Source organism: Zea mays, chromosome 3, assembly GCF_902167145.1.
Source record: "Zea mays cultivar B73 chromosome 3, Zm-B73-REFERENCE-NAM-5.0, whole genome shotgun sequence".
In the NCBI taxonomy this organism is placed as follows: Eukaryota; Viridiplantae; Streptophyta; class Magnoliopsida; order Poales; family Poaceae; genus Zea; species Zea mays.
Window position 1 is genome coordinate 47,410,412 of NC_050098.1, and position 72,089 is coordinate 47,482,500.

The window sequence follows — 72,089 nt, forward strand, 5'->3', positions numbered from 1 at the left end:
TTAAATCATGAATTTGGAAGACAAAATAGGAAAAGGGAAATAAAATAAAAAGGGAAAACCTGCAGTTGGGCCAACTCCATGCCATTCGGCCCATCTACCAATTACCTACGCGCAGCCCAGCACCTCACTCCCGCCGTTCGCGCGTGTGTCTCGGGTACTCGCTGCCATCCGGGCCCACTGGCCAGCCCTCCCTCTCGCGCTGCTCAACCCTTCACTGAGTCGCGGGACCCGCTTGTCATCCCCGACTTCTTCGCGCACGGCTGGCGTAGCTTCCGCCGAGCTTCTCGGCATGGCGTGACCGTGCGGACCTGCTTGGACCCGTGAAAAGCGCCGCTGACCGAAACAATCCGGGGATTAAAACCCCAATCGACCTTCGCCCGTCCTCCACACCTCATCCCTGCCCAGAAACGCTGCCGCCGCCACCACCAGTATCGCGTTCGCAGAGAGGGAGAGACCCGCCACCGTTGACCCAGCTCTGTATCGCCGCCGGGCAGCCCGTGGGTGGCCGGTTGTGTTCGCCGGACCACGGGGAAACCATACACACGCTCGGACCGTGGAGATAGGCATCTGCTCGGCGTGAATTGCTCGCCGGACTTCACATCCGCCGCGGAACCACAAGACGCCGTGGTCGGGAGGAGTCGCCCTTCGATTGTCGGTATGAAACCCCCTCCAAGGCTCGCTATCATCCGTATTATGTGTAGTGCACTTCGATTTAGTCCTAGGACACCGGTGCGGGCGTAGATTCTTCACCGGTGGATCTCCGCCGCGTGTGGGACGCGCCGCCGTGCTCTGGCGTGGCAGGGAGGTGGAAGACGGCCGTGGAGCGTCCATCCGGTGATCTATGGCTGAGATTAAAACCTGCGTAATGTTTCGCGTTGGGTCGATCTAGAGCGTTGATCAGCGACCGGATGACTCCGGGTATGGATGTGATCTCCACCGTTGGATCAACATCTGGTGGTCCTCGTAGCGTACCGGTTTAATAAATGTAGAACTAATCTAGGCCGTAGGTGTGAGATCGTGCGGCAGAGATCAGCAGATACCCCTTCGCCTCGGCACTTATTCAAAAGAGTCCCTGGGGTTTTGTGTTATGAACCCGCCGTCCCGGGGTGCTATTCTCTATGTCTGGGACCTTTTGCGCCAGCGCCCCTGAGTTTCCCAGAAAAGGACGCCCAGTCCAGAGATGTTTAAAAACAGAGAAATAATATTAGAAATTCATTTTTAATACAAAAACAAATCTAGAAACTTGTAAAATTCATAGAAATTCCATTTTTGGTCCAAATTGAACCATTCCAATTTCTAAAATTTTGTAATTTTATTATCTATCACTTAGAGCCTCTGTTTTATTATGACAACAGTAAGAAAATTAATCCCACACTTAATCCTATTTTAAACACATAAAACCTTTGAAAATTCATAACTTAAATTCTATAACTCCAAAAATTATGATTCCTGTTCCTAGGATTTTATTTTAATGTGTAGATTATTATTGTGTATTTTATGTATATGTTTGGTGTAATGTTAATTTCTCTATATACACTGTGCTTGTTTGTATTGTGGCGAGTAGAAGAACCCGTTGCTGAGGATCCTGGTGAGTAGCAGGTTGAAGTAGCTGAGCAGGAGCTCATTGAAGGCAAGTTGTGCCCTTGACCACTTTTTACCCAATAATGTTCTTTAATATCATGAATTCATGCATAGGTTAATTTTGATGGGACCCGATAGGTCATCCTAGATTGTTTATCTCATTACCTTGTTTACCCCTGACTCACTTGGGTAGTTTGATATTGCTTTACATGGTTTTGGGATAATCATTTATTACCTCTATGTTCCAATTCTTTTGTTACTCTAATTATGTTCATGTCAAGTTCATTAATGTTAAATGGAACATAGAGCTTAACTTGAGAAACACGTGCCACCACAAGGGTTTAATGGGACGCCCTTGGCTGACTAATTAGGAAAGCTAGTGGAAGACTACCTTACCTGAAAGGGGCAAGGGCAGTAGGGGAGTGGTCAGTGTAGGGAGGTCCTTGGTTGATTTGGCTGCGATGGCGGTCAGACAAGAACCCTGCATTGGAACTTCCTATAAAATGTAGCGGGTTTTTGGAAGCTAGTGGAACTTTGTAAAGGCCTCGTAGTGTTGCCCTGCCGCGCTTCCTAGGTAGAGGTGTATGGGAAGTCGCGATCCCTTGGCAGATGGGTAACATGACTTGTGGGTAAAGGGTACAACCTCTGCAGAGTGTAAAACTGGTATACTAGCCGTGCTCGCGGTCATGAGCAGCTCAGGACTCTCTGATGTTTAAATTATGGAACTTAAATTCAATTTGGTCATTTGCATTGCATGGGATTATTATTAATTTTGTTCTATTACTTTTATTATGGTTTGGTATTTACTTACACTTAGTAACTGCTAATAAAATTTGGACCAACTACTTAAAAGCAATGCTCAACTTTAACCCCTATCATTGATTAGCCTTACACATCATATGAACTCACACCTTTGTGAGTTTATGTCCACTGGTTCCCCACAACTTGTTGAGCTATGATCATGTGTGAGCTCACCCTTGCTGTCTCACACCCCCCCACAGGAGAAGAGCAGGTGGTTCAGGAGGAGCCACAAGGCGAGGAGTATGATCTGATCTAGGTGGCGTTTCTCAGTTGACATTGGCGCCAACGATCCTTAGTTCGTTTTATATTTATCTTTTATTTTGTAATAAGTCTTCCGCTATGTAATAAATACTCTGATGTTATTGACATTTATCTCTATACACTCTGTTATTATATATGTTGTCTTCTTGGCGCATGTATGAGATGCACCTGGCTTTGTTCCTTAAAGCCGGGTGTGACAGAAGTGGTATCAGAGGAATGTTGACTGTAGGACGAAACCTAGATAGAAATGTACAAAACCCTTACCTACTTACCTTACTCTGACTCATTCTATACTTATCTCACCTTGATCTTGTCTCACCTTTTGCTACTCTACACTGATTAATCTTATCTTTTCTACTCTAAGACAAGATGGATTTCACACCTTGGAATCCTACCACTATGATCTTTTTTTTAGAGATAGGGAACCCAAGACAAAATTTAAAACTATTTTATTTAAAAAAAATGTTGTTTGATTGTGCTGATGCTAAATGCCTGATTTGCTTCTTTGATTGATTGAATTATTATAGATGGACATCTTAGTATGTACCACCATAGTGTAATAAGTTAGCTATGGTAAGTAAAATATTAATCTGCTTAGCTAATAAAATTCCCCAAAGTAACCTGATTTGTAATTACCTGCCTTGTCTACTATTTTCTTACCATATGTATCTAACTCAGATGGTCAATACCAGGCGGGGTGGTGGAATTGATTTGCCTCCTAATCGACACACTCGGTGGATATACAGACGACCCCAGCCACAACCTGCAGAGATGAATCCTCCTAATCCTCCACCAGGCGGAGTTGACCCACTGGTTGCTGCTCAGATGGCGATGATGCAGCAAATGGCGGACACTATGGCTGATATGCGTGCCCAGATGCAGCAAGAACGCCAGGAGATGCGTCAAGAAGGAGAAGATATACGACAGGAATTGCGCCAGGATCGAGAGGAGATACGCCAGGAAAGGAGGGCGCAACAACAGCAGCTGCAATAGCAAATGCAACAACAGCAGTAGCAGCAACAGCAACAAGTACCACTGCCTCCTCCACCACCACCAGTTCCACCCCGTGATAAGCATAGGGAGTTCATGAGTCATAAGCCACCTACATTCGCTAGCTCACCTGATCTACTGGACGCGGATGATTGGCTGAAGTCCGTTGAGAAGATGTTGAATATTGCACAATGCACTGACCGGGAGAAGGTTTTGTATGCTTCTGGACGTCTGACGGGTCCTGCTGCTGACTGGTGGGATTCATATACTGCTGCCCACGATGCTGCTGATACTATCACTTGGGCAGAATTCAGTACACAGTTCCAGAATTATCATATACCAGCTGGATTGATGAAGATTAAGAAGAAGGAATTTCTGTCGCTGAAGCAAGGAAGTATGTCAGTCAGTGAGTACTGCGACAAGTTTATCCAGTTATCCAGATATGCCCCTGATGAAGTTGCTGAAGATGAGAGGAAGCAGGAGCATTTTATTGAAGGACTTAATGGACCTTTGCAGTATGCTCTAGTGGCACATACATTTCCATCATTTTAGAGGCTTCTTGATAAGGCGCTAGCTATTGAACACAAGCGTGTTCAGTTGGGAGATTTGAAGAGAAAGGCTATATCTCAAGGACAAGGAAGCAGCAGTGTGCGTCCTCGCTACAGTTCACCCCAGGGTACTCCAGTTCGCACTGACGGGGGCCAGCGCCCAGTTCAGCAATCACCGCTGAGGACTCCACCTCCTCGACAGGCTACCCCCACTGGCACCCCGACGAAGTTTTCCGGACAGAGTCCAGGCACTACTTGTTTCAAGTGTGGGAAGACTGGTCATTATGCAAATGTCTGCCCACAGAGGATTGCTGCTACTCCAGTTTAGAACAGGCAGCAAACTCCAGGATCTGGCAAGGGATATTCTATTTCCAAGGTTAACCAAGTCAGCATTGATGCTACTCCGGATGGTGGGGACATCGTACTTGGTATGTTTTATGTTAATGCAATTCCTGCAACCATATTATTTGATTCTGGTGCTACACATTCATTCATGTCTGCTAGATATGCCAACACAAATGAAATACCACTGCTAAATATGAGAAAACCCATGATAGTAATTACACCTAAAGGGCCTGTCGAGGCGAATCAAATGACACGTAGATTGACATTGACCATTATGGGTAGAGAATTTGGAGCTACTGCTATAATATTAGAGTCAAGCAGTATAGATCTGATCCTTGGTATGTCATGGCTAAGAAAGGCAAAGGCCGTTATAGCATGTGGTAGGGGTACCGTAGAACTCACTACCACTAAGAGAGAAAGGTTTCAAGTTAATATTGCAGTAACCTCCTCACCCATGCGTGCAATGTTCTTTATACCGGAGGAGTTTGTTGGTGACAACATCCGGGTGGTTAGAGATTTTCCAGATGTCTTTCCAGAGGAGTTACCAGGGATGCCACCTGATAGAGAAGTTGAGTTTGTTATTGATCTCTTACCAGGAACCGCCCCTATTTCTAAACGGCCATATAGGATGTCCGTAGAGGAGTTGAAGGAACTTAAGAAGCAGTTAACTGAGTTACAAGAGGCTAGGTACATTCGTCCGAGTTCCTCACCTTGGGGAGCACCGGTCTTGTTTGTACAGAAGAAGGATGGATCACAGCGGATGTGTGTGGATTATAGATCTCTCAACGATGTTACTGTGAAGAACAAGTATCCGTTACCCCGTATTGAGGATTTATTTGATCAGATGAGAGGTGCTAGAGTATTCTCGAAGATTGATCTCCGATCCGGTTACCATCAGATGAGGATTAGACCATCGGATATTCCCAAGACGGCTTTCTCAACTCGATATGGATTATATGAGTTCACTGTTATGTCATTTGGACTAACCAATGCACTAGCTTATTTTATGAATTTGATGAATAAGGTGTTTATGGAATATTTGGAAAGATTCGTCGTGGTATTCATCGACGATATTCTTATCTATTCCCAGAGTGATAGCGATCATGAGGAACATCTGAGGTTGGTGCTACAGAAGCTACGAGATAACCAGCTATATGCCAAGTTCAGCAAGTGCGAGTTTTGGATTGGCGAGGTGCCATTTCTTGGTCATATCATTTCTAATGGAGGAATATCAGTGGATCCTGCTAAAGTTAAGGAGATAATGGAGTGGAGAGTACCCACTACAGTTACTGAGATTCGGAGTTTCTTAGGACTAGCAGGATATTATCGGAGATTTATTGAAGGATTTTCTAAGATTGCTAAACCTATGACTTCGCTTTTGGAGAAAGGAAGAGAATTTAAGTGGGATGAGAAGTGTCAAGACAGCTTTGATCTATTGAAGAAGAGGTTGATGTCGCCACCAGTATTGGTTATGCCAGACCTACAGAAAGGATTTGATATCTATTGTGATGCATGTGGCCAAGGCTTAGGATGTGTGCTCATGCAAGAAGGACATGTGATCGCTTATGCTTCTCGTCAGTTACGGAAACATGAAGTGAATTACCCCACTCATGACTTGGAATTGGCAGCCGTTGTGCATGCGCTTAAGATTTGGAGACATTATATCATGGGGACCAAGTGCCAAGTATATACGGATCATAAGAGCCTGAAGTATATATTCACTCAGAAGGATCTCAACCTTAGGCAACGCCGTTGGTTGGAGCTTATTAAGGATTATGATTTGGAGATTCATTATCACCCGGGCAAGGCAAATTTGGTTGCAGATGCCTTGAGTCGAAAGGAGCATGTTCATTCAGCTATTGTTGCCCAGCTACCCGACGAGATCGTTGAGGATTTCAGGAGACTTAACCTGGGGATAGTTGCTCATACTGAAGGAGTTACTATTGATGTGGAACCTACTTTGGAGCAAGAAATTCGCAAAGGTCAAATGGGTGATGCTAAAATCAAAGAGATCAAGGATCTGATTACTAAAGGTCGAGTTCCGGAATTTATGGAAGATGAGCAAGGCACTGTATGGTTCAAGGACAGGATGTGTGTTCCTGATATTAAAAGCCTTCGAGAGACTATTTTAAAGGAGGCCCATGATTCGGATTATTCTATTCATCCTGGTAGTACTAAGATGTATCAGGATTTGAAACGGAAGTATTGGTGGTATGGATTGAAAAGAGATGTAGCTGCACATGTGGCTATGTGCGATGTATGTCAAAGAGTTAAGGCTGAACACCAGAGGCCAGCTGGACTATTGCATCCACTGAAGATACCCGAGTGGAAGTGGGAAGAGATTGGTATGGATTTCATTACTGGATTGCCTCGCACCCAGAAAGGATATGATGCTATATGGGTGATTGTGGATAGATTGACTAAAGTGGCTCACTTTATTCCTGTCAAGACTACTTATAAAGGTTCTCAGCTAGCAGAGTTATATATGGCTCGGATTGTGTGTTTACATGGAGTACCAAAGAAGATCGTGTCTGATCGAGGTTCGCAGTTTACCTCAAGATTTTGGAGAAGCTTTCATGAGAATATGAGCACGAAGTTAAATTTTAGTACGGCTTATCACCCTCAGACTGATGGACAGACTGAAAGGGCTAATCAAGTATTGGAAGATATGTTGAGAGCTTGTGCACTTCAGCATGGAGGAAGTTGGGATAAAAGTCTACCGTATGCTGAGTTCTCATATAATAATAGTTATCAGGCCAGTCTGAAGATGTCACCTTTTGAAGCTCTATATGGGAGGAAGTGCAGGACTCCTTTGTATTGGGATCAGACTGGAGAAAGACAGTTCTTTGGGCCTGAACTGATTCAAGAGGCAGAAGAACAAGTCCGTATAATTCGAGAGAATTTGAGAGTGGCTCAAACCAGACAAAAGAGCTATGCTGATAATAGAAGGAGGCCACTGGAATTTGAAGAAGGAGATTATGTGTATCTCAAGGTGTCACCACTTCGTGGAATGAGGAGATTCAAAGTTAAGGGCAAATTGTCCCCTCGCTATATTGGACCATTCTTGATCTTTAGGCGAGTTGGGGAGATGGCATACCAACTTGAGTTACCTGCTAGTCTATCGGATGTGCATAATGTGTTCCATGTATCTCAACTTAAGAAGTGTCTCCGTGTCCCTGAGGAACAGTTACCCATGGAAGAGCTTAGTGTTCAAGGTGATTTGACTTACACGGAGTACCCGATCAAGATTTTGGATACTTTGACTCGAGTTACAAGAAATAAGGTGATAAAGATGTGCAAAGTCCAATGGAGTCACCACGGTGAAGATGAAGCAACGTGGGAGAGAGAAGAAGAGCTTCGCATAGATTTTCCCCACCTTTTCTCTAGTTCTTCTTAAATCTCGACGACGAGATTATTTTTTTTAGGGAGTAGGATTTGTAACACCCATTTTGTAAAATTTCTAGAAATAATACCAATAGAGAAACAATTTCCCCTTGTGTGGGTTTAACCTTTGTGCATCATCCCATGTGAACACCATATTCAAAAGCAAATAATTAATAAAAGAATATATGCCATTGAAAGTATGCATCATGCTGATATTATTTTTGTGGAGTGCATTTTGTGGCTATACAAAAAAAAATAAAGAGAATATTAGTACCTAGATGAGAATTTAAGATTTAAAGGGGATTCTAGAATTTAGAAAAGAGAAGAAATGAATATTATGAGGAGAAAAATAAGTAAGTGAAAATATATTGTACCTTAACTAGAGTCTAGGTTCACAACACTGTTTGGATTCAAAATTTGAATGGAAATTTAAATCATGAATTTGGAAGGCAAAATAGGAAAAGGGAAATAAAATAAAAAAGGGAAAACCTGCAGTTGGGCCAACTCCATGCCATTCGGCCCATCTACCAATTACCTACGCGCAGCCCAGCACCTCACTCCCGTCGTTCGCGCGTGTGTCTCGGGTACTCGCTGCCATCCGGGCCCACTGGCCAGCCCTCCCTCTCGCGCTGCTCAACCCTTCACTGAGTCGCGGGACCCGCTTGTCATCCCCGACTTCTTCGCGCACGGCTGGCGTAGCTGCCGCCGAGCTTCTCGGCATGGCGTGACCGTGCGGACTTGCTCGGACCCGTGAAAAGCGCCGCTGACCGAAACAATCCGGGGGTTAAAACCCCAATCGACCTTCGCCCGTCCTTCGCACCTCATCCCTGCCTAGAAACGCGCCGCCGCCACCACCAGTATCGCGTTCGCAGAGAGGGAGAGACCCGCCACCGTTGACCCAGCTCTGTATCGCCGCCGAGCAGCCCGTGGGTGGCCGGTTGTGTTCGTCGGACCACGGGGAAACCATACACGCGCTCAGACCGTGGAGATAGGCATCTGCTCGGCGTGAATTGCTCGCCGGACTTCACATCCGCCGTGGAACCGCAAGACGCCGTGGTCGGGAGGAGTCGCCCTTCGATTGTCGGTATGAAACCCCCTCCAAGGCTCGCTATCATCCGTATTATGTGTAGTGCACTTCGATTTAGTCCTAGGACACCGGTGCGGGCGTAGATTCTTCACCGGCGGATCTCCGCCGCGTGTGGGACGCGCCGCCGTGCTCTGGCGGGGCAGGGAGGTGGAAGACGGCCGTGGAGCGTCCATCCGGTGATCTACGGCTGAGATTAAAACCTGCGTAATGTTTCGCGTTGGGTCGATCTAGAGCGTTGATCAGCGATCGGATGACTCCGGGTATGGATGTGATCTCCACCGTTGGATCAACATATGGTGGTCCTCGTAGCGTACCGGTTTAATAAATGTAGATCTAATCTAGGCCGTAGGTGTGAGATCGTGCGGCTGAGATCAGCAGATACCCCTTCGCCTCGGCACTTAATCAAAAGAGTCCCTGGGGTTTTGTGTTATGAACCCGCCGTCCCGGGGTGCTATTCTCTGTGTCTGGGATCTTTTGCGCCAGCGCCCCTGAGTTTCCCAGAAAATGACGCCCAGTCCAGAGATGTTTAAAAACAGAGAAATAATATTAGAAATTCATTTTTAATACAAAAACAAATCTAGAAACTTGTAAAATTCATAGAAATTCCATTTTTGGTCCAAATTGAACCATTCCAATTTCTAAAATTTTGTAATTTTATTATCTATCACTGAGAGCCTCTGTTTTATCATGACAACAGTAAGAAAATTAATCCCACACTTAATCCTATTTTAAACACATAAAACTTTTGAAAATTCGTAACTTAAATTCTATAACTCCAAAAATTATGATTCATGTTCCTAGGATTTTATTTTAATGTGTAGATTATTACTGTGTATTTTATGTATATGTTTGGTGTAATGTTAATTTCTCTATATACACTGTGCTTGTTTGTATTGTGGCGAGTAGAAGAACCCGTTGCTGAGGATCCTAGTGAGCAGCAGGTTGAAGTAGCTGAGCAGGAGCTCATTGAAGGCAAGTTGTGCCCTTGACCACTTTTTACCCAATAATGTTCTTTAATATCATGAATTCATGCATAGGTTAATTTTGATGGGACCCGATAGGTCATCCTAGATTGTTTATCTCATTACCTTGTTTACCCCTGACTCACTTGGGTAGTTTGCTATTGCTTTACATGGTTTTGGGATAATCATTTATTACCTCTATGTTCCAATTCTTTTGTTACTCTAATTCTGTTCATGTCAAGTTCATTAATGTTAAATGGAACATAGAGCTTAACTTGAGAAACACGTGCCACCACAAGGGTTTAATGGGACGCCCTTGGCTGACTAATTAGGAAAGCTAGTGGAAGACTACCTTACCCGAAAGGGGCAAGGGCAGTAGGGGAGTGGTCAGTGTAGGGAGGTCCTTGGTTGATTTTGCTGCGATGGCGGTCAGACAAGAACCCTGCATTGGAACTTCCTATAAACTGTAGCGGGTTTTCGGAAGCTAGTGGAACTTTGTAAAGGCCTCGTCGTGTTGCCCTGCCGCGCTTCCTAGGTAGAGGTGTATGGGAAGTCGCGATCCCTTGGCAGATGGGTAACATGACTTGTGGGTAAAGGGTACAACCTCTGCAGAGTGTAAAACTGGTATACTAGCCGTGCTCGCGGTCATGAGCAGCTCATGACTCTCTGATGTTTAAATTATGGAACTTAAATTCAATTTGGTCATTTGCATTGCATGGGATTATTATTAATTTTGTTCTATTACTTTTATTATGGTTTGGTATTTACATACACTTAGTAACTGCTAATAAAATTTGGACCAACTACTTAAAAGCAATGCTCAGCTTTAACCCCTATCATTGATTAGCCTTACACATCACATGAACTCACACCTTTGTGAGTTTATGTCCACCGATTCCCCACAACCTGTTGAGCTATGATCATGTGTGAGCTCACCCTTGCTGTCTCACACCCCCCCACAGGAGAAGAGCAGGTGGTTCAGGAGGAGCCACAAGGCGAGGAGTATGATCTGATCTAGGTGGCGTTTTTCAGTTGACATTGGCGCCAACGATCCTTAGTTCATTTTATATTTATCTTTTATTTTGTAATAAGTCTTCCGCTATGTAATAAATACTCTGATGTTATTGACATTTATCTCTATACACTCTGTTATTATATATGTTGTCTTCTTGGCGCATGTATGAGATGCACCTGGCTTTGTTCCTTAAAGCCGGGTGTGACATTGTGGGAGGATATAAAGACATATTATGATGTAGATGCTGCTGCCTTGAACTGGGTGATGCGCACAGCTGGAAAGAAGTGGAAGCAATTTAAAGCATCCATAAAGCAATGATACTTCAATCCTGAATTGTCTATTAAAGAAATTCCAGAATGTCCTGATAAGAGGGTTAATGATGATGATTGGCACTCTATGTATAACTATTGGATGCCTTCTGAATTTCAGGTTAGCTCTACACTTTAGTTCTAATAAAGCAACCATACTTCAATCCTGTAACACATATTTTTTATTCTATTTTTAGGATCGCTCAGAAAAAGCTAAAATAAATCGACAAAAGCTAAAGATGCACCATACAGCCGGCAGTGTGAGCTATGCATGTTCAGAATATGATTTGGTAATGTTCTTTGTATTTTACTATCTCTATTCATGATTACATCCTGCTGCTCCACATTTGATATAAGCTCTATTGTCCAGTCTGAAAGCATGAGCAACAGTGATACATTTTAGACACAAAATAGATTGCTGCTTGTGCTGCTGTGCTGCTGTGCTGCTGCTGCTGCTTGTGCTGCTGTGCTGCTGCTGCTGCTTGTTGTTTTCAATGAACAAAGTATGTTTGCAGGCTGTGAAACTAGGACGTCCTCCACGAAGAGATGAAAACTTTATCCAAACCCACACAAGAAAAAATGGTGTTCCTACAGAACAGGCAAAACCAATAATTGTAAGGCTTTGTTGTTAATTTTTATTACAATATACATTTCTATCTGAATTACCTTTTATGATGTGAATCATCTTTAATTCTCTATAGGACCAACTTATTGATGTTCTTGGAGTATATCCAGAGTTAAAGGACCGGTCAATTCAAGAGGGTGATGCATTCTATGTTGTTTGTGGAGCGAAAGAGCCAAAAGGATATGTTCGTGTTTTGGGTTTAGGCCCTACTCCTCAAGATATTGGCACTCCAGAGTTGAAGTCTTATACTGCAACAAGACTACAAATGGAGATTCTTGCTCGTACAAAGGTTCAAAGTGAGAAGGCTGCTTTAGAAGAGCGTGTACTTGAGCTACAGACTCAAATTGAGCAAAGGGCTCAACCAGACCGGGCAAGTGAAGAGCCCATGTCACATCGCGGCTCTACTTCATTTCAACATAAGGTATTCAATATTTTCATTCATGCTGCTTTATCCTAATTTTCTAGATTCCTTGTACTATGCTATGAAATTGTGTTTCTTAAGGTGATGAGGAACAAGTTTGCTGCTGAGGATGAGGAAGACAATGAAGAATATTGTGCTTCTGAAGATGAGGAATTAGATGATGAGGATGATCAAATATTTCATCAGATGCAAGGTGCAAACTCACCAAGATCTACAAGGCACTTTGCTGAAGCTTCACACTCTAAACATGATGATCTTGTAATGCTCTCATTCATTTCATACATTTTCTAACCTTTATTTTCATAAACCCTCAAAAACATTGAAGTAAATTATTCTTAATCATTTGCACCAGGTTGGAAAAGATGTCATATTATATGCTATGTTGAGATCTGATTTGCCTGTGGCTAAAGGGACAATTGTTTCTACTAAACCAAGCACCACAGTTGGAGGCCAGATCCTTGGAAGACAATATTGTGAAGTTATTGTAACTTGTGTGATAAAACGAGATACAGTTTTGCCTCGCCCTTGTGCAAATGTGGAAACTATGGCTGATGCTTACATGATGTCAGTTGCATGGCCATACAAGAAAGTAATATTCTATATCTTATCTTGTTTATATTTAGATTTATATGAGCCATCAACTTAATGATGATTAATCTTGATTGCACCAGCTGAAGTTGGTGCATAAGGCTGCAACACTGTCTAGTGGAGGTAGATAAGGCATCAAAACTGTATTTTTATTTGCAAATGTAGCAACAATATACTAATTTGATGTACTTTTTTCTAGGGTGTTCTGGACAAAGAAAGCTTGTACCTTAAAACAGGAGGATACAAGCAGCTGGAGTGGTTGTCTGAAGGCTTTTGAACTGCTTGAAGCATTAGTGTAGCTTTGGTGCTTTTGTGACTGATCAGCTCTGGAGCAGCTAGAGTGATGTAGTTGTGGGCTTTTGAACAATAGCTGGAGTGATATGAAACATTAGTGATGTAGTTGTGGGCTTTTGAACTGCTTCAAGCTAGAGTGATGTCGCTGTGGTGCTTTTGTGAATGATCATCTCTGGAGCTTTTGTGAATGATCTAGCTATCTGTAAATGATCTAATTGTGAATGATATTATAATTGTGATGCTTTTGTGAACATATAATTGTGGTGCTTTTGTGTTTATGTGATGGATCTATGACTGTGATATACTGATTAAATGTGTATGTCTTTATGATTTGTGTATAAAAATCTGTGATTTGTGGTGCTTAATTAAATGTATATTATTATTAACAACAACTGTAACAAGGGCGACTTTCTGTTGGTTGCTAAATATATAGTATGACGACTTACGGTTGGTTGCTAAATCTGTAGTACTACAACCCACGGTTTGTCGCTAAATATACAATATTAGCAACGGACGGTCGGTCGCTAAAAAGATGTCGGTCGCTAAAGCCTTTAGCGACGGCACCTACAGCGACCATCCTTATGGGTCGCTAAAAGTTTTTAGCGACCAACCGTAGGTCGCTAAAAGCCGCTTTAGCAACCAACCGTAGGTCGCTGTAAGTGAACCGTCGTGTAGTGTATTCCTATTCGTATTTATACACAAGAAAGAGCTACAAATTAAATGGATACACACCCAGATAGTACGTTAAACATAAAATAAATGCACTCCAGCATGATGCGACAATCAAAGCACTTATAGGGTTTTAATTTACTAGGCTTACATGTAGATATAAAACAAAATAATTCCCCACTATTTAGGGAAAAGAAAAAGAAAAATCAAGAAAAAGAGAGGGTAACACCTGAATTTGGTGGATATTAGAAAAGAAATTTTATACCCCAAATTCAGGGTGTTACAGTCGAGCACCTAGAGGAGGCCGCCGAGCGCGGCGAGGCCGGCGGGCACCTGGCCCTCGAAGCTGTTGTAGCTGTGGTCGAGCGACATGAGTGAGGTGAGCATGGCCTGCTGCTCAGGGAGCGGGCCCCAGAAGGCGCCATTGCTGAGGTTGAGCGACGCGAGCAAGGCGCAGCATGATAGCTCCAGCGGGGTGGTCTGGTTGAAGCCGTTGGACGCGAAGCTTAGCGCGACCAGGCCCCGCACGCGGTAGAGGGAGGAGGCGGCGAGCTCGCCCGAGAGGCCGAGGCCCTGGAGCGAGATGGAGACTGAGACGGTCGTGTTCGCGGCGGTGCTGGTGGCACAGGCGACGTGCGGCCAGATGCAGTAGGACGTGGAGCGCGACCAGGCGGAGAGAGCGCCCCAACGGGTCCTGCAGGGACGCCTTGCAGTCGAGCAGCAGCTCCTGCGTCGTCTCTGCCACTGAAGACGGTCACGCTGCGCTGGGTGGATCTGGATCCGGGCAGAGCGGTGGTTTGAGGTGCTTCAGATCGGGGAATGAGGCTCGGCAATGGCAGCGGCAGCGGTGGAGGTGAAGCATAAGGAGAATGCCGATGGGAAGGTCCCATACCACCATGCCCGCGTCTGTCACGCCCGGCTTTAAGGGACAAAGCCAGGTGCGTCTCATACATGCGCCAAGAAGACAACATATATAATAACAGAGTGTAAGAGATAAATGTCACAATAGCATCAGAGTATTTATTACATAGCGGAAGTCTTATTACAAAATAAAAAAATAAATATAAAACGAACTAAGGATCGTCGGCGCCAATGTCAACTGGGAAACGCCACCTAGATCAGATCAAACTCCTCGCCTTGTGGCTCCTCCTGAACCACCCGTTCTTCTCCTGTGGAGGGGTGTGAGACAGCAAGAGTGAGCTCACATACGTTCATAGCTCAACAAGTCGTGGGGAATAATGTGGCATGAACTCACCAAAGGTGGGAGTTCATAAACTGTAAGGCTGATCAATGAAATAAAGGCTGAAGCTGAGCATTGCTTTTATAAGTTGGTCAAAATTTTATTAGCAATTATTAAGTGTAAGTAAATACCAAACCTTAATAATAATAAAGAAATGTAATAGTAAAATAATCCCAAATGCAATGCAAATGTCAAATTAAATTTAAGTTCCATAATTAATCATGTGAGGGTCCGAGCCGCTCTTGACCGTGAGCACGGCTAGTATACTAGTTTTAAACTCTGCAGAGGTTGCGCATCTTTACCCACAAGTCATGTTACCCATCTGCCAAGAGACGGCCAATCCCATACACCTCTACCGAGGAGGCGAGGCAGGGTAACACTACGAGGCCTTTACAAAGTTCCACTAGCTTCAGAAATCCCGCTACAGTTTATAGGAAGCTCCAGTGCAGGAATCCCGCTACAGCAAAAATTAACATTGCACCAAACATGTGAACAAAATAAACAGTAATAATCTAGACATTAAAATAAGATCACAGGAACTGGCATCATTAAATTTGGAGTTATAGATTTCAAGTTACGAATTTCCTAAGGTTTAATGTGCTTGAAATGGAATTACATGAGAAATTAATTTTCTTACTGTTTTCATGTCAAAACAGAGACTCTAGGTGATAGAAAATAATATTACATAATTTTAGAACTTGGAATGGTTCAATTTGGAACTAAAATAAATTTCCTATGCATTTTACAAGTTTCTAGATTTGTTTTTGTATTAAAAACGAATTTCTATAATTATTTCTCTGTTTCTAAACATCCCAGGACTCGGCCTCATTTTCCAGAAAACTCAGGGGTCACGGCGAAAAAGAGTCTAAGACTCAGGGAATAACTGGTTGGACTGCGGGTTGTTTCTTTAAAACTACGTGGTCTCTTTTGTGAATTTGTAAAGGCGAAGGGGTATGAGGGCATCGGGGCCGCACGATCCAAAATGGATGCGCGAGATTAAATCACCGACGCGATGAAGCGGTACGCGTTTGGGATCGTTGGATCGGGACTCAATGGTGGAGATTTTTTTATGAGTCGCGATCCGCAACCGACCATTGGATTTAATCTAACGGTCCGGATGTCCCGCACCCGAAGGGGTATCCTAATCTAATCCGAACCGTCCGGCAGAAGATCAACGGCCCACGTGATTTCCCCCAATCACCCTATGAACGACGGCGGCGCCGCCCGGAACCACGGTGGTCCGTCACCGGAATCCGGCCAAGTCCGCACCCAGAGCGCCATTTATTGTTCTACGACTAGCTACAAAATACGGATGGCATTCGGAGCACGATAGATGGGTTCTTACCGACCACGAGGTTGAAGATGGGGCGGACCGCGACGCTCGGCGAGGCTGCAGCAACGGCGAGGAATTGCCAATTTCCTCGCTGCGAATCCAACGCTGGAGTGAACCCCAATCCGTGCGGCGAAACCCCCAGGTGCACCCGAGATGTTTCGTCGTGACCGGAACGTCAGCAAGGGCGTATCGACGGCGACGGCGCAAGCTCTACTCCTAGCGGTTCGTGGCGGCAGCTAATTTAGTGAGAGTTACAATCCAACGCGCCGTAGACCTAGGGTTATATGGTCTGCGTGGTGAGGCCGGCATGCGCGGAGGTTGTTACGCCCGATAGCCTAGGCCCTGCTTCGCGAATTCTCTGCGGACGCTACGCATGGCGCGCCGCGGAGCTCGGATGGTGGAGAAGAAAGGAGACCCAGGCTGACGGGTGGGGTCAGGCGTGGCTGACCGAGCCATGAGGGTCGGGGTCCACTGGTCAGAGGGCGTGCGCGGTGGCAGGTGACCGACGCGTGGGCCCACCACGGCGGTGACCAATTCGCCCGAGCGTGAGAAATGGTGACAGGGCCGCGCGGTGGGAAGAGTTAGTGGGCCGAAATCGAGATCAGGCCCAGCTAGGTCGGTTTTTTTTGTTTTATTCTTTTCCTTTCTATTTCTTTTCTTCTCTATTTCTAAGTTTAATTTGAATCCGAATTTTAAATTCAAAGTTGTTCCAAATTTATTCTCAATCATATTGTGAAATTAAGAATACCAACTTTGGAAATATAACTATATTATTTATATCATTCCTCCTCTTCTCATTTTCAAAAACCCTAATTTTAATTTAGGGTTTGATTTAACTTCTAGTATTTATTATCTTATTATCCTTATTATTATTATTATTATTATATTTAATGCACAAACATAAAAACTCCACATGATGCATTTTCTTTTATTTTGGTATCATTTGTTTTAATTCATCACTAAATTTTATGTATGCTCTTTTTATGATGCAAATGAGGCACACAAAATGAGGGAGACCTCTCTATATTCTTTGTATACAATTTTGAGTTTTACAAATCCTACCCCCCCCCTTAAAAATAATCTCGTCCTCGAGATTTAAGAAGATCTAGGGAAAAGATGGGGAAAATCTACACGAAGCTCTTCTTCTCTTTTCCAGGTTGCTTCATCTTCTCCGTGGTGACTCCACTGGACCTTGCACATCTTTATAACCTTATTCCTCCTGACACGAGTCAGTGTATCCAGAATCTTGATGGGGTACTCTACATAAGTCAGATCATCTTGAACACTAAGGTTTTCCATTGGTAACTGCTCTTCAGGTACCCTGAGACATTTCTTCAGCTGAGATACATGAAAAACATCATGAACATCCGCAAGATGATCCGGTAACTCCAATTGATATGCAACCTCTCCCACTCGCTTTAAGATTAAGAAGGGTCCAATAAAGCGAGGGGACAACTTTCCTTTGACTTTGAATCTTCTCATACCCCGGAGTGGTGACACCTTTAATTAGACATAATCTCCCTCCTTAAACTCAAGCAGTCTTCTTCGGGTATCAGCATAGCTTTTCTGCCTTGACTGTGCAGTTCTCAAATTTTCCCTTATTTGCTGGACTTGCTCCTCTGCTTCTTGTATAATCTCAGGCCCAAACAACTGCCTTTCACCAGTTTGATCCCAATACAGTGGGGTCCTGCACTTTCTGCCATATAAAGCCTCAAACGGTGACATCTTTAAACTGGCCTGATAGCTATTATTATATGAGAACTCCGCATACGGTAGACTCTTATCCCAACTACCACCATGCTTAAGAGCACAAGCTCTTAACATATCTTCCAGTACTTGGTTGGTCCTCTTAGTCTGCCCATCAGTCTGTGGATGGTAAGCCGAACTAAAATTCAATCTGGTATCCAAGGACTCGTGCAACTTCTTCCAATACCGGGAGGTAAATTGTGATCCTCGATCTACACAATCTTCTTTGGCACACCATGCAGGCAGACAATCCGTGCCATGTACAACTCTGCTAACTTGGCTCCTAAATACGTGGTCTTCACTAGAATAAAGTGGGCTACTTTAGTTAGTCTGTCCACAATCACCCATATAGAATCATATCCAGCAGACGTGCGGGGTAATCCAACAATGAAGTCTATGCCAATCTCTTCCCATTTCCACTCAGGTATCTTCAGTGGATGCAGTAGTCCGGTTGGCCTTTGGTGTTCAGCCTTAACTCTTTGGCACACATCGCACATAGCCACATGTGTAGCCACATCTCTCTTCAATCCATACCACCAATATTTTTGCTTCCAATCCTGATACATCTTAGTACTCCCAGGGTGAATAGAATAAACTGAGTCATGTGCCTCCTTCAATATGGTTTCCCGAAGACTATCAATGTCGGGAACACAAATCCGATTCTTGAACCATATCGTGCCTTGCTCATCCTCTGTCAACTCTGGGCCTCTACCCTCTGTTATCAGATCCTTGATCTCCTGGATTTTGGCATCACCAATCTGACCTTTACGAATTTCTTGCTCCAAGGTAGGTTCCAATTCAATGGTAATTCCTTCTGTATGTGTAACAATTCCTAGGTTGAGCCTCTCAAAATCTTTTGCCAACTCATCGGGTAGCTGAACCACGAAAGCGGAGTTAACATGCTCCTTCCGACTCAAGGCATCTGCAACCAAATTTGCCTTGCCTGGGTGGTAGTGAATCTCCAAATCATAATCCTTGATAAGTTCCAACCAACGGTGTTGCCTAAGGTTGAGATCCTTCTGAGTGAATATGTACTTCAAACTCTTATGATCCGTGTATACTTGGCACATAGTTCCCATGATGTAGTGTCTCCAAATCTTAAGTGCATGCACAATGGCAGCCAACTCCAAGTCATGAGTGGGGTAGTTCAATTCATGTTTCCGCAACTGACGAGATGCATAGGCGATCACATGTCCTTCTTGCATGAGCACACATCCCAATCCTTGGCCACATGCATCACAATAAATGTCAAACCCCTTCTGCAGATCTGGCATAACCAACACTGGTGGTGACATCAATCTCTCCTTCAATTGATTAAAGCTCTCTTGGCATTTCTCATCCCACTTGAATTCTCTTCCTTTCTCCAAAAGCGATGTCATAGGCTTGGCAATCTTAGAGAATCCTTCAATAAATCTCCGATAATATCCTGCGAGTCCCAAGAAACTCTGAATCTCAATGACTGTAGTGGGCACTCTCCACTCCATAATCTCCTTGACCTTAGCAGGATCCACTGCTATTCCTCCATTAGAAATAATATGACCAAGGAATGGCACCTTGTCAATCCAAAACTCGCACTTACTGAACTTGGCGTAGAGTTGATTATCTCGCAGCTTCTGTAGCACCAACCTTAGATGTTCTTCATGATCACTTTCACTCTTAGAATAGATAAGAATATCGTCGATGAACACCACGACGAATCTGTCCAAATACTCCATAAACACCTTATTCATCAAATTCATGAAATAAGCCGGTGCATTGGTTAATCCAAATGACATAACAGTAAACTCATATAATCCATATCGGGTTGAGAAAGCTGTCTTAGGAATATCTGATGGTCTAATCTTCATCTGATGGTATCCCGATCGAAGATCGATCTTCGAGAATACCCTGGCTCCTCTCATCTGATCAAACAAATCCTCAATACGGGGCAACGGATACTTGTTCTTCACTGTAACATCATTAAGTGATCTATAGTCCACACACATCCGTTGCGAACCATCCTTCTTCTGTACAAATAGAATCGGCGCTCCCCAAGGTGAGGAACTCGGACGAATGTACCCTGCTTCCTGTAACTCAGTTAACTGCTTCTTAAGCTCCTTCAGTTCTTCTATAGCCATCCTGTATGGTCGCTTAGAAATAGGGGCAGTTCCAGGTAAAAGATCAATAACAAACTCAACTTCCCTATCTGGTGGCATCCCTGGTAACTCCTCTGGAAAGACATCCAGAAAATCTCTAACCACCCGGATGTTGTCACCAACAAACTCCTCAGGTATAAAGAACATTGCACGCTTGGATGATGTGGTTACTACAATATTAACTTGAAATGTTTCTCCTTTAGGACTAGTGAGCTCTATAGTACCTCTACCACATGCTATAATGGCCTTTGCCTTCCTTAACCATGACGTAGCAAGAATCAGATCTATACTGCTGGCCTCTAATATTATAGTCGTAGCTCCAAATTCTCTTCCCATAATTGATAATGTCAATCTACGTGTCATTTGATTTGCCTCAATAGGCCCTTTAGGTGTAATTACTATCATTGGTTTTCTCATATTTAGTAGTGGTATCTCATTAGTGTTGGCATATCGAGCAGACATGAATGAATGTGTAGCACCAGAATCAAATAGTATGGTTGCAGGAATGACATTAATGTAAAACATACTGAGTACGATGCCAGCACCATCAGGAGTATCATCAACACTGACTTGATTCGCCCTGGCTATAGAATATCCCTTGTCAGGCGTCTGTTGCTTGTTCTTAGCTGGTGTACCAGAATTCCCCATCGGACAAGCATTAGCATAGTGTCCAATCTGACTGCACTTGAAGCACGTAGGGCTGGTCTTCTGTCTGTAGGCCTCGTCGGGGTGCCAGTGGGAGTAGCCTGACGAGTAGGAGGTGTACATGGAGACCCCTGTGGAGCATACTGAACTGGGCGTGGTCCTCCTGGTCGAGTCGGTGTACCCTATGGTGAAACGTAGCGGGGACGAACACTGCTGCTACCCTGTCCCTGTGAGATAGCCTTCCTCTTCAAATCACCCAGTTGAACACGCTTGTGTTCAATAGCAAGAGCCTTATCCAGTAGCCTCTGAAATGATGGAAAGGTGTGTGCAACCAGTGCATACTGTAGGGGTCCATTAAGTCCTTCAATAAAGTGCTCCTGCTTTCTTTCATCCTCAGCAACTTCCTCCAGAGCATATCTCGATAGCTGAATGAATTTATCTCTGTACTCGCTGACCGACATGTTGCCTTGCTTCAATGACAGAAACTCCTTCTTCTTGATCTTTATCATACCAGCTGGAATATGGTAGTTCTTGAACTGTGTACTGAACTCTGCCCAAGTAATAGTGTCAGCAGCATCGTGGGCAGCAGTATAAGAATCCCACCAGTCAGCAGCAGGACCTGTCAGACGACCTGAGGCATAAAGAACTTTCTCCCGGTCTGAGTATTGGGCGATGTTGAGCATCTTCTCAATTGACTTCAACCAATCATCCGCATCAAGTGGATCTGGTGAGCTGGCGAAGGTCGGTGGCTTATGACTCATAAATTCCCGGTGCTTATCACGAGGTGGAACTGGTGGTGGTGGTGGAGGCAATGGTACTTGTTGTTGTTGCTGCTTGTTGAAATTGTTGTTGCAGCTGCTGTTGCGCCCTCATTTCCTGGCGTATCTCTTCTCTCTCCTGGCGCAACTCTTGACGTATCTCTTCTCTTTTCTGACGCATCTCCTGGCGTTCTTGCTGCATCTGGGCACGCATATCAGCCATAGTGTCCGCCATTTGCTGCATCACCCTCATTTGAGCTGCAATCAGTGGATCAACTCTGTCTGGTGGAGGATTAGGAGGATTGATCTCTGCTGGCTGTGGCTAAGGTTGTCTATATATGCTTCGAGTGTGTCGATTAGGAGGCAAATCAATTCCACCACCCCTCCTGGTATTGACCATCTGAGTTAGATACATATGGTAAGAGAGAGTAGCAGACAAGGCAGTAATTACGAATCGTGTTACTTTGGGGGATTTATTAGCTAAGCAGATTACTATTTTACCTACCATAGCTAATTTATTACCTTATGGTGGAACATGCTAAGATGTCCATATATAATATCTCAATCAATCAAAGAAGCAAATCAGACATTTATCATCAGAACAATCAAACAACATTTTTAAATATAGAAAATAGTTTTGGTTTGGTCTTAGGTCTCCTATCTCTTAAAAATGTCATAGGGGTAGGGATTCCAAGGTGTAAAATCCATCTTGTCTTAGAATAGAGAAGGTAAGAATGATCAGAGTAGAACAGTAGAAGGTGAGACATGATCAAGATAAGTGTAGAAAGAATCAGAGTAAGGTAAGTATAGAATGAATCAGAATGAGATAAGTAGGTAAGGGTTGTCCATTTCTATCTAGGTTTCGTCCTACAGTCAACATTTCCTCCGATACCGCTTCTGTCACACCCGGCTTTAAGGGACAAAGCCAGGTGCGTCTCATACATGCGCCAAGAAGACAACATATATAACAACAGAGTGTAAGAGATAAATGCCACAATAGCATCAGAGTATTTATTACATAGCGGAAGTCTTATTACAAAATAAAAGAATAAATATAAAACGAACTAAGGATCGTCGGCGCCAATGTCAACTGGGAAACGCCACCTAGATCAGATCAAACTCCTCACCTTGTGGCTCCTCCTGAACCACCCGTTCTTCTCCTGTGGAGGGGTGTGAGACAGCAAGAGTGAGCTCACATACGTTCATAGCTCAACAAGTCATGGGGAATAATGTGGCATGAACTCACCAAAGGTGGGAGTTCATAAAGTGTAAGGCTGATCAATGGAATAAAGGCTGAAGCTGAGCATTGCTTTTATAAGTTGGTCAAAATTTTATTAGCAATTACTAAGTGTAAGTAAATACCAAACCTTAATAATAATAAAGAAAAGTAATAGTAAAATAATCCCAAATGCGATGCAAATGTCAAATTAAATTTAAGTTCCATAATTAATCATGTGAGGGTCCGAGCCGCTCTTGACCGTGAGCACAGCTAGTATACTAGTTTTACACTCTGCAGAGGTTGCGCATCTTTACCCACAAGTCATGTTACCCATCTGCTAAGAGACGGCCAATCCCATAGACCTCTACCGAGGAGGCGAGGCAGGGTAACACTACGAGGCCTTTACAAAGTTCCACTAGCTTCAGAAATCCCGCTACAGTTTATAGGAAGCTCCAGTGCAGGAATCCCTCGCCTGACCGCCATCGCAGCAAAATCAACCCAAGGACCTCCCTACACTGACCACTCCTCTACTGCCCTTGCCCCTTTCGAGTAAGGAAGACCTCCACTAGCTTTCCTAGTTAATCAGCGAAGGGCGTCCCATTAAACCCTTGTGGTAGCACTGTTTTCCCGGGTGGTCGCTCCATATTCCCATTAATTTAATGATCTTAACATGAATAGTAATAATAATAGTAAAAAGATAGTAAAAGAGTAATCATGAATGTTGTATCTCCATACCCAATCCACATAAAGCAATAGCAGGTACTACCCAAAAAATGATTCAGTGGTGAACAAGGTATAAAGATAATCAAAACTAGGGTAACCTAAAGGATCCCATCAAAATTAACCTATGCAGATCATTATAATTAATAAGAACATGGCTGGGAAAAAGTAAGTGATCAAGGGCACAACTTGCCTTCAATGAGCTCCTGCTCAGCTACTTCTACTTGTTGAACCTCAGAATCCACAGTGGCTTGCTCGTCTACTCGCATCAACACAATACATACATAGTATAGCAAAAATTAACATTGCACCAAACACGTGAACAAAATACACAGTAATAATCTAGACATTAAAATAAGATCACAGGAACTGGCATCATTAAATTTGGAGTTATAGATTTCAAGTTACAAATTTCCTAAGGTTTAATGTGCTTGAAATGGAATTACATGAGAAATTAATTTTCTTACTGTTTTCATGTCAAAACAGAGACTCTAGGTGATAGAAAATAATATTACATAATTTTAGAAATTGGAATGGTTCAATTTGGAACTAAAATAAATTTCCTATGCATTTTACAAGTTTCTAGATTTGTTTTTGTATTAAAAACGAATTTCTATAATTATTTCTATGTTTCTAAACATCCCAGGACTCGGCCTCATTTTCCAGAAAACTCAGGGGTCACGGCGAAAAAGAGTCTAAGACTCAGGGAATAACTGGTTGGATTGTGGGTTGTTTCTTTAAAACTACGGGGTCTCTTTTGTGAATTTGTAAAGGCGAAGGGGTATGAGGGCATTGGGGCCGCACGATCCAAAATGGATGCTCGAGATTAGATCACCGACGCGATGAAGCGGTACGCGTTTGGGATCGTTGGATCGGGACTCAACGGTGGAGATTTTTTTATGAGTCGCGATCCGCAACCGACCATTGGATTTAATCTAACGGTCCGGATGTCCCGCACCCGAAGGGGTATCCTAATCTAATCCGAATCGTTCGGCAGAAGATCAACGGCCCACGTGATTTCCCCCAATCACCCTATGAACGACGGCGGCGCCGCCCGGAACCACGGTGGTCCGCCACCGGAATCCGGCCAAGTCCGCACCCAGAGCGCCATTTATTGTTCTACGACTAGCTACAAAATACGGATGGCATTTCGGAGCACGATAGATGGGTTCTTACCGACCACGAGGTTGAAGATGGGGTGGACCGCGACAGCTCGGCGAGGCTGCAACAACGGCGAGGAATTGCCAATTTCCTCGCTGCGAATCCAACGCTGGAGAGAACCCCAATCCGTGCGGCGAAACCCCCAGGTGCACCCGGGATGTTTCGTCGTGACCGGAACGTCAGCAAGGGCGTATCGACGGCGACGGCGCAAGCTCTGCTCCTAGCGGTTCGTGGCGGCAGCTAATTTAGTGAGAGTTACAATCCAACGCGCCGCAGACCTAGGGTTATATGGTCAGCGTGGTGAGGCCGGCATGTGCGAAGGTTGTTACGCCCGATCGCCTAGGCCCTGCTTCGCGAATTCGCTGCGGACGCTACGCATGGCGCGCCGCGGAGCTCGGATGGTGGAGAAGAAAGAGACCCAGGCTGACGGGTGGGGTCAGGCGTGGCTGACCGAGCCGTGAGGGTCGGGGTCCACTGGTCAGAGGGCGTGCGCGGTGGCAGGTGACCGAAGCGTGGGCCCACCACGGCGGTGACCAATTCGCCCGGGCGTGAGAAATGGTGACAGGGCCGCGCGGTGGGAAGAGTTAGTGGGCCGAAATCGAGATCAGGGCCCAGCTGGGTCGGTTTTTTTGTTTTATTATTTTCCTTTCTATTTCTTTTCTTCTCTATTTCTAAGTTTAATTTGAATCCGAATTTTAAATTCAAAGTTGTTCCAAATTTATTCTCAATCATATTGTGAAATTAAGAATACCAACTTTGGAAATATAACTATATTATTTATATCATTCCTCCTCTTCTCATTTTCAAAAACCCTAATTTTAATTTAGGGTTTGATTTAACTTCTAGTATTTATTATCTTATTATCCATATTATTATTATTATTATTATATTTAATGCACAAACATAAAAACTCCACATGATGCATTTTCTTTTATTTTGGTATCATTTGTTTTAATTCATCACTAAATTTTATGTATGGTCTTTTTATGATGCAAATGAGGCACACAAAATGAGGGAGACCTCTCTATATTCTTTGTATACAATTTTGAGTATTACAGCGTCCTCGCGGGGAGGCATCCGCGACCAAGCCCGTCTGCCGCCGTCGTGCCTGCTTCCCCGCACTCGCTCACGTCTTGTGTAACCGCCGCCACTGAAACCCTAGTCCTCTCATGCAAAGTAGTCATCGCGGTCAGTTTTATATGATAGTACAGGATGCGGTTTCAGACTGTAGGAAACGGGTGACGCCTAAGAGGGGGGTGAATTAGGACTTATAAAACTTTTGCTAAACTAGGCCACAAATAAAAACCTATGCAAATAATCAAACTAGAATGTGCAATCTAGGTTTTGCCTAAGTGTTGCTATCTCTACCGCAAAGGCTAAGTTCCAATCTACACAATATAAGTATGTAAACAAGATTGAAACTTAAATGCTTAATATAAATGCGGAAACTTAAAGAGCAAAGTAGAGAAGCAAACTCTCGTGGATGACGCCGGTATTTTTACCGAGGTATCCGGAACCACGCAGGGTCCCGACTAATCCTCGTTGGTGCCCCTACGCAAAGGGAAGCCCACGCGAGGGCCAAGCACCACGGTCGAGTAACTCCGTATAGAGTCGCGGGCCTTCTCCACGCACAAGTGGTGCTCCGCTTTCGGCTCCTCTTGGACGCTCCCCGCCGTCTCCACTATCGAGCTTCTGGCCGAAACGTCGCGGGCCTCGTTCCCTCCGGTACACGGTGGCGGCCGTGACACAAACGCGGTTGTCACGGTCTCGCAAGACTCTCGCCCCACTCGGTACAATTACAACGGCTCACGCAAGAGTTGAGGGGTTGTGTGGTTTTTCAAAACTCACTCAACTAACTAGGGTTTACCTAGAGCAAGCGCTAAAGCGGTCTAACTAACCTAAGCACTTCGTAAAGCACCTACGCTAATCACCGAGTGATTCTATTAAGCACTTGGGTGTTTGAGCTCTTAGAAATGTGTACAATATGCCTTGGTATGTTGCTTGGGCTCCCACACCTTCAAATGGCCGGTTGGGTGAAGTATATATAGGCCCCAACTCAAAAATAGCCGTTGGAGAAAAGCTACTGTTCTCTGCGGCACATCGGACAGTCCGGTGGTGCACCGGATAGCGCACTGTAGCCTGTCCGGTGCGCCTAGCCATTGCCCTGTTAGAGCAGGTGACCGTTGGTGCCGTAGGCTTTTCACACCGGACAGTCTGGTGCTCACACCGGACAGTCTGGTGGTCTTCTCTTCAGGTGCCACCTGGAACTAGCCGTTGGGCTGCAGTTCCCTGGTGCATCGGACAGTCTGGCGTGTGGGCACCAGACAGTCCGGTGTGCCACCGGACAGTCCGGTGCTCCACGCACAGACAGTCCGCAGGCAGCACACTTGGACTTTTCTTGGATCTTTTTAATGTCTTCTTTTGAGGTGTTGCTTTCCTCAATTCCTTAGTCCAGGTTAATCTTGCATCCTGTGAACTACAAACACAAACACTAGAAAACTTATTAGTCACGGATTGTGTTGATCATCAAACACCAAAACTTAATTAGCCAAATGGCCTAGGGTCCATTTTCCTTACAATCTCCCCCTTTTTGGTGATTGATGACAACACAACCAAAGCAAGCAAATAATACAAGTATTTGAATGAAAATATGCAATCTACTTGCTAGGATGCATGATTGCCCCTACAATGTGATATTATGGACTTAAGCCTCCCCCTAACTCCATAATTCACTTACTTCTTATTTTGGACCAAATAACCAAAACCACTTGAAGAAGCCACTTGCAGATTAAAAATTTAATTTGGTGGTGTTTGGTGTTTGATACATTTTTCATTGCTTTGGTCCTTAAATTTCTCCCCCTTTGGCATCAACCACCGAAAAGGAAGACATTAAAAGCATGAAGGAAGTAAATAAGACTTGCCCTCACAAAGAAATTGTCAATTGATACCAATTGTAGGATACCAATTGAAACCGCTTGAAGGTTACCATCAAATGATTACTCCCCCTAAATGAGTATTCTCTTTTAGAAAGAAATCCCCCTTTTTTTGAGACGAAGAAATACTCCCCCTGAGAGAGGTCTTCTACTTAGGAAAAAGCATGTGAAAGTTAGAGGTGCAAGACATGATTTGCTTAGACTAACTCCCCTTATGCATATGTAACAGAATATGAGTTAACTACTTATGCATTTTTGGCAACATGGAAGTATATGATATGAAATATAGTCTAATCAAATATTGGAGAAGACATGTAAATGATACTAGATGTAGTCTCAAAAGATACTGATTGAAATTCAATGGCGAGCTTGAGAGACATGAGAGTTCTTGAAGATTTTGCAGTGGAAGATTGTTGTCTTTCTCCGGGGACCTCATTTTCCTTACAATGAGACTATCACATGAAATAGACTTGAAAAGGTGTTAGTCTCGAAGTATTAGATTATAGAGTAACCTCCTCCTGAAGGTGTGCATACAAGTTTTGAATACTTGTAGGAGACATGCACTTTGATTTGATATCAAAAGGGGCAAATTATCTATAATATGAACTTTGGCACATATAAGTTAAATGATACAACTTGTAGAATTCAAAGTTTTCAATTGATGTATCATTTACTATGGAGTAATGGAGAAGCTATGTGTCGTGCTTAAATAAACGTTTTAAGCCATGTAGGTTTGCTTAAGCATATGAATTGAAAGCAAGCAATCCTACCATGTGATACCTAGTATGCATAATTTTAAACAAAAGTAAATACTAAATATAATACTAGGCAAGAAAGGTAAACTAGATATAAGGTAAATAGATACGCATATCTAAAAATAAGAAATACAATAAATCTAGTTACCTTAGTCATGGGTGGGAAATTTGGGTCCAAGATTTTCACTAACTCACTTGGCAAGTAAACTTTATCCAATATGATGTATCCCATGATATACATTCCAACATGCCAAGTCTCCAAATTTCCCGTTGACCTTTGGTCCACTCACTTCCCTTTTGGGATCCAAACTTTCTTGGTGCTTTTCATGGTTGAAATTATTTCCTTTAGCACCCAGATGCATTTGGCCCCCTTTCCTTTGTTGGCTTGCTTGTTGGCCTTGATTCCTATCACCTTCCCATTCTTTTTCTTCTTGATCAAATATGGTGTAGCAGTCTTTTTGTCCACCTTTTTGACGTAGGTGTTGGAGATTTTGCTTGATGGCTTTTGCTCGAGCATTTGCCTTTGTTTATCCCCGGTCATCGCCTTGCATTGGAAAGACTTATGGCTTTCCATATGGCATAGCATACAAATCACAGTTTCTCCCTCCATAGGCTTGTTCACTCCCGCAGTGGTGTTATCCTGTGGAGGTCGGATTTGTTTGGCTTTGCCTTTCTTGTCGTACAAAGCCTTGCCAAGGCGAGTCACTTCTTGCTTTAATTGTTCATTTTCCTTTGCAACCTCATCCGAACATGTCTCTACAACAATATTCTCAACAAAGACTTGGTTGCAGGGGTTAGAATCATCAATTAAATCAAAGCAGGAAGCAGAAGCATCTTTCTTAATTATTTCTGGTATTTCAACTAAAGATGCTACTGGGGTGCTACCAATGTTTTCTAGCTTAGTAGTTAGCTCGTTATTGTGTATGCTAAGAATTTCCATTTTCTCTAGCAAATTTTCAATAGCTTCTTGAGAGCTAGCTAACTCAGCCTTAAGTTTTTCATCCTTTTTAATAAGGCCATGATCGGTAGCAATGGATGGAGCACTAGATTCTAATAGCTCAATTTTAGTTGACAGCTCACTATTTAAGTTTGCAAAAGTTTCAAATTTTTCTAGCAAACCTTTATAATCATTTTGGGAGCTAATCAACTTATTTTTCAAAGTTTTAAGTTGAGCTTTTTTCTTAGTGCAACCATCCTGGAAAAATTCTACGGCTTCCGCAAGCTCATCTACAAAGGGCTTTCCCTCACCTTCATCGTCACTACTACTTTCTTCACTAGAGGATGGAATGCTTCTGTTACCTCTTGCCATAAGGCATTTGTGTGATGACCGTGATGAGCGTGATGAGGATCGGTGGCTGTGCGTCCTTGGAGGTTCATCTTCACTTGAAGAATCATCCCAAGTTCTAACACTTGTTAGCGCCTTACCTTTGCTCCTCTCCTTTTTGGGTTCGGCCATATTTGGATAGTTGTCCCTGAAGTGTCCCTTCTCCCCACATGCGAAGCATCCTCTCTTTCTTTCCTTTTTCCTGTCAATGTGAAAGAGAAGATCTTCGACCTGCAGGGGCACACCCATTAGATTAATCTTGCGGATCATCCCCATTACCTTTCCGACGCGTCAGATTGTTTCTTCGTCCTCAGAGGATAATGCTGATGGTTGATTATCTTCTTCATCATCACTTTCTTCTTCTTCCTCTTCTTCAATTGATGAACTTGGAGTGGAAGCCTTCTTTTTACCCTTCCTTTCATCACATGCAAAAGCATATGGCCTTGAGGAAGTTGGCTCCTCTCCCTGACACATTTTTTGTGACATTTCAAAAGTTGCGATTTTCCCAATCACAATGGTCGGGGTCATGTTGCTCAAGTCCTCCATGTTGTGAAGGATGGTGATGATGCTCCCATATCTTCATTGTGGTAGTAGGGAGATAATCTTCCTCACAATGTCCGCATCACCTAGCTTATTTATGCCAATAGAATTGAGCTCATTGATAATTAGATTCAATCGAGAATACATGTCTCTAACAAGCTCATCATCTTTCATAGCAAAAGAATTATACTCATTTAAGACTAGGCAATGTTTTTGCTCACGGACATTGGATGTGCCGTCATGGAGCTCATGCAATTTTAGCCAAATCTCATTAGCAGTTTTCAAGGTAAATACTTGATTAAAAATATCCATGCTAAGAGATTCATACAAGCAATTTTTGGCTCTAGCATTCAAATGATTTTTTTTCCTCACTCGTGGTAGGTTTCTCGGGATTCTTGAGGGGTTTCATCTTGTCACGAGTGGCTCTCCAAACACCTAGATCAACGGCCTCTAGGTAACAAGCCATTCTAGCACTATAATATGGGAAGTTAGTGCCGTCGAAGTGTGGTGGCCTATGGGTATCCATCCCTTCCTCTAAAAAGCGTCAGCTCTTTTAGCGGTGAAGCTAAAGCGTTTCAAATGAGCCAAACTGGGCTCCGATACCACTTGTAGGAAATGGGTGACGCCTAAGAGGGGGGTGAATTAGGACTTCTAAAACTTTTGCTAAACTAGGCCACAAATAAAAACCTATGCAAATAATCAAACTAGAATGTGCAATCTAGGTTTTGCTTAAGTGTTGCTATCTCTACCGCAAAGGCTAAGTTCCAATCTACACAATATAAGTATGTAAACAAGATTGAAACTTAAATGCTTAATATAAATGCTGGAAACTTAAAGAGCAAAGTAGACAAGCAAACTCTCGTGGATGACGCCGGTATTTTTACCGAGGTATCCGGAACCACGCAAGGTCCCGACTAATCCTCGTTGGTGCCCCTACGCAAAGGGAAGCCCACGTGAGGGCCAAGCACCACGGTCGAGTAACTCCATAGAGAGCCGCGGGCCTTCTCCACGTGCAAGTGGTGCTCCGCTTCCGGCTCCTCTCGGACGCTCCCCGTCGTCTCCACTATCGAGCTTTCGGCCGAAACGCCGCGGGCCTCGTTGCCTCCGGTACACGGTGGCGGCCGTGACACAAACACGGTTGTCACGGTCTCGCAAGACTCTCGCCCCACTCAGTACAATTACAACGGCTCACGCAAGAGCCGAGGGGTTGTGTGGTTTTACAAAACTCACTCGACTAACTAGGGTTTACCTAGAGCAAGCGCTAAAGCAGTCTAACTAACCTAAGCACTTTGCAAAGCACCTACGCTAATCACCGTGTGATTCTATTAAACACTTGGGTGTTTGAGCTCTTGGAAATGTGTACAATATGTCTTGGTATGTTGCTTGGGCTCCCACACCTTCAAATGGCCGGTTGGGTGAAGTATATATAGGCCCCAACTCCAAAATAGCCGTTGGAGAAAAGCTGCTGTTCTCTGTGGCACACCGGACAGTCCGGTGGTGCACCGGACAGCGCACTGTAGCCTGTCCCGTGCGCCTAGCCGTTGCCCTGTTAGAGCAGGTGACCGTTGGCGCTGCAGGCTTTTCACACCGGACAGTCCGGTGCTCACACCGGACAGTCCGGTGGTCTTCTCTTCGGGTGCCACCTGGAACTAGCCGTTGGGCTGCAGTTCCCTAGTGCATCGGACAGTCCGGCGTGTGGGCATCGGACAGTCCGGTGCTCCACGCACAGACAGTCCGCAGGCAGCACACTTGGACTTTTCTTGGATCTTTTTAATGTCTTCTTTTGAGGTGTTGCTTTCCTCAATTCCTTAGTCCAAGTTAATCTTGCATCCTGTGAACTACAAACACAAACACTAGAAAACTTATTAGTTCATGGATTGTGTTGATCATCAAACACCAAAACTCAATTAGCCAAATGGCCCGGGGTCCATTTTCCTTACACAGACAGTATGACAAAATAAGCGTAAACTTGTGTACAATAAAGCATAAAAGTCTGTTGACGTTATATTGAATGGATCAGACGATGCATCTGAAACATCTTGTGGGCTGGTCGGGTGAGGGTCAGGGCTTTCTCTAGTTAGAGAGAGCCCAGGGCTCCTAATACATAAACTATATATATATATACACTATTAAGAACCAAAGGTGGGCACCTGGTGGTACCACGGCTTCACCCTGCGCTGACACACTAGGCCCGCCCCACGTGCCCCCTACCTCGACGTCGTGCCCTGTTAGCCCCACACTTAGCATGCTCTCAGATATTGCCCTATGGACCCCAGCACCCGCGCAGCCACCATCAGACCACACATATCTTAGTGTTTAGAAATAAACAATAATTATATAAAAATAGGCAAAGCGAGCATTTGAACACATGCCCCCTACTCTAGAAATTTAGAGCTAACCAACAGACTACATATATCTTAGTGTTTAGAAATAAACAATAATTATATTTGAATAAATATCTCAATACCTATTTATATGATATATTTAGGGTCTGTAGCAAAAGCATGGGCAGCTGGTTAGTATATATATAGGGAGGAGGTAATGGAAGTCCAGGGCTTCCATTAGTACCGGGAAGCCCCAGCCCGGTACAACTATGAGGCGTACAGGATTGTGCGCAGGTTCTGGCTCATGCAGATTGAAAGTTGCCTAGAGGGGGGTGAATAGGCGAAACCTGAAATTTATAAACTTAAACACACACTACAAGTCGGGGTTAGCGTTAGACTTAAATTCAAGTTCGAAAGAGAGGGAAAACAAATCAACCAAGAAATAAGGCGAGTGAACACAATGATTTGTTTTACCGAGGTTCGGTTCCAAAGAACCTAGTCCCTGTTGAGGAGGTCACAAAGACCGGGTCTATTTCAACCCTTTCCCTCTCTCAAACGGTAACTTAGACCGAGTGAGCCTTCTCCTTAATCAAACGGGTCACTTAGACCCCGCAAGGACCACCACACACTTAGGTGTATCTTGCTTTGATTACAAGTCTCTTGAGAATAAGGATGAGAAAGAAGAAAGGTAATCCAAGAAGCAAGAGCTCAAAAGAACACAAAATCTCTCTCTCACAAGTCACTAATTGTTGGAGATGAAATTCGGGACTTGGAAAGGCTTTGATCTTTTGAATTATGTCTAGGAGTGAATGCTAGAGCTCTTGTATTGAATGGGAACTTCTGAAAACTTGGATGTTTGGAGTTGTGGTGGTTGGGGGTATTTATAGCCCCCAACCACCAAAGTAGCCGTTGGGGAGGCTGCTGGCGATGGGCGCACCGGACAGGCACTGTAGGTTGTCCGGTGCGCCGCCACGTCACTCAACCGTTAGGGTTCGGAGCGAAGTCGACCGTTGGAGCTTTGTCTCCTTGTGGCACCGGACAGTCCGGTGCCCTCTGACTTCGTGGCTCTGACTTTTGCCGCTGCACTGTTCATGTGTCAGGTTATTTTGCAGTCGACCGTTGCGCGAGTTAGTCGTTGCTCCGCTAGTGCACCGGATAGTTCGATGGCGTACCTTAATAATCGAAACTATACCACCTTTATTGTAACCTTAATATTATGGTGGACTGAAGTTTATTCATGTCTTGTTGCATGTCTATGTACATGGTCTTTTATGATTAGGGTGTAGACACTCAAGGCAGAAAATACCTTTCCCCCCAGCCATTGTCGTCTCTCTTTTGGCGAAGAGAGAAAAATCCCTTGCCTTACCTAGGTGAGGCTAGAAAGCGACGCGATCCGTCTGGGAGCCATGCATATGATACCTATTGCTGACAGCGATGGCTACAGATACAAAGGTACCATGTAAATATCAAAGAAACAAAGGTGAAATCTGCACGTATAATTAATGCATACCTCCCTGAAGAATGTCACAGGTTGCTGACCAAGAGATTAAGGATTCCTAATATTGTAATAGAGGATTTGCAAGCGTAAAAATATAATTGGAGCCCATCAGCTTAGATATGAATCCATGCAACAGTGCATCTTATACAGGTTAATAATGGAACTCTAGGTCCTACTACAATCAGAATTTCTCTCACTTTTAAGAGAACGATAGAAAAATGGCAAGTGAATCCCTGCAACGGTGCAACTGACGTATAGACCGTCGACACTGTAGATGTAGATCCACTTCAAGGGGTCCCACCCGGCCCACTCGTCGGGGCTCAGCGGCACGACGATCGTGCACACGGCCTACTAGCTGCCAATTCGAGCTGCCTCAAGTGTTGGTCACTTGAGAAAGCACTGCTTGCTAATTAATCTACGTACATCATCGATCCCTCACTTACTGCTAGCTTGTAATCTGGCTAGCTTCAGACAGGGCACATGACATACATGCAACTTGAGCTTCTTCTTGCAGGGCCCAGAGAGATACACCGGCCAGATCTGGTAGACATTCCCGAACAGTACGACGAGGACGACCTCATGGCTAGAGCTGCACCCGACAGTCGACTACCGGGAGCGAGGAGGGTGTGGGCCTCGGTGCCACGGCACGTGAGAAGCAATGCCACGCCCCCTCTGGCACCCCGCCCCCTTCTTGAACTTAGGGCACGATACCATTCTTGATGTCAGGGAGGTAGGGATCTGGCGGTCACTGTCAGTGCCCTTTGAAGCGACGTAGGCTGGGAGGGAGCGGAAGATGGGGGTGGGTGGATGAGGCAATAGTGAGGGAGAGCATGGAGACGGCGATGGCGGGTTCCGCGATGGGTGCGGGGCGACGACGGATGAGGAGTGGATGGAGAGCGGTTAGGTTTTTTTGTGGGAGCGGAGACTAGGGATAAAAATCCAATGAGTGTTTTTTGGCGTGTGTGGTGGGGCTGTGGGAGTGGGGGCACAATCTGAAGATCGAACTTGAATCGCGCGGCGCGGGCAGTGCTTCCTCTAACTAAAGAGAGCCTAGGGCTACTAATACATAAACTATATATATCCAAATAAGACCTAAACAAGAAGGATGTATTCATCCCATCGTGATGATGATCCTAGCCACCAAAAACAGGGTAAAGCACAACACTGGTCCAATTAGAGATGGCAATGGGACCCAATTCCTCGCGGAGAATTCCACCATTAGATGATGGGGATAGAAAAGTTTTTCCCCCACAAGGATGTAAACGAGGACAACTTCTCCCCCGAGGGGTAAACAGGGATGAGGAAGCATTCCCCACCCATGTTCCCCCAGGGACCCGTTAAACTCACATGTGACATTGTTTTCGTGTAATAGTTAATGATAAAAATAAATAATTACCTTATCAAGAGTTCACTCATTATACAAATATGTTTATTTTGATGTACGCATAATGATTTATTACATCTGATATGTATAAGTGACAATGTTTTGCATTAATAATAAAGGAAATACATCCTAGTTGTATTTAAGCGGGGACGGGGATCCCCATCAATGATTTATCCCGCGGGGAAAGGGGATGGAGCCCGCAAGCGTTCGTGGGATACCCGTAGAGAATTTTTTTCGTCGCAGGAACGAGGATGGAGAGCTATTTCCTGACAGGGAATTCCCAATTACATCTGTAGATCCAATGCAGGTCGGACCTGCCTGACTCCTTCTATCTATAAATACAACTCGTAGTTGAGCAAAGAGGGGGAGGGGGGTATTTTGCTGGACAAGTAGTAACAGTCTAACAGAATAACCATTATAGTGCTTTTTTAGATGCACACATGTATTCATTTATGGTGTGTTTAGTTTGTGGAGTCACCCAATACTTCATGAGGTGATGCATCATAAGTTCATTCCATCAATTTTGGTGGAATCAATCCACTCCTCAGGTATATACTAATTATTAGCTTATGAGGAATGAAGTGGTAATGGACCAACTCATTCTATTCAACAAACCAAATAAAAATGTGAGGAGTGAGAAGAAGATGGATCACTTCATTCCTCAAACCAAACACACCCTAAATACACGTGAGTTGAAGTAATTTGACGTTGATTTTAAACTAAACTCTACACCAAACTACTACTCTAACCCAGAGCCCCAAAAGCCATAGATTGGAAGAAAAAACAATGGGCGCAAGCTGGGTCGCCTCTATCCGATCTAAGGGTCAACTCTCTAGATGCAATCTCGGTCGGCAATCATACTCGCTCTCGTGACTCGTGAGTTTCACTACTCCTACGAGACTATACGAGAGGACAGTAACTCATTTAGGGTCTTCAATCCTTAGGCCATCTTCTGCAAAGTTCGGCATTCTCTATTTTATGCAATCTATCGAAGAAGACAACCTTAAGATGGTGACGATGTAGGGTTGGACTAGCTATTGAGAAAAAATATATAGAATACATCCAGCTAATTGTTAGCTACTAACATTTAGCATGACAGTGCCTAAACAAGTGGGACGGTCTCCAGCAGATCGTGAATATGGTTGTGTAAAACACAATTTACACTGTAGACTGCACTGTTTATAGAGTGACGTTTCAAATAATAGATGTGATAAGAGATAGGATATGTAAAGCTGCTGGAGCTAGCTAAATGTGTCTCCCTGTCCTAAGATATAAGATTATCTCCAACAGATCATCTATTTTAAACTTCAATCTTGCAAATAGTATCATTATCTATATTGATGCGAGCCCTATTTTACATCATCCGCTACAAATAGTGGGGACCAATTTAAGAGAACGATATTAATGGATACTTTTGGAGATGCATTAGTGGCACGATGTTGGATAAATATGCGGACCATAGCTTTTTGCGTGGATCTTCGGATTACATCTTAGACAATAGTAGAAAAGAGCTCTAAACTGGCATCACACAGAAATTTATACCGGTAGTTTTAATTACCGCGCGCCAATGAAAATAAACAGGTGGGCCCACCTTAAGGAACCACTGGTGTAAATATATTTACACTGACGGTTCACTTAACTGAACCGCCAGTGGAAAGAAGATATTTATATTGGCGGTTGTTTTAAGTGAACCGCGAGTGGAAATATCATACACACTAGCGACTCACTTAACTAAACCGTCAGTGCAAAAGAGCTATTTACACTGGCAGTTCAATTAATAAAACTGTCAGTGGAAAAGAGCTATTTACACTGGTGATTGTTTTAAGTAAACCGCCAGTGAAAATGATGGTCGTTCTTTTAAGTGAACCGTCAGTGGAAAAGAGTTATTTACACTTTCGATAGTGTTAAGTGAACCGCAATTGGAGTGTTAAGAAAACCGCCCGTGGAAATAACATTAGCACTGACGGTTTTCTTAAGCACCGCGCTAGTGCTAATGTTATTTACGCATGTGGCTGTTTTAAGAAAACCGCCAGTGCAAATGTTGTTTCACTAGCGGTTTTCTTAAACAACCCGCTAGTGTTAATGTTGTTTCCACTTGCGGTTACAAAACAACCGCCAGTGAAAAGACCGATTTTTATTGGCCCCTATCACTGGCGACACTGAAAAACGCAACTACAAATAGCTTTAGGATCGCCACTATGTGTAGCACCATATATTAGTGACAACATTATTTCAGAGTTCAACGGCTAGTGCCGCAGACGGAAGCGGTACGTGCCACAAAGAGAGTTATTTACACTTTCGGTAGTGTTAAGTGAACCGCAATTGGAGTGTTAAGAAAATCACTAGTGGAAATAACATTAGAACTGACGGTTTTCTTAAGCACACCGCTAGTGCTAATGTTATTTACGTAGACGGTTGTATTAATTAAGAAAACCGTCAGTGCAAATGTTGTTTTCACTGACGGTTTTCTTAAACAACCCGTCAGTGCTAATGTTATTTCCACTTGCGATTGCAAAACAACCGCCAGTGAAAAGGCCGATTTCTATTGGTCCCTAGCACTGACGGCACTGAACAACGACAGTGCAAATAGCTATAGAATTGCCACTATAAGGCTTCTGTGTAGCACCATATATTAGTGACAACATTATTTCAGAGTTCAACGGCTAGTGCCGCAGACGGAAGGGGTACGTGCCAAAGAGAGCCTAAATCTTCTTTTGGCTATCCGTTGCTTGCAAAACTATGGTTTCGACAACTACTCCTGGCCCCAAGCCAACAATCACCCCCATCCCCTTTCTCTCTTGCTGGCGCCGGAGCTCGTCAAGCACGAAGATGACCGACGGCCCAGACATGTTCCCGTACTCACTCAGCACCCGGCGGCTCGCTTCCAGCTTGTGCGGTTCCAACATAAGCCCCTCCTCGACGCTGTCCAAGACGGCGCGTCCACCCGGATGGACCGCCCAGAAGAGGTCGTTCCAGCTGCCGCCGATGCCGAGCAGCGATAGAGCGTCAACCATACACTGCTCTATGTTTTCACGTACCAGGGACGGGATCTCCCTGGAAGGGTTGAAGTGTAACCCATCCTCACAGAGCTGGCCGGCGGCGACATGCTTGGTCTCCGGTATCGTGGTCTGCGAGGCGGACAGCATCTCGAAGTCCGGTTCTTCGACGGAGACGGGGTCGGCGCCGACGATGACGGCGCCCGCGCCATCTCCTAACAGTGACTGCAAGATGAGCGTGTCGACGTGGGCCTCGTGGGGCGCGCGGAAAATGGCGAGCGTGACCTCGGCACAGGCCACGAGCACGCGCGCGCCGCGGTTGTTCTCGGCCATGTCCTTGGCGAGACGGAGCGCGGCGCAGCCGCTGGAGCAGCCGTTCATGTAGAGCATGGTGCGGCGCACGGTGGGGCGCAGGCCGAGGAGTGAGGCCACGAGCCAGTCCACGCCCGGCATGTGGGCGCCGGAGTAGGTGGTCACCACGAGGTGCGTGATCTCCGTGGCTGGACGCCCCCACTCGGCGATAGCGTCAACTGCGGCTGCGGCAGCGAGCTCGGGAACGGCACTAGCCATGATGTCCTGCCGCTCATGTAACGATGGCATGGACCGGTCGATGAATGCAGGGTGGCCGCGTAGCAGCTCCTCCGTGTGGTGGAAGTAGCGTTTCTTGATTGCCGATTTGTGGCCTGGAGAAAAAACGATCCATTAATGTATATTGCATCACCGACTGATGAAGGAAAGATAATAGAGACAAACACATCTATGGACCGTCTCTATTAAATGGTCACATCGGCAATCAAGCAAATGCCCGTCTCTACCAAAAAAAGACCCGTCTCTAGAAAATGGAGGCTTATCGGTCCCGCCTACTTGTCATGTTGGGCTTAGAGTTTTCACGGTCTATCTACGAGTTAACGGTCCACTTGTAAGGTTGTGCACAGTAGATCATATAAAATAGAATATTTGCATTGTTTATTAAGTGAGACTTGAAAGAGCTAATGAGATATGTGATGAAATATGATAAATGCTGGATGCGCTTAAGGAGAGAGAAATACACCTGCGCGCTTCGCGTATAACGTAGGATGACCGTCGAAACGATGTTGTATATAGTATTACATTCGTTTTCGAATATTTTTCGTCCACTAGTTTATTTTTAAACTTAACGGCGACAAATAAAAAATAAAAAATAATGGAGGAAGTAGTAAAGAAATATAAAAGTAGAGATAATCTGTAATTTTTAATATAGTCTCGGATAAACACAAAATTTATACCAGAATTACTGTCTTTCTCTGGAAATAATCATTAATAGATCGAGACCATTTGTTTGTCTTCCTCTCAAAATGAAAATGGAAAACACTCATGCCTCCTGCCCTCCTCTAAAAATCGGCTGTGCCCTAGTGGCATTTGCTTTGATTACACGTGAACTAGAGTGTGACTTATAATTGAGTGTACTTGAACTTATATTAGATATTTAGATATATGCTTCAACAATCATACTGCTCGTCCTTATTTAATACAAATATGTTGGTGGGTGTTGTTGATCCATGGCCTAGAATATATTCATTACAAGATAAATTGGTTTTAGTAGCTCAAGAAAGGTAACAAATAAAATTGCATGCACAATTATACACTCCCTCCGAGTCATTCTAATTTTTTCTTGAGAAAATTATTTGTGGTACAATGATTATCATCGGCACACTGTAGCGGTTAAAATTTTTTATTAATGTCATTGATAATTACCAACATTTCTTGGTGTGTTTCTAATAAATAGTGCTATTTTCGGTGTCCCACAACTGAAACCATTCTTTTGTCAGTGTGTCATAGATAATTTTCACATTTTCTTTGACAGTTGCAGCATCCTAAATTCAATCAAATTTATATAATAAAATAATATTTATAGTTTTCTCTATAATTATGCTTTGTCTATTTGACAAGGTTATAACGACTTAGGGTCCTTACGGTTCATTCATTCCTAGAAATTTGATTCTAGCTATCAGCTATAGCTGAAAGTTGTTCGGCTGAAACGGTTGTGGATTTATAAAAGAGATGTTGGTTATGTTTCTGACATCATGTAATATTACTTATTATATATATGTTAATTGATCAGATAGATACGTTGATGATAATTTTAAAAAAGTTTTTTTTCATTTCCGATATAGTTGATTCAAATAAAATGTGATATTATATAACTAATACAAAATATATTTAAATAGTACAAAATTTTTAATAATATAAACAGTGATATTATATAAGCAATACAAAGAAAGAGTGTGAATAAAAGAAAGAGAAAAGATCGAACATATGATTTATAAAAAGAAAGAGAAAATATCGAATATGTAATTTTGCTTGTTAATCTGGGATCCAAGGGATTGCTAAATGAATTACTGTGTTTTAAAATCTCTTCTCCCTCTGGAGCCCTTTCAATTAAATTTCAGATTCCAAAACATGAACCTAAGATGCAAAGCTAAACTAAAGGGATCCTTAAGATATGTTTGGTTATAATAATAAGACCGGGTGGGATGGAATGTTTCGTTAGATAACACTGTTTAGTTTAGGATTAGTAATTAAGACTAGACTATCTCAGTGTTGTCTCTATCCATATGATTGGTTATCCGTACCGTTCCATTCTGAATTATCGCGTGTGTTGACTTTGACTGAGGGCCTGTTTGGTTATAATAATAAGTCGTTCAGAAGTTATTTACCTAGCCGGCCAGACTCGCGTGGAACTGGGCGCACTAAACCAATCAGCCACTATCTGTCTGTCAAAATTAGACGGACGAGTACATGGCCGTGTCACGGCTGTCTTGTAACCAAACATGCAGTTAAATACTTACAGATCCTCTTGAGCTTGTCTTTAAGGCTAGTGAGGTGCTCGCTCTTGGTAACGCGGAAGTAGTAGTCCGCGTACTCCTCCTGCCTCACGCAGTTGGGCGGGTTCGCCGTCCCGATGGCGAGCACGGTGGCTGGGCCGTCGGCACGCAGCTCTCGCCTTCTGTCGCTGCAGAGGCCGACCGCCGCTATTTGGCTGACCAGCAGCAGCGACGTCATACTGTGTAGACGAACCGGAGGCGAGATGGATGAAGTAGCGAAATGAGAGAGATGGGAGTGGCAAGGCAAGGTAGATTGGCTATGTGCAACCTATTTATAAAGGGTGCGATTGGTTCCCTTCCCTCGGTAGCCAGGACTACATGTGCCAGCCAGGCCCCTAGTAGCCATGTTGCGCTCGTGCAAATGCTCAGCCTGGCTAGATTGCAAGCGCACCCAACCAATCATGTGTGCTTGCACCGGAGGAGCCTAGTCCTTGGTACAGCTAACCAAAGCGATCAAGTGCCGTCTGATGCGTGCTGACTGCTGAGCCTCCACCGTGATCCCAGCTATAGGAGCTCCAATTGTTATCTACTCCCTCTATTCTAATTAATAATTTGTTTGACTTTTTTACCAAATTTAATTAGCTTGTCTTATTCAAAAAATTTAGAAAAAAATAAAAATTCAAAGTCATACATAAAATATATTATATAATATATTATATGCTAAATATTATCAAAGTAAAAAATAATAATAACTATTTTTTAATAAGATAAGCTGTTTAAAGTTAGAATAAAAAAGTTAAACAAATTATAAATTGGAACAAACAGAGTAAAAGGTAAATAGGTGTTTGATTTTTAGGGGCTAATATTATATTTTAGTTCTAAATTAATAAATACAGAAGCTGAAATATAGTTTTAGTTTCTGTATTTAATAATTTAGAGATTAAAATATAATAAAATAAAAAGACTAAACATTATAAACCAAATATCACTAACTATTATTATTATTGGATACAACCGTCTTAACAAGTTTGGCAATGGTCTCGATCTGAAAGCTCTAAAAACCTGCTCTACCACGTACTAGTACAGCGAAGCTGTGTACGCAGATTCCAAAGACATTTGTAATGCCATTTCCAGTTTCCACCAGTGTGAAAGGCAGGGAAAATCGTGAGCTTCGCCGACATCGACTGCAGAATCACCATTACAATTGTATTTAACAGTTTCTTAGAGACTGTTTGTTTCCCAGTGCTAAAATTTAGTACCCGGTAAAATTTAGCAAATATGCTAAATTTTCTAAACTTTCACTAGTAGAAAAAGGCTCAAAGTTTGCAAGGCGATATATTTTTACAGGCGGATCCAGTTATTAACAGTATGTGCTATTTTTAGTGTCGGTTACTTAAAAAAAAACCGCCACTAAAAATCGTATTTTTACAAGCGGTTTCTTAAGAAAACCGTCTGTAAAAATCCATGATTTATAGTAGCGGTTTTCTTAAGGAACCGACTGTATTAATCAATTTCTAGTGGCGGTTTTCTTAAGAAACTGCCGCTATAAATCATTTTTATCCATAAAATTTTCGAGTTTTTAAACGACCTCGTATGATAAAATCACCAAAATAAAAGTTGTAGATCTCTGAAAGTTATGAAACTTTGTAGATGACAACTTTTTATTTGAACTCATTTCGATTCTCAAAAATTGAGTCTAATTATGTTAAATTTAAAATTTAAATTTTACAAACTGCCTTAGATGAAAAAGTGTCAAAATGAAAGTTGTAGAACTTTAAAATTTAGTCAACTTTGTAGTATACAACTTTTTTTTATTTGAATTCGTTTACGGTCTCAAACAAGTAATTTACACTCAGTTGGTTGTAATATGTGGATAAAAAATTACAAACTAGACACAAAGCATGTCATAGGCGGAGTGCTAGCCAAGGGTATGCACGAGGGTGAGGTTGGTGGTTCGTTTCCTAACAATCGGTCGCGACTTGTGATCGAGACTCGAGCGGGTGGGGTGGGCTGAGTCCTATTCTTAAATAGTTTTTTGTTATTTATATAACCCATATAATGTTTCTAAAAATAATTTTTACTAGCGGTTTTATTATGTCGACTGCCAGTGGAAATCTGGCGGTTTTCTTAACTCAACCGCCAGTGGAAATCGATTTTCACTGGCGGTCCTCAGTTATTCGCCTATAAAAATGATGATTTCTACTGACCCCTAGTACCAACGGTTCTAAGAAACGCAAGTGAAAATAGGTTCACAACCGTTACTATAGAGCTTCTTTGTACTAGTGTTTAGTACTTGAGTATTGTTTGGGTCTACGAGGAGCACAAGACCAATGGTGGTAGAGAGAGAAAGGGCTACAATTCGTAACAATCGGCCGCGACTTGTGACCGAGGCTCGAGCGGGTGGGGTGGGCTGAATCCTCTTCTTAAATAATTTTTTTGTTGTTTATAAAACCCGTTTAATGTTTCTAAAAATAATTTTTACTAGCGGTTTTATTATGTCGACTGCTAGTGGAAATCTGGCAGTTTTCTTAACTCAACCGCGAGTGGAAATCGATTTTCACTAGCGGTCCTCAGTTATTCGCCTGTAAAAATGATGATTTCTACTGGCCCCTAGCACCAACGGTTCTAAGAAACGCAAGTGAAAATAGGTTCACAATCGTTACTATAGAGCTTCTTTGTACTAGTGTTTAGCACTTGAGTATTGTTTGGGTCTACGAGGAGCACAGGACCATGGTGGTAGAGAGAGAAAGGGCTATTCAATGTAAAATAGAGTTGGGACCCGTTTTAGCATAGTTTAGCAGTTTTGATGGAGCTAAAGTGTTAATGAATGCTAAACTTTAGCACATCACTTTTAGCCACCCTTTTTGTTTTTTAGTAGCTAAATTTTTACAAAAAATGTAGTACTAAGGTTTAGCAAGGGGAAACAAACGGGCCCTTATTAAGAGAGAACCGTCAGTGTAAAAGTACATACACTCATGATTGCTTTGGGCATGTACAATCCAACTAAATGAGGAGTCTCTTAAGAGATCTCTAGTGAGCTAACTAAAAAAATAAAGAGTGAAGAGTCCGTCTCTATATGACTCTTTATATATTATATATTGACTGTATTTATTATCTATGGACTGAAGGTTATATCATACAGTTCTTAAATGTCTCTTATATTTGAAAAACCGTACTAAGAGCTTAGGATTGTACATGCCCTTAAGAAAACCACACGTGTAAATATATTTTTGTAAAAAGTTTTTTTTTTAAAAAAACCTGCTGCCTCTGCAAGTTATTTTAAAATGTTTCCACCGTATTAGGCTATATCAAATAGATCCCTATCATATCCCCTATCTCATTCTTTATTTTAAACTTCACTCTAGAAACAATATCAAACAGTGCTATATACAGTTATGCATCCCCTATTTTACCATATCTACTAGAGACACCTTATCTGTTCTTAACAAACTATAATTACATATCCAAATATACATCACATGCAACAATATTTCCATCCATCAAAAAATAATAATTACTTGATTCTATCGCAGTCACCTACCCATGTATATACACCAACCATAGAATTACATATAAATACAACAAAGTTTTTGGCTTATAACAAGTTACATGAATCTTCTAATAGTCGTCTCTATTCAGTTGTAGCCTAGAAAATCTATAAAATCTCTATACTTTGGCTTTGCTAACTGAAATATAACATCATGATATTTTTCATCAAAGTAAACAATTTCTTTCATGACGAACCGACACATGTTCTCACATATGTTCATTGTGCCTTGACCTTTGAGGTGTTCCCTTCTATGGGAAAAATATACATGCAAAGAATATTAATAGTCAACTTATATTTACAAGTGACCAATATATTTACAATCAGTGCCGGTCATGACATTTTAGAGGCGTAGGGCTAAACTTGTAATGGAGGCTCTTTTCAATACTAATATTATACATAAGTATAGTGTATATAAACTATCGATAAACACTCTATAAACATCTTTAAAATACTGTTCATATCAAATGAGAAGTACATAAATTCGTAGAATTATTACCATTAAGAATGAACTCTAGTCCCAGTATTATCTATCCTTTTAGGCCTTAACAAAGTCTAATAACTAAATAGACAACAGTATGCACAGCGTAGAAATTTGTTTTACCGTCTCTGATCGGTCTGATTGAAACATGCAAACAAGTTAGGAGATAAACTTATAAACAAACTCACAAACTATATTGTACAAGTTAGGACATCGCACCTCACCAGATGACAAGAACAACTAGCAGCCTAGCACACTAGCCAGACAACCACTCACGTCCCTCACCGTCTTACGCACTCACGTCACTCGCCGGCGTGCCGAATGTGCTTCACGGACTCATGGTGTCAGTCACCGCCGACCGGCCTCAAGCAACAACAGGAAATGGAAACCGGAACGTCGTTCGGTTGCGCCTACATAAACTTTCTTTGGTGGGCTGGTACTTGAGATGAGGCCCCACTCACCTAGGGCTCGGATGGAGAGCACCTCTGTAACACTCTGAATTTGGGGTATAAAATTTCTTTTCTAATATCCACCGAATTCAAGTGTTACCCTCTTCTTTACTTGCTTTTCTTCTGTTTTTTTCCTAGATAATGGACATTAACTTTATTATTATATATATATGTATAGGTTTTTAGCGTAGTACAATAAAACCCTAGAAAAAAAACCTTGGTTGTTGCATTTCATGCCGAAGCGTGGCTTTGTTCGCTATCGTGTTTAAATTATTTTGTCGTGACCTAAAAAGAACAAGTGCATTCATACGGGTATAAATATGCAATTATATCTAAATAAAAGGAATAAAAAAAGAGAGAATGAAAAAGAAAAGGGAAACGGCCTGCTCCCCCCTCTTTCCCCGTGCGGCCCAGCCCACCTTGGACCAGCGCCTACAGCAGCTCCCGCGGCCCACCGGCGCGCCCTTTCCCCCGTAGGCCCAGCGCGCCACACCCCCCTTCCCTGCGGCCTGTCCGGCCCAACTCCCGTGGCCCAGCCGTGCCCCAAACCCTAGCCGCCTGCGCGCGCGCGCTCCCAGCCGCCGTCGCGCCACTCTCCCTCCGCTCGGCTTCCAGGCCATGCCCCCACTCTGTCGCACGCGTGCGCATGGGGCACAAATGTCGCGCTCGACCATGCCCCTGGTCGTGGGCTCACCCTCAGCTCCAGGCACGATGCCCCACTGGTGCCCCGCGTCTTCCTCGTCAACAACCCACCACGCGAAGAAATGGGAAAACTGTGCCCAGTCGTCGCTCCTCCCTCGGCCCACGCGCCCCCATCGTCTCCTTTAACCATATCTCTTACCCGCGACGCAAGAACTCGGCAGCCAGCTTGCCCAGCACTCCTGCTCCCTCCTTTTTCCGGCGCCCAACCTCGACCGAGGGCCCTGCTGCACCGCTCTCAGCTTGCCGAGCACCTCGCCAAACCGTCGCATCGCCTCGCCTCATGCCCGGAGGCCTCGGCGCCATGCCCAACATCCGGCCTCACGTCCTGGAGCCACGACGACGCGCTTAGGAGCTCGCCGTTGAAACAACCTCATCGGAACAATGTGTTTGTTGCCGCGTACTCACCACGTCCGAGTCTCTATCGCATAGCAGCAACCTCGCCGTCGTCGGGCAGGTGTCTTGTCGTCTGAACTCCACCCCACAGTGAGAATGGTTTCATGTCTATGCCTGTCTGCTCTCGGCAAGCTCTGCGTGCACACGTCCGTTAGCTCTCGTCCCACCGTTGATCGTGCTTTGCGCACCACAACACCGTGCCGTGCTCGCGCGCACGTTGCCGCACCCACACCATAGCCTAGGCCCTCGTCTACCCCTAGACATAGCGTCTACCCCCCACGAGACCGTTTGTCTGCCCCGCGCGTCGTGTGTACCGATTTCGCGTCGCGTGTTTTGCGCACGTTATTATTATTCCTCGCGTAAAGTCGACTAGGTTGGTTAATTAGTTATACATTAACTGTCCAGCGATCTTGTGTAGACACGTTAAATATATGTTGCCACCACACATGTTTTAGTTAAGTAATTAAATTATTGGTTGGTCCGTATGGATGTTTCACGTTGTAGCAGTGACCTTTTTTTGACCAATCATTCCATTTAACCTGCGAGATATAAAATATTCAATATATATATATTACGTCTTAAATCTGTTTCGATTTGTTTCATTCGTGTTAACTTCGTAATCTCGTTGTCTACGTATTAGTAACATTATTTTTATCATGATACATGTTTTAGTTAATTAAGTGATTATTTATTTACTTATCCTATAATTAGTAAAGTAGCAAGCTACTTAAATCAATTTATAATTTTAGTTCTGCTTTACAAATACTTGTTAATATGATTATGCCTACTTGAATGTTTTTAATTAATACTTGTTTATTATAAAGGCGATGTTGGTTAGTGATCCCCGCGTGTCGCGCGTGCTGTTTTGCGCGCGTCACCATGCGTTGTCTTCGCGTGTCGCGCGTGCGGATCGTGCGCATCGCTGCGCGTTGTCCGCGCGCTATGTCACGTGTGTCGCGCGTCGTCGCACATTATTCGCACGCTATCGTACTGCTCGCACGTTGTCACGCGCGTGTTCGCGTGTCATTCGCGCACTGTTTGCGCGTCGTCGACATTCCTTAGCGCGCTCGTGCCGCGCGTCTGATTCGCGTGTCGCGCGTATCTCGCGTGTTAATCACGTGTGTCGCACGACGTTTGCGCGTGATAATAAAGTGTTCTGGCGTATAAGCACTCAAGTTAATAACGTTAGTTTGTCAGGTCACATATTTTAAATAATTAACTTAAGGTTTACTCGACTAATATTTATTAGATTAATATTCCAATTAGATTAAATATGTAGTGTTCAACTTGCGCTTCTATAATAAACACTAACATGACTGATATTAACTAAACTACTCTTTATTTATTTAACGCGTCACCTATTTAGTTTTCCTCGTCCTGGCCGCGTGCTGTTTCGCGCATCGTTCACGTGTTGTCTGCGCGTTGTTCGTGCGTGATGTACTCGTGGTCGCGTGCTGATTCGTGCGTCACTCGCGCTGGTCGCGCGCGCTGTTTCGTGTATCGTCATCATGCTATGTCGCGCGTGTCCGCGCGTCGTTTGCACGCTGTCGGGCTGTTTCACGCGTTGCGTATTTCGTCTCGCTCCGCTAATTTGTTCCCGCTTAGAGTCATGGACATTATTTAAATTACTTATTTAACTAAGAATTTTTAGTGTGTTCAACTAATTAAAACTGTGTGATAGCTCTAGTTTCATTTTAAATAAATATCGATTGATATAATCAGGTCAAACTAAATGTTATGGTTAATACTCGTTTAGTGTAAACACGATAATTTCTCGACTGTCGCGTTTCTTTTTCCTCGTGTGACCATAGTAACGCGTTCCTTTTCGTCTTGCATGTTTTATTACATTTTATCTTGTATGGTGTAATGTTCTTATGCGTATATATATGTTTGTTTGTTTGTTCCTATTTGTATTCGCTTCGCGTTGCGATTAGATCGCGATTCGTTTCCGAGCTTCGAGGGATCGAAGATCAAGAGTTGGCGACCAAGTGATCTGGTTCTTTGAGTTCTATGAGGCTGAAGATCCTGAGCATCTGTTTGGTGAAGGCAAGTGTCCTCTGACCCATTACGTCCTATCTATTTATAATTCACTATCCCGCATTACTTAATTGAAACTTAAGGATTGACTCTTTTCTATTTATCTTATCCTTGTTTACCTTTTGGGTTATCATGGTTAGCTTTAAGCTATTGCTTTACTATAATCAATGAACATGATGCGAATATTATGATATGATACTGTTATCTTGATTATGTTGATGATCTTGTGATATTCTAGGGGGCTCAGGCCTTTTTCCCTGAGTACCTCTCCATAAGGACCTGTTCGTGGAGTGACCACCCTGGATAACAGTGCATCCATGAGGGTGGAATGGGACGCCCTTAGCTGATTAATTAGATGAACCTGGGGGTATAGTTGGCTTTGCCGGAGGGCCATCAATGGGGGTCGGGGCGTAGTGCTCGCTCTACCAAGGGGGGGTGCAGAGGTTCATTTGATTTGGTTTTGTTAGTCACCCACCTTGGGGAGGTGTACTGCGTTTGTACGACTGGCGAAACCTAATGAGCAGCTATGCACCAGGGGAGTCTTCGTAAAGGCTACGTAGTGAGACCCTGCTAGGTCACCTTGGTAGTGATCAATGGAGAGTCATGATCTCCAGGCAGAATGGGAATCACGGCTTGTGGGTAAAGTGTGCAACCTCTGCAGAGGGTTAGAAACTGATATATCATCCGTGCTCACGGTTATGAGCGGCCTTGGGATCCTCTTTGATTAGAGATACAGATGGTTCGAGATATAATGGTTTTATTTATGGTTTTGGTTCGATGATGATCATGATGTTCCTCGATGAGGAAATGGTTCACGGGTTGGTTATTACTAAAACTTGGCTTCCACTAATAATAAATATCTGACCAACTAAAAGCAACTGCTTGAGCTTAACCCCACATAAGGCTAGTCCACTTCAGCCAAACGAGACATTTGCTGAATACGTTGATGTGTACTCACCCTTGCTTTCACAAAACACCAGGTTGCCTTTGGTGCAATCTATGCTCAGGTAAAGAAGAAGGCGTCGAGGCGGATCTCCAGGAGTTCCAGGACTTCGACGAGTTTGTGGTTTAGGCTAGCGACCTCCCCCAGTCAGCTGCCTGTGGTGGGTTAATTTACGTTGGCTACGTTTCTATTCTGTGTACTTTGATTATATTATGTAAATGACTCTAGCCTTTCATATTATTACTCACTCTTTATTGTTATTCGACGCATTGTGCTATGATGAGTCATTTATGTAATCACCGTATACGTGAATTTCTGATCCTGGCACATACATGGTTCGCATTTGGTTTACCTTCCAAAACCGGGTGTGACATAAGTGGTATCAGAGCCATGCTGATTGTAGGACCGCTATCCTAGAGTAGCATTGGCCGTTTTAAGGACTTATGGATTATTACTTCACCTCATCCTTGATTCCGCTTCAAAATATTAGTCGCCTCGACTAATTCTATGTTGTGTTCCTATATGCCCCCTTGCCAAAAGTATTTTATTCTAGTATGATCTAAACTTCTCTCAATCTATTTGATCTGATCTCACTCTTGTGCTTGCGATATCTTTGTATATGCCCCTGACCATAACCTTCTTGTCTTTTGTGATTCTTGTCTCTTCCATTATTAAATTGCTACCATCTGGTGAACTCTAGTCCTTTGGTATTGACATGCTTGTAATCCCTTTAATACTCTTGTTTCAAATACTTGCCTCTAAGTTTCTACTACCTACTTAGACATTTCAGTTTATATGTCCATGACCTTCCTATCTTTTGAGACCCTTTCCTCTTCTATTGTTAAGTCGCTATCTTTTGGCAATTTCTTGTCTGTTGATATTGGTATGCTCATCTCCTTGAAATCTTTCATACTCTCATTTTTTATGCTTAACTTTATATCCCAAGGTCTGTTTAAGATATTTCATTCTACATGCCCTTGACCACCCTTGTCTCTTAATGATCGATGAGCATTCTTTTCATTTCACACATCCTTGGTGATCTCGTTAATTCCTCGTAACTTCCTTGGGTAATGAATTTTTATTTCAACCCTTATGTTGGAACCATATCTAGATTACCCTTGATTGTTTTCCCCACTTCGCCATTTCGCGAGTCTTGCCTTAACTCTATCCTTTGTTATGCATTTCGTTATTATCACCTTCGCCTTTAACACCGCTATATCTTACCTTGATGCCTATATTATACATGTGCTCTAAAACCTTCTCTCTTCCATCCTAATTTTAAAAATTGTAGGTTACCTATTTTCCCTTAGTTGTATTCTATTCCTCGCCGCTTACGAGTTTTTAGCTCCACCCTTTGTTGTCTATTACTACCTTTACCTCTATCGTCTCTCCATCTTACCTTGATGACTATCTTATGTCTGTTATTTAAAATTCCTTCTCCCATCTCGATTCGAGGGAAGTGTTTTACTTATCCCGCCCTTGGTCGGAACCTCGTCTTCGCTAGGTGTGAGTCTTATCTTAACTCCATTCTTTGTTGTACTCATACCACTAGCTCTTCTATGCCTTCATCTTTTCTCTTATACCCTTGTATGTTATCGCCTTTGACCCTAGCGATATTTATGTCTTCTATCTAAATGCTTACCTTGAACTTATCCTTTAAAAGCCTCCCCTTTCTTTCAACCCAGTTTGAGAGTTCCGAGTTACCTATCTCTCCCTTGATTTCTTTTCGCTCCTTAACGCCTTACAAGTGTTGTCTTAATTCCATCCTTTGCTGTGTTTTTATTTGCTATCACCATCACCTTGTCATCCATCGATCTTGCCTTGATACTCATCTTTGTTCATACTCAAAAAAAATCTCACCTCTTCCACCTCAAATTGAGAGTGGTGGTTTACCTATCTAGCCCTTAGACGTACCCTCTTCTTTTTTCACTTGCACGTCCTGTCTTAACTCTACCCTCTGTGGTATTTATATCCTTGGTTCTTATACCCATTTACCTCCTCTCCTACATCCTTGTCCGTTATTACCTTTAAAACCCTCATAATATCTATGCCCTTGTCTTCCTTCTTACCTTGAACCTACCCTTTTAAGCCTTCTCTTTTGCATCCCTGTTCGAGGATAATGCCTCATCTATCTCATCATTGACTGCTCCCCCTTCTTTGACGCCTTGCAAGTTTTCTCTAAAATACATTCATTAGCTGTGTGTTTCTTTGTTTTCACCTTAACCCTTGTCATCCCTCGATCTTTACCTTGATGCTTATCAAGTACCCATATTTTAAAGACGCCTCTCCCATTTCATTTCAAGAGTGATGTCTTGCCCATCCCGCTCTTGTTCGTTCCCTTTTCCTCTGTCGCGTTGCAAGTCTTAGCTTTTGCTCGATATCACCCTTACCTTCCTAATATCTAGATCTTTCCATGATGCTTATCCTATGCCTACCTTTTAAAATATCGTCTTTCCCATCTCAATTTGAGAATGGTGTTTTACCTATCTTGACCTTGGTTGTACTCTCTCCCCTGTCAGTTACAATCCTTGCTTTAGCTCCATCCCTTATAGTGCTCATGCCCCTATTCTATATGTCTTATTATTCCCCTTGCCTTTCGATGGCCTTAGAATAGTTTCCCCTTGGTAAGGAAAGACCACCATTTAATTAAAAGTTATGTATAGCAACGAGATGTTTGTTATTGTATGCTTGTGTTGTTTGTCTTTGTGTTATGACTGATTTGTTTCTTTGTGATGAGTGTTGGTGTGTTGTGGCCCTTGGTCCACAATGACATCAGTTTATTAGCTGAGTGACATATAGTTAGGTAGCTAGGTGCTCTCCCTTTTCTCTCTTCAATCTATCTATGCTTACCTTTTCTATCTATACCTTTCCCTCTTGCACCTGTCCAGTTGGCATCCTACAACTTCTCTTAATCAATCAAGATCAGAATCGACAACATCTTCACCAAGTGTGTATCAATGCTCTTGTTAAGGGGGTTAGCCGCTAACCCCAATGAAGACAATGCAATCAACATCAGCCAAAAAGATCAGACTGATGCAGCGGAAGTGTGTGTGGGTCCTAACTAACAATTCCAAGAGATCCTCATGAATCACATCAGTGGTCGTGAATATTTGAAGATCAAAGCAACCAATCCGCAAGTTAGAGTTGCCGAAGTCGAAGTTGACTCAGGAGAAGCTATGAAAGACCAATGAACCAATCTCATTTTCTTGCTAGCCTCTTCTTGAATCTCGAGGGCGAGATTCTGTTAAGGGGGTTAGATTTGTAACACCCTGAATTTGGGGGTATAAAATTTCTTTTCTAATACCCACCAAATTCAAGTGTTACCCTCTTCTTTACTTGCTTTTCTTCTATTTTTTCCTAGATAATGGACATTAACTTCATTATATATATGTATAGGTTTTTAGTGTAGTACAATAAAACCCTAGAAAGAAAAACCTTAGTTGTTGCATTTCATGCCGAAGCATGGCTTTGTTCGCTATCGTGTTTAAATAATTTTGTCGTGACCTAAAAAGAACAAGTGCATTCATACGGGTATAAATATGCAATTATATCTAAATAAAAGGAATAAAAAAAGAGAGAATGAAAAAGGAAAGGGAAACGACGTGCTCCCCCCTCTTTCCCCGTGCGGCCCAGCCCACCTCGGCCCAGCGCCAGCAGCAGCTCCCGTGGCCCACCGGCGCGCCCTTTCCCCGCAGGCCCAACGCGCCACACCCCCCTTCCCCGCGGCCTGTCCGACCCAACTCCCGCGGCCCAGCCACGCCCCAAACCCTAGTCGTCGCCTGCGCGCGCGCTCCCAGCCGCCGCCGCACCAGTCTCTCTCCGCTCGGCTTCCAGGCCACGCCCCCACTCTGTCGCACGCGTGCGCATGGGGCGCAAATGTTGCGCTCAACCATGCCCCTGGTCGTGGCCTCGCCCTCAGCTCTAGGCACGATGCCCCACTAGTGCCCCGCGTCTTCCTCGTCAACAACCCATGACGCGAAGAAATGGGAAAACCGCGCCCAGCCATCGCTCCTCCCTCGGCCCACGCGCCCCCATCCTCTCCTTTAACCATCTCTCCCACTCGCAGCGCAAGAACTCGGCAGCCAGCTCGCCTAGCACTCCTGCTCCCTCCTTTTTCCGGTGCCCAACCTCGACTGAGGGCCCTGCTGCACCGCTCTCAGCTTGCCGAGCACCTCGCCAAACCGTCGCATCGCCTCGCCTCGTGCCTGGAGGCCTCGATGCCGTGCGCAACATCTGGCCTCGCGTCCTGGAGCCTCGACGACGCGCGTTCGGAGCTCACCGTTGAAACAGCCTCATCGGAACCATGTGTTCGTTGCCTCGTACTCACCACGTCCGAGTCTCTATCGCACGTCGTCGGGCACGTGTCTTGTCGTCTGAACTCCACCCCACGGTGAGAATGGTTTCATGTCTATGTCTGTCTGGTCTCGGCTAGCTCTGTGTGCACACGTCTGTTAGCCCTCGTCCACGGTTGATCGTGCTTTGCGCACCATGACAACGTGCCGTGCACGCGCGCACGTTGCCGCACCCACACCATCGCCTAGGCCCTCGTCTACCCCCCACGAGACCGTTTGTCTGCCCCGCGCGTCGTGTGTACCGATTTCGCGTCGCGTGTTTTGTGCGCGTTATTATTATTCCTCACGTAAAGTCGACTAGGTTGGTTAATTAATTATACATTAACCGTGCAGCGATCTTGTGCACACGTTAAATATATGTTGCCACCACACATGTTTTAGTTAAGTAATTAAATTATTGGTTGGTCCATATGGATGTTTCACGTTGTAGCAGTGACCATTTTTTGACCAATGATTCCATTTAACCTGCGAGATATAAATTATTCAATATATATTTTAGGTCTTAAATCTGTTTCGATTTGTTTCAGTCGTGTTAACTTCGTAATCTCGTTGTCTACGTATTAGTAACATTATTTTATCATGATACATGTTTTAGTTAACTAAGTGATTATTTATTTACTTATCCTATAATTAGTAAAGTAGCAAGCTACTTAAATCAATTTATAATTTTAGTTCTGCTTTACAAATACATGCTAATATGATTATGCCAACTCGAATGTTTTTAATTAATACTTGTTTATTATAAAGGCGATGTTGGTTAGTGATGCCCGCGTGTCACGCGTGCTGTTTTGCGTGCGTCACCACGAGTTGTCATCGCGTGTCGCGCGTGCGGATCGTGCGCATCGCTGCGCGTTGTCCGCGCGCTATGTCGCGTGTGTCCGCGCGTCGTTGCACATTATTCGCGCGCTATCGTACTGCTCGCACGTTGTCACGCACGTGTTCGCGTGTCATTAGCGCGCTGTTTGCGCGTCATCGACATTCCTTAGCGTGCTCGTGCCGCGCGTCTGATTTGCGTGTCACACATATCTCGCGTGTTGATCACGTGTGTCGTGCGACGTCTGCGTGTGATAATAAAGTGTTCTCGCGTATAAGCACTCAAGTTAATAACGTTAGTCTGTGAGGTCACATATTTTAAAAAATTAACTGAAGTTTTACTCAACTAATATTTATTAGATTAATATTCTAATTAGATTAAATGTGTAGTGTTCAACTTGCGCTTCTATAATAAACATTAACATGACTGATATTAACTAAACTACTCTTTATTTATTTAATATTTGTTTAGTATAAACGCGTCACCTATTTAGTTTTCCTCGTCCTGGTCGCGTGCTGTTTCGCGCATCGTTCATGTGCGTTCTGCGTGTTGTTCGTGCGTGATGTACTCATGGCCGCGTGCTGATTCGTGTGTCACTCGCGCTGGTCGCACGAGCTGTTTCGTGTATCGTCAGCATGCTACGTCGCCCGTGTCCGCGCGTCGTTTGCACGCTGTCGTGCTATTTCACGCGTTGCGTATTTCGTCTCGCTCCGCTAATTCGTTCCCTCTTAGAGTCATGGACGTTATTTAAATTACTTATTTAACTAAGAATTGTTAGTGTGTTCAGCTAATTAAAATTGTGCGATAGCTCTAGTTTCATTTTAAATAAATATCAATTAATATAATCAGGTCAAACAAAATGTTATGGTTAATACTCGTTTAGTGTAAACACGATAACTTCTCGACTGTCGCGTTTCTTTTTTCTCGTGTGACCGTAGTAACGCGTTCCTTTTTGTCTAGCATGTTTTATTACATTTTATCTTGTATGGTGTAATGTTCTTATGCGTATATATATATATTTGTTTGTTTGTTCCTATTTGTATTCGCTTCGCGTTGCGATTAGATCATGATTCGTTTCCGAGCTTCGAGGGATCGAAGATCAAGAGTTGGCGACCAAGTGATCGGGTTCTTCAAGTTCTATGAGGCTGAAGATCCTAAGCATCTGTTTGGTGAAGGCAAGTGTCCTCTGACCCATTACGTCCTATCTATTTGTAATTCAGTATCCCACATTACTTAATTGAAACTTAAGGATTGACTAGTTTTCTATTTATCTTATCCTTGTTTACCTTTTGGGTTATCATGGTTAGCTTTACGCTATTGCTTTACTATAATCAATGAACATGATGTGAAAATTATGATATGATACTGTTATCTTGATTATGTTGATGATCTTGTGATACTCTATGGGGCTCAGGCCTTTTTCTCTGAGTACCTCTCTGTAAGGACCTGTTCGTGGAGTGACCACGTGAGATAACAGTGCAGCCATGAGGGTGGAATGGGACGCCCTTAGCTGATTAATTAGATGAACCTGGGGGTATAGTTGGCTTTGCCGGAGGGCCGTCAGTGGGGGCCGGGGCGTAGTGCTCGCTCTGCCAAGGGGGGGGGGTGCAGAGGTTCATTTGATTTGGTTTTGTTAGTCACCCACCTTGGGGAGGTGTACTGCGTTTGTACGACTGGCGAAACCTAACGAGCAGCTATGCACCAGGGGAGTCTTTGTAAAGGCTACATAGTGAGACCCTGCTAGGTCACTGTTGGAACTTGCTCACTGGCGCAAGTTGATCCAACGGGGGGGGGGGGGGGGGGTGTAATAGCGCAAACAGGGTTTTAGCACATGATGGCAAAAGCTCTGTTCATCCAGCCTCTCAAGGGCACTGTGCGGGGGTATTTATAGGTATCCGAGTGCCCAGCGTCCTGTGTTAAGGACACATGTGCCCTCAGACACCTAGGTTATCCCCGGAATATTCCCATAAAGCGGGGTTACAGACCGTAATTACAGGGATGCCTTCACAAATTAGGCCCATATGTGCAGCGGCCACGCAGGGCCTGTTACAATGGGCCGTGTGGCCGTGGGCCTGCGTGCTGGACGAGGTCGCAAGATGGGACGACCTCGTCACAGGTCTTCGTCCGGTGACGTATGGGACGAAAGGTGAGACTGCCCGTTGTCTTGTCTCCGTTGGTCCAACGATTACGGCGAAGGCATCGAGCGAAGGGTGGCATCTTCGCCTTCGCCCCAACATTTGCCCTTCGAGGGACCAGTTCGACTAAGTCATCTGGTGCCGAAGACGTTGCTAGATGGCGGAGACGCTGCCCTCGCTCGAAGTGGTTCCGCGGGGGTTTTTGACATGACCGTTGATTGACACCGTACTATTGGACTGCGGGTTTCCCGAAGCGCCGCGGCCTGTGTATAAAAGGGGGCGGGGGGGGCGGGGGGGGCGGCGCGTTTTGAACTCTGTCTTTCCGCGCTCCAAGAAAACCCTAGCCGCTTTTTCCACCTTCTTGCTGCTCGTCTGCCTTCCTTGCTCTTGTTCGCCGGAGATCTGGCCCGAGTGAAGCAGACCGCCCGCCGCCGCCGACGGTACGTAGCGATGCCGACCTCTTCTTCTTCTGCTGCCGCTACGCCGCCGGCCGACGCGTCGTCTGAGGAGACGTTGAGCACTGTGGCGGCGGAGGAGTTGCGCGCCGACGATACGGTGGATTTCGGTGTGTCGCGGATGTCCTCGGTCCGCGTGCAAGATATGCAGCGGCTTGGTTACTTTGGCGGAGGAGTCGCTCGTGTCCTGGGGACGGAGGAGGTCCCCGAGCCAGAAGGCGAGTTGGTTGTGTTTGAGGCGTTCTTTACCGCTGGTCTTCGCCTGCCTGCGCACAGATTTGTGGGAGAAGTCCTGCGCAGATTTAACGTCCAGATTCATCAGCTGACTCCGAATGCCGTGGTGGCTCTGTCGAAGTATGTCTGGGCGACGACTTCGTACGGTGGACAGCCATCGGTCGAAGTCTTCGCGAAGTACTATTGCCTGCATTGGCAGAAAAGGATGATCAGAAATGAGGTTGCCCAGTTTGCGTCATGTACATTTAAGCCGAAGACCGGCAAGACCACGATGGAGGTAGTTGAGTTGGTTCCATGCGCCCGCAACAAGTGGGGCAACTGGCATGAGTTTTGGTTCTACGTTGCGGAGGGCACAGTCGAAGACCATCCGGGGCTCCCCGTGGCCGAGATGTGCTCGCATTATTACTCAGCATACCCGCCGTTTGAAGTGGCAGAGGGGGATGCGGACGAAGGGGCCCTTCGGTGCGCCGCCGGCCTGAGCAGCGGGCGCGATTTGGTTGAGGAGTTTGTGGCGTACGGGGTGTGACCTTTGGCGCATGGCTGGGCGTTGGGCGAAGTATGCCCTCGCCAGATGCCTTCCCATGGCGGGAAGCTGGTGCGAAGTCCCGCCTTCGCGCTGGATCTGCATAGCCGCGATCCAGCCGCCTTTGTGCGTGAGGCGAAGGATGGGGCGGTGCGGATCGTCGGTCGGTACGTGTCGAGGACAGAGGGCCAGCGTAGCTGGGATATTCGCGGGTCTAATGACCGCTTGAACAGGGTTTTCGAGTTGAACCGTCTGCCGTATGGCGGTTATCCCGGCCAGGACGATGTGGATCGTCGCGAGAAGAAGCCGGTGGTAGAGACTGGAGACGACCCCGCGCCGGCGGCCGCCCCATCTTATAAGAAGAGGAAAGTAGGTATTGCTGTGGGAGGACTGGGTGTGTCTGATGGTTTTGCTAGGGAATTGATGAGGACATGCGCGGCCCCGGGGGGAAGGATGTCTTCGCCCGAGCTCCGGGAGTCTTCGGCGCGGATGCTGAGGGTTACCGGGGGTTGGTGGCCTAAGAATGTTCCTGTCCCCCGCGCGGCCGGCGAAGACTTTTTTACATCTCGCATGGTTCGTGACTGGAAAGTGTTTCCTTACGGGCGGAATATTGCTGCTGTTGTGTCGGCAGTGATGGACAAGGATCGTCAGGGAGCTGCACAGAAGCGCCAGGCGGTCGTCAGGCTTCATGAGGCCAGGCCGAAGAGGCAGCGGGGGACTACGAAAGCTGCTGCCCCCGGCGGAAGCCAACCGCCCCTGGCGGCAAAGTCGGCCGTCCCTGCATCCAGCAGGGCGCCGGAGGCTGCGAAGGCGGCAGCCGCCGGTGGTTCCAAGTTTGTGAAGGCCGCCCCTGTGCCCAGCGGGGTGCCGGAGGCTGCGAAGGCGGCCCGAGAGTTGCCACCGCCGGGCAAGCGCGTCGCCGACTTCGCCACCGACATTAGTGTGGAAGATTATCTTGTTGGTAAGTCACTGGCTCGAGTTTTTTTTAATAAGTTGATATGTTGCAGGGTCGAACGAAGGCCAACTTGTTGTTGTTCCGCCTGCCGGGGCGAAGGGCAGTGCTCTTAGTGCCGGTGGCGAGATTCCGGCGCTCGCTGCAGTCAGGGACGAGGCGGGTGCTGTGTCCCGCCGGCTGAAGGAGCTGAAGGAGGCACTAAGTCAGGTACGTTGAGCTGGACTTCGGTTTTTTACCGGCTTTGCTGGGGCTGTGGTCTTATGTGTGTCTTGTAGGCGGCTGACTTCGCTGACCGCACGGCATCGGGGGCCATGACGGCAGTTGTGTCTGCCGAAGTTGAGACTTTGGACGCAACATGCTGACGCCGTCCGGGAAAAGTCGGCCGCCGACAGCAAATGCCGCAAGCTGGCGGATAAGGTGGCCGCGCTAGAGGGTGAGAGGACTGACCTCCGGCGCCAACTGGTGGAGGAAAGGAAGGAGGCTAATGAGGCCCTCGCCAAGGCGCAGTCTGCGCAGGCGGAAGCCAATTTGGTGCGGGCGGAGGGCAGTCTTGCCAGGCAGCGCGCCGAGGAGTTGGAGGGGCGGCTCAACGCTTTGCAGGCCCGTGTGGAGAGGGCCGAGGCTTCGACACGCTCGGAGGCTGAGCGGACACGCAAACAGCTTGTGGATTCATACCATGAGCTGGGCGCGCGGACCGCTGACTTCGAAGTGCCGGACCGAGAGCCCGGACTTCGCTGCTTCGAGTGGATACACGAGGAGCTGCTGGCGCTCCCCACCATTGTGGAGGGGTTTATGTCCTATGCCTCCCTCGTCACCTACGAGGGGGCGATGAACGCGCTATCTCGTGAAGGGTGCCGGCACTATGAGGTCTTCGACCAAGCTGATGAGGATTTCGAGCGCGATATTTACAAGGTCGAGGACCCTGTGGTGAAGGAATCCGCGGGAGCCCTCTACGACCGGATGTGGGGCCCCCACGGTCGGGAGGTGGTCAGGGAGCGGGCTGAGACGGCGAGGGGTCAGGTAATGTTTGGCTTTTGTTTGGTGTTTGTTGAATGTGGGTTAAATGTGGGTTTGCTGAATCTGTGTGCTGTGTCTCAGGCGGCGCGTGCGAGAGGGTGGATGACTTTGGGGCTTTGAACAGCGCGCAGCCTGACCCGGAGGCGGACCCGATGGTGGCTGCATCCGAGACCGCCCCGGAGCTGCCCCTGGGAACCGTCGAAGGCATTCCCGATGCATCCGCAACCACTGCGGCCGGCGGAGGCCCGTCGCCAACTGCCGCGCCGAGGGCTGAGGATCCTGTGGAGATGGCGGCGGAGCCGGCAGCGGAGGATCCCGCGACGGCTGGGTCTTCGCAGGTGGCTTAGTGGGTGTGGGTAGTTAGGGAATTTTGGATATGTTGCTGAACCTTGGTTGCTGCGCAGGTTCAAGATTTTGGGCCTGCGCACGCAACCGCTACTACTAATTTTTTGGCGGCTTCGACCGTGGATGATGGGAATAAATCGGATGATTCTGCATCTAAGTTTTCCGATTTTGGTGACTCTGGGGGTTCGGTTGAGTGGACCGAAGAGTCGTCGGATGAGGACTTGGACTATTTTGCGGCCTTGGATGTGGCAGCGGCGGAGGCTTCGCCGCATGCTGCGGATGCTGAAGTTGTGCCTGGTTCGAGTGCTGGGCGTAGGCGGCGAAGGGCGGTCGCGAAGCGTAGAGTGAGTGAGGTGGACGGTGGTCGGCTTCGTGTGAGTAGGGCTGGCAGGCAGGAACTGTTGTCCTTGCCGGCCGCTGTGAGTGTAGGTGAGGGGGAGCTACGAATTCTTTTTGCGGGTGAGGAGCTGAGGATAATGCTGTTTAACTATAGGGAGATGGGAATTATTCCGAAGGTTGAGCCGATGTAAAGTGTGATGCCCTCGCTTGTACATATGTAATGGCTTGTATGATGGGGTTGTGTGCCTTCGCACATTCAGCTATGTGCACGAAGGCGTTACGTACTGGGTCCGGTGTGTTTGTTATGTTGGTCTGGTGCGCGTGCAGTCGGTCTTTTTGCGGACAGTTTTGGTGTAATCATTTTCGCACTTGCTGAGCTTCGTCCAGCTGCACCCGTAGGCGATTGTTGCATGGGTAGTTCTCGCGGAAGACCTCGGTTTTTCGTATTTGTAGTGCTAATCCGGCGGCACCCTTGAGCGACTTCTGCGCAGATAGCCTTCGCGGAAGACTTCGATTTTTCGCACTTGTTGAGCTAGTCCGACTGCACCCTTAGGCGACTTCTGCGCGGATAGTCTTCGTGGAAGACTTCGATGTTTCGCACTTGTTGTGCTAATCCGGCTGCACCCTTAGGCGACTTCTGCGCGGATAGTCTTCGTGGAAGACTTCGATGTTTCGCACTTGTTGTGCTAATCCGGCTGCACCCTTAGGCGACTTCTGCGCGGATAGTCTTCGTGGAAGGCTTCGATTTTTCGCACTTGTGGTGCTAATCCGGTTGCACCCTTAGGCGACTTCTGCGCGGATAGTCTTCGTGGAAGACTTCGATTTTTCGCACTTGTTGTGCTAGTCCGGCTGCACCCTTAGGGGACTTCTGCTCGGAGTTGTCGCACGCGAGGGCGGCTGCCGCTGGGCCTCGTGGTGACTTTGTATTGGTCGAATGTCGAAGACCGTCGGGGCGGTCTTTTTTTGACGTGGATTTTGCGGGGGATTTTTCTCTTGTATATTACATGACTCCGCCTCGTTAAAAACCTCACCCCTCGGAAGGAAAAGAGTGCGGGCCAGAACAAAATTGTTTTTGCAAATTACAAGGGCGAGCTGGCCCTGATGAGTCAAACAAAAAACTTGCGAAGATTATCAATGTTCCAGGAATGCTCTAAGTCTTCGCCGTTTGGCGTTGCGAGCCTGTATGCGCTGGGGGAGGCCTTCGACTTGACAATGTAAGGGCCTTCCCACATGGGCTCTAGCTTTCCTCGGGACTCTGTTCGTGCTGTCCGGACGAGTACGAGGTCCCCTTCGCTGAATTCCCTTAGGATGACTGCCTGGTCGCGCCATGCTTTTGTCTAGGCTTGGTATTTGTCTAGAGCCTGTAGGGCAAAGATGCGGTCTCCGTCGATGAGATCCTTTGAAGTCGGCTCGTCTACGTCTGGGACGGTCGACGCGGCTGTCCGAGGCGACCCATGCTTTATTTCTTGCGGAGTCATGGCCTCCGATCTGTATAGTAGGCGGAAGGGGGTAAACCCAATCGCCCTGCACTCAGTTGTATTCAGTGCCCAGACCACTTCGGGTAACAGGTCGGGCCACTTGCCTTTTTTTTGTCGAGGAGCATTTTCTTGACAACTGTGAAAATTTTGCCATTGGCGCGCTCCACGACTCCGTTGGACTGGGGGTGGTACACGGAGGCGAAGGCAAGATTGGTGCCAATGGAGAAGCAAAAGTCTTTGAAATCTTGGTTGTCGAACTGCTTGCCGTTGTCGACCGTGAGTTTGGATGGTACTCCGAAGCGGCAAACAATATTTTGCCAGAAGAATTTCTGGGCCGTCTTTGATGTGATGGTGGATACTGCCCTCGCTTCAATCCATTTGGTGAAGTATTCAACGGCTACAAAGGTGAACTTGAGGTTCCCCTGAGCCGTGGGCAGGGGCCCGACAATGTCTAGGCCCCAGTGCTGAAGGGGCCATGTGTGGGCGATCAGCTTCGTGAACTGCGAGGGGCGTCCCGAGCGTGGGGAAAATTTCTGACAGGCCTCGCAGGATCTGACAACCCGATTTGCGGCGCAGATAATGGCGGGCCAGTAGAAACCTTGGCGTATCACCTTTGCCGCTAGGGCCCTGGGCCTGCGTGGGAGCCGCAGGTCCCCTTGTGGGCTTCGCGCAGGATTTGAACGCCTTCGATCTCGGTGACGCACTTAAGCATCGGCTGACTGACCCCCTTTTTGTAAAGTTGGCCCTCGATCAGTGCGAAGTCCCGACTTTGGTGGTGGAGGCGCTTGGCCTCGTTGCTGTCGATTGGGTGATAGTACCCCTGCAGGTATAGGGTTATTGGTGCCCGCTAGTCTTCGGTCATGATAAGGTTGATCATGCGGTGGCCCTCGCTGTCGTTGGTTATTTGGAGCCCTTCAGGGCTGCGGACGGCTGACGTGCCGATGACGTGATAGAACACGTCGGAGGGTAGGGCTTCACCCCTGGCGGCTGCCTTGGCCAATGCGTCAGCTTCTTCATTCTTGGACCGGTCCACATGCTGCAATGTGAATCCCTTGAATTGTCTCTCGAGACTTCGGATGGCCGCGAGGTACTGCATAAGTGCGGGGTCCTTTGCTGCATAGTCTTTCTCGACTTGGCCGGCGACTACCTTGGAGTCTGTTCGGACTATGCAGGTGGTGACACCGAGGGCTCTTAGTTTGTGGAGGCCGAGGATGACAACTTCGTATTCTGCTATGTTGTTTATGCATCTGTCAGATTCCAGAGCGAAGCTTAAGCGTGCCGCGTATCTGTGCCTGACCCCGACGGGTGAGGTGATGACTGCAGCAGTGCCTGCCCCCGCATGGCACCAAGCGCCATCGCAGTGGATTGTCCAAACCTTCTCTGCGGACGGATCCGGCTGTGTTATTGGCCCGGTCCAGTCGACGACGAAGTCTGCTAGAACTTGTGACTTGATCGCTGTCCTGGGCTCGAAAGTGATGTGGTTGCCGGAGAGTTCAGTCGCCCATTTGGCGATCCGTACCGATGCTTCCGGGTTTCTGAATAATTCGCCGAGTCCCCTATCTGAGGTGACGCGGACCTTGAATGCTTCAAAGTAGTGGCGCAATTTGCGCGAAGACATAACAACTGCATATGCAATCTTTTCGAGTTTCGTCATGTTACATTTTGACGGTGTGAGCACTTCGGAGACATAATAAACTGGGCACTGCCCGATCACGCCCTCTACTGTCTGCTCCTAAACCAGTGCCGCGCTGACCGCGTGCGGTGAAGCCGCAACATAAAGCAACAGTGGTAGCGAAGAGTCGGGGCTTGTAAGAACGGCCAACTCCATCAGGTACTGTTTTAGTGAGGCGAAGGCCGCCGCCTGCTCTGGTCCCCAAGCGAAGTCTTTTGCGCCGCGGAGTGTTTTGAGGAAGGGAAGACTTCGCTCAGCAGATTTGGAAATGAATCTGTTGAGGGCGGCTAATCTGCCCGTCAGACGCTGGACCTCTCTAGCTGACTGCAGGGGCGTCATGTTGATAATGGCCTGGATTTTGGTTGGGTTGGCCTCGATGCCGCGGTGTGATACCAGATAACCCAATATTTTCCCCTGGCGAACGCCGAAGACGCACTTATCGGGATTCAGGCGAAGTCGTGCGTCCCGCATGTTCACGAATGTCTCGGCGAGGTCTGCGAGATGGTCCTCTTTGTTCCTGCTGGCGATGACGATGTCATCCACGTATGTGAATACGTTTCTGCCGACTGCCCTTCGAGCACTGTTTTAGTGAGCCGGGAGAAGGTGGACCCGGCGTTCTTGAGTCCCTCCGGCATTCTGATAAAGCAATATGTGCCGAAGGGTGTTATGAAGCTGGTGCTAGCCTTGTCCTCCTCCTTCATGTATATTTGATGATAACCGGAGAAGTAGTCGAGGAGTGACATGACCTCGCACCCGGCCGCGCTATCGACTATTTTGTCGATCCGGGGCAACGGGAAGTTGTCCTTTGGGCAGGCCTTGTTGAGACTGGTGAAGTCTATGCACATTCGCCACTTGCCGCTCTTTTTCTGCACCATTACCACGTTGGAGAGCCACGTGGGGTAAGCCACTGGCTCGATAAATTTGGCTTCCAGGAGGCGGTGTACCTCTGACTTGGCGGCCTCTGTCTTCTCGTCGGACATTTTGCAAAGCCGCTGTTTTTTCGGTCTCACCGAGGGGTCGATTCCCAAGTTGTGCCCAATTATGGATCGGCTGACCCCGACCAGGTCGAGGGCTGACCAAGCGAAGACGTCCTTGTTCTTGGACAAGCAGCACAGGAGTTTTTCCTCGTCATGCGAAGTGAGGTCTTTGCTGATCGTGACTGTTTGCTTGGGCGTGGCCTGGTCGAGGGGAACAGTCTTGGTCCCGTCGTTGCTTTGCAGCTGCGCCTTGTGTTGTTTTTCAGTTGGGCTGGCGGGCGCTGGGACCTCGTGCTGGGCCGTGAGGCAGTGGACATTTCTTTGCCCGGGGACGAAGTCCCGCTCTATATTGCACGCAGTCTGCTGATTGCCGTAGACCGAGATGGCGCCTAACGGACCTGGTATCTTCATGCACAGGTACAATCCGCGAATGGCTGCCTCAAACTTGTTGATGGAGCCCCGACCCATGATGGCGTTGTACGGATACAACATGTCGACGATGTCAAAGGTTATTTGCTCACATCGGGCATTGGGCGCTACACCGAAGGAGAGAGGCAACTCTATTTTGCCGATAGGAAAAGTGCCCTTGCCACCGAAGCCGTACAACGGATTGTCCGAAGGCTTGAGCAAGCTGTGGCTTATGCCCATGCGGTCGAAGGCATGGAGGAAAATGATGTATGCCTGACTGCCATTATCGACGAGGACTTTGTGCAGGTCCCAGCCTGCCACGCTGCAGTTGATGACCATGGCGTCGATATGGGGGGCGCTGCGCAGGTCGACGTCTCGGGCGTCGAAAGTTAGCGGTACATGGGACCACTTCGTCTGCACGACTGGACCGGTGATGGCGACATGGTTGATGCTGCGGTAGTGGTCCTGCTTCTGTCGCTTGGTGTCGAAGTCGACACTGGACCCCCCAGTGATCATATGAATGACTCCGCGATACGACTGATCGGCGAAGTCTTCTTGCTTGGGGGCGTGGGGGTGGGGGATGTTTTGTTGTTGCTGGTGTGGAGGTGGGGGTGGGGGAGGTACGATTTGTACTTCTTGATGGTGTTGGTAAGCGTGGTGCGGTGGATGCGGGGCGGGGGCATGGATGTATGGTGGAGGGTGTTGCTGATAAGTGTGCGCGACGACTCTTGGGTTGTCGGCCGGTTGCGCCCGTGCCATCCTGTCTCTGGTGGCCTTCGTCTATGGGCAGTCTTTGGTTTGGTGGGCGCAGTCTTCGCCGTGGAAGAGACAGTAGAATCGACGCGGCGGCTGCGCGCGTCCCCAGCCCCTACCGTGAGTTCCACTTCCGCGGCCCTAGGGGGGATATTCCTGGCGGCGAGGGGCATCACCAGCGGGGTGCTGGTTGGCAATGTTGTGCACCTGCTGCTGATTACGGCCGTCTCGACCGGAGTCTGGCTGTGGAGTCCTCGTCCACATGCGGCTGGACTGTGGAGCATCTTTGGGTTTCCTCTGAGACTCAACCTTGCGCTGGTGGAGCTCTTCGAATTTGGCACATTTTTCAAATAGCTGATATAATTCCTGGAGGTTCTTGGGCGGGTCCCTGATGCAGTGGCTGTAAAGGACGCCGGCGCGAAGGCCACTGATGGCGTAGTGAATGGCGATCTGGTCATCAACTGAGGGCAGCTGTGACTTGAGTGTTAGAAACTTGCGGTAATACTCCTGCAGAGTCTCTTTTTCCAGCTACTTGCAGAGTGAGAGTTCGGCCAAGGCGTCGGTGTCTGGGCGGTACCCTTGGAAGTTGAGCAGGAATTTGTCCCTTAGGCTTCTCCAGGAGTCAATGGACAGTGGGGGCAACCTGGTGAACCAGGTGAGAGCTGGGCCTTCGAGGGCGATGATGAAAGACTTGGCCATTGTGGCGTCGTCCCCTCCGGAAGATGCAACGGCGACCTGATAACTCATGATGTATTGTGCTGTGTCCGTGCTGCCGTCGTACTTGGGTTAGGTCCCTGCCTGGAAGTTGGCAGGCCAGGGTGTCACTTGCAGATGTGGCACCAGGGGACTTCGCTCATCGAGGTAGTTGACCCCTTGAAATGGCGCGGCGTGTGGGAAGGCGTAGTCGCGCTGGGGGAAGTGCGGGTCTTCCACTTGCGCGCGCTGTTGCAGGGGTGGCCCGTGCTGCAGGCTGAGGTGGCCTTCGCGTATGTCTTCCACTTGTGCGCGCTGTTGCAGGGGTGGCCCGTGCTACAAGCCGAGGTGGCCTTCGTGCTGCATCCGCGCGATCTCCCGCTCGAGGTCCTGGGCCTTCTGCTCTTCGTCGCGTATCATTTGCCGCACCTTGGCTAGTGCAGACACGCGCTGGCGCTTGGCCTCCAGTATCTCTTTTTGCCTCTGGAGATTGCGGTTCTTGAGGCACAGGGCGCGCAGCTGTAGCTGTTCTTCCGCTGAAACGCCGAGGACTTCACCGTCCTTGGTGAGGTCCGCGCCCTCCGGTGGGGCGAAGCCTGGGGGAGGTTGCGGTTGTCCTTCAAGTCCGCAGGTGCGGAGAGCGTCGTCTTCGCAGGTGCGGGGAACATCGTCTTTAGCAGCCTCTTGGTGGGTGGAGTGGGTGAGTGCGAGGGCCTTGCCCTTTTTGCGGCCAGCAGTGCTGCCTTCGCAGCCTCGTCAGCCTTCTAGCTAGCTTTCTTGGGTGCCATCGCGGGTGGTTTTTTCGTAGCACGAACGGTGGGCGCCAAATGTTGGAACTTGCTCACTGGCGCAAGTTGATCCAACGGGGGGGTGTAATAGCGCAAACAGGGTTTCAGCATGTGATGGCAAAAGCTCTGTTCATCCAGCCTCTGAAGGGCACTGTGCGGGGGTATTTATAGGTATCCGAGTGCCCAGCGTCCTGTGTTAAGGACGCATGTGCCCTCAGACACCTAGGTTATCCCCAGAATATTCCCATAAAGCGGGGTTACAGACCGTAATTACAGGGATGCCTTCACAAATTAGGCCCGTAATGCGCAGCGGCCACGCAGGGCCTGTTACAATGGGCCGTGTGGCCGTGGGCCTGCGTGCTGGACGAGGTCGCAAGATGGGACGACCTCATCACAGGTCTTCGTCCAGTGACGTATGGGACGAAGGGTGAGCCTGCCCGTTGTCTTGTCTCCGTTGGTCCAACGATTACGGCGAAGGCATCGAGCGAAGGGTGGCGTCTTCGCCTTCGCCCCAACAGTCACCTTAATAGTGATCAATGGAGAGTCATGATCTCCGGACATAATGGGAATCATGGCTTGTGGGTAAAGTGTGCGACCTCTGCAGAGGGTTAGAAACTGATATATCAGCCGTGCTCACGGTTATGAGCGGCCTTGGGATCCTCTTTGATTAGAGATACAGATGGTTCGAGATATAATGGTTTTACTTATGGTTTTGGTTCGATGATGATCATGATGTTCCTCGATGAGGAAATGGTTCATGGGTTGGTTATTACTAAAACTTGGCTTCCACTAATAATAAATATCTGACCAACTAAAAGCAACTGCTTGAGCTTAACCCCACATAAAGCTAGTCCACTTCAGCCAAACGGGACTGTTGGGGACTTGTTCTCAAATGCTATGAATTAAGAACAAGGCAACACAAAAGTTAATGATTAAAGACCTTTCGTCCTTTGAAGCATTATTTCCCTTAGGATATAATGATCTTCAGACGAAGGTCATGAAAGACGTACCTTCATCATCTCAATATACAATGGAAAGCAGGATCATATGACACATAAAAAACATGAATAATCATATGATATCATTCAGACATTTTTTATTATATAATCATGAATAAACATGGATAATATTGAATTACATTTATACCTTCGGCTTGACAGAAGGTGATAATCCGAGTGTGACGTGCGAGTGAATACAAGCCAGCGTGAACAGTACGGGGGTAGTGTTCATCTATTTATAGGCATAGGGCATAGCCTGTGAGATATTACATTCATGCCCTTTACAAAAGATTACAATTATGACACAGACTCTCATGGATCAATCAGTCATTTCATATTTAAGTCGGTGCAGTCCTTCGTCTTGAGACATGCCACTATGTCGAAGCTTTATGGATGATAGCTTCGGTACTGCTTTTGAGAGGATCTACCGAAGGTGTTTCTTCTTACAGGATCTTCGAGGACGAAGCATACCCCCAATAGTAGCCCCTTCGCGGTGCTAGATCATTTTTCGTAACAAGCTTGATCCGTGAAAAAGTCTCCAAGGCTTCGGAGACCCGAAGGTCCGAAAAACACCTTCCCTGAGCTCGTTGCCGAGAAACGATCACAATATTCCGAGCGTGAAATGGTCCCACCATGCAACGGGTACGCGCGTCCTGGCGATTCACCTTCTCAGGTTCTGTGGCCCACCATTCCGTGGGTGCGGGCGACTGTTCGTCCGGTGCGGAAGACTTGAGGATCCACCTTCCCACCTGCGGCACTATATAAACAGATGGGTAGGTGTGAAGTTACCATAGCATTCATTGCTATTGCACTGTTTTGCTGCCAAAAATTTGACCATAGCTGAAGCTTGTTCATCGCACTCAACCGAAGCACCGCTGTTGGTTTTGCTTCGTCACAAGAGGAAGAGCTTCGGGAAAATTAAAAAAGTTAACAACTTCATCAAAAATTGTGAGGAATTCATCATCAAATGGCAAGGGTACGTTCCACTGCTAGGGTTACACGTGACGGAGAAGTAGCCGAAGCTGCTGAAACTGCTCCGATTTCCGAAGGGATGAAACGGTCAGGGCTGGTTGTGTCGGAGGATGTTTTTGACGAAGGTGCACCTGCTGCTGAAGCTGAGCAGATTGGTGCTGAGGAAGGTGAATCTGAAGATGATTACAGTGCCCTGCCATCTAAACCCAGCCACCTGGAGTTTGGGAGGTCCACTGTTACCGAAGATGATATGCCTAAGTTTTACGCTATTTTAGTGAAGCCAAAAAGAAACTGATTCGCTTTGGCGGAGAGGAAATTACTCTGAAGCCAGAAAAGGATGAGGTGGTAGTCTTTAAAAGCTTCTTTAAAGCAGGATTAAGATTTCCTTTTGCGGATGTTTTGGAGAAGTTTGGGATTTATCTTCATCAGCTAACTCCTAACGCCATCATTAGGCTTAGCGTCTACATCTGGGCTCTCCGAAGCCAGGGGGCAGAACCGCTTGCCGAAGGCTTTTGCCGGGCACATGAGCTTCATTATCAGACAAAAGCTAGAGAAGATGGGCTGCACGAGAACTTCGGCTGCTACAATTTTGCTTATCGCAAAGATGCGAAGTCTCCAGTTATCAGCTATCGTACCAAATGGCCAGCTGGCTAAAAGACTGAATTGTTTTATGTCAAAGTTGATGAGAAAAAGGAGAAGTTGGTTCAAAGCCCATTAGAATTAATCTTCGGAGAAACTAGGCCCCGGTGCGACATGAAACCGGCGAGTCCATGCCAAATTGCACTGGGCGAATTTCAAGTTATTGCGGAGCACATTGGTACTAGGGATCTGGTGCAAGAATTCTTAGCTTTTAGAGCATTGCCAACTTTGAAAGAATGGGACATGTCAAAGCTCAAAGGGGAAAAGAAAGAGAAGGAACTTATTCGGTTGCCCTATTACTATAAATTCAAGAAACACTTCAAAGAACCTTGTCAAGAATGGTTAGACACGATTGAAGTTATGTGCAACAAGATCCTTGGCAACTATTCTAAAAAATAAGATCAATTAATGACTGCAGCCTTCGGCACTCGACCGAAGCGAAGGTTGAACCGGGTGATGGATGCCCTGAATTTTGAGTATCCTTACTATGAGCGATTGGACAGAGGTGCCGAAGGACAAAAAAGAAAAAGAGTTGCTAGGGTCCTGGATAAAGAAGCTGCTAAATTGGTGAAAAAGGATGAAGAAAAGAAAATTAAGCCCTGAGCCGAAGATAGCTGCTTCGAAGAAAACGAAAGCTGTGGCTTTGAAGCGAAAAACGACTGATACTGAGGATGAAGCTCCTTCAACACCTCCTGCTGCCGATGTGGAAGAAATTTTAAAGGTAATGACTGAATCTTTGCCTGTCAAGCTAAGTCCACTAGGGCCACATCTGACGAAGCTTTTTCAGAAGAAAAAGGAGCCTTCGGTGGCGAAGGAGCCAGATGAGCCGAAAAAACAAAGAATTATTCATGTAGTTGAAGTTATCGAATAGACACCACCGCTGGCATCAGCGTCAAAGACTCCAGCTATTGAGAGCATTGTTGCTGCCAATGCTGCACCCACCGAAGCCGAAAGTGCCGAAGCTGAAACCACTGATGATGTAAATCTAGATGCCACACTCTCTGAAATTGATACCATGCTTCTGGATGCGGCCGCGGAAGAAGCCGCTGCAGCCGCTGAAGAGATCCCGAGCATAGTGGCTGGAAAAGGAAAGGAGAAAGCCGAGGATACTTCGGAAGAAGACTTCAATTTCCAAGATATACTTGGGCAAGAATTGTCAAAGGCTGAAAAAGAAGAACTAAAAGAGTATGCTATATCTTGCGGGTACAGACCAGGTGCGTTACTCTTCGGGGGAGTCAACGAAGAAAGCTTCGGATGTCTTCGGGACCACACTGGGGCGAAGGTTGTCGGCACTCTATCGAAGAGTGTTGGCCTCCCGAAGGTTAAGGCAGACCTTAGCAGGTACCGGCGGCAACATATCGCCGGTAGCCTATTTTATGCTAACTTTAAGGTAAAATTCTTAACTTTTTATTGCTTTGATATGAAGATTGTTTTCTGATGAAGCTTATTTTATCAGAGCTTACTGCTGAGCAAAGTCCTGAGGATGCAACAAGACCTCGAGGACAAAAAGAACGAAATTATAATTGAGGGCCTGGAGAAGAAGATTAAAGACCATGAGGCTACCCTAGAGAAAAAAGACTTCGTACTTCAAACCAT

The 72,089-nt window shown here is 45.9% G+C and overlaps 2 protein-coding genes and 1 long non-coding RNA gene across 3 annotated transcripts; 2 read left to right on the plus strand and 1 right to left on the minus strand.

Annotated features, from left to right (window-relative positions):
* Positions 1–11,331: 11,331 nt before the first annotated feature.
* Positions 11,332–11,890, plus strand: LOC109944943 (uncharacterized). The gene is made up of 3 exons (XR_002268340.1): positions 11,332–11,403; positions 11,480–11,572; positions 11,798–11,890. It is a non-coding gene; the product is annotated as an uncharacterized lncRNA (long non-coding RNA).
* A 175-nt stretch (positions 11,891–12,065) lies between these two features.
* LOC109944995 (uncharacterized) lies at positions 12,066–13,193 on the plus strand. Its single transcript, XM_035966568.1, has 4 exons — positions 12,066–12,328; positions 12,410–12,586; positions 12,681–12,917; positions 13,116–13,193. Exons 1-4 carry the CDS (start codon positions 12,173–12,175, stop codon positions 13,191–13,193), a joined length of 648 nt encoding a protein of 215 aa, XP_035822461.1. The 5' UTR covers positions 12,066–12,172.
* Positions 13,194–38,055: 24,862 nt separating this feature from the next.
* LOC118476652 (bisdemethoxycurcumin synthase-like) lies at positions 38,056–41,709 on the minus strand. The gene is made up of 2 exons (XM_035966199.1): positions 41,419–41,709; positions 38,056–39,273 (listed from the first exon to the last, which is right to left on the minus strand). The coding sequence occupies exons 1-2, from the start codon at positions 41,630–41,632 to the stop codon at positions 38,297–38,299; spliced, it is 1,191 nt and encodes a 396-aa protein (XP_035822092.1). The 5' UTR covers positions 41,633–41,709; the 3' UTR covers positions 38,056–38,296.
* Between the last annotated feature and the right edge of the window lie 30,380 nt (positions 41,710–72,089).

Excerpts from the sequence above, each read along its gene's own strand:
- LOC109944995 (XM_035966568.1), top strand. The coding sequence starts at position 12,173 with ATGGAGATTCTTGCTCGTACAAAGGTTCAAAGTGAGAAGGCTGCTTTA. Across the intron at positions 12,329-12,409 it reads CTACTTCATTTCAACATAAG|GTGATGAGGAACAAGTTTGC; the intron begins GTATTCAATATT and ends GTGTTTCTTAAG. Across the intron at positions 12,587-12,680 it reads ACTCTAAACATGATGATCTT|GTTGGAAAAGATGTCATATT; the intron begins GTAATGCTCTCA and ends CATTTGCACCAG.
- LOC118476652 (XM_035966199.1), bottom strand. The coding sequence starts at position 41,632 with ATGACGTCGCTGCTGCTGGTCAGCCAAATAGCGGCGGTCGGCCTCTGC. Across the intron at positions 39,274-41,418 it reads AGACAAGCTCAAGAGGATCT|GCCACAAATCGGCAATCAAG; the intron begins GTAAGTATTTAA and ends TTTTTTCTCCAG.